This window comes from Somniosus microcephalus, chromosome 9, assembly GCF_052327205.1.
Source record: "Somniosus microcephalus isolate GS21.2 chromosome 9, FLI_Smic_1.0, whole genome shotgun sequence".
NCBI classification, from domain to species: domain Eukaryota; kingdom Metazoa; phylum Chordata; class Chondrichthyes; order Squaliformes; family Somniosidae; genus Somniosus; species Somniosus microcephalus.
This window is the reverse complement of record NC_140995.1, coordinates 80,422,903-80,494,991: the sequence shown is the minus strand read 5'-3', so window position 1 is coordinate 80,494,991 and position 72,089 is coordinate 80,422,903. Positions and strand designations below refer to the sequence as shown.

Here is a 72,089-nt window from a genome sequence, read left to right as displayed (position 1 = left end):
GCTCACTGGCCTGTAGTTCCCCGGTTTTTCCCTACTACCCTTCTTGAATAATGGTACTACATTAGCGGTTCTCCAGTCCTCTGGCACATCCCCTGTGGCCAGAGAGGTCCTGAATATATGTGTTAGAGCCCCCGCAATCTCCTCCTTTGCCTCACACAGCAGCCTGGGATACATTTCATCCGGGCTTGGGGATTTATCCATTTTTAGGCCAGCTAAAACCGCCAATACCTCCTCCCTCTCGATGTTAATATGTTCGAGCATATCACAGTCCCCCCGCCCTATTTCTATGTCTACATCGTCCTTCTCCATAGTGAAAACAGATGCAAAAAATTCATTTAGAACCCCTCCTACATCTTCCGGCTCCACACACAGATTGCCACTTTTGTCCCTAATGGGCCCTATTTTTTCCCTAGTTATCCTCTTACCCTTAATATACTTATAAAACATCTTCGGATTTTCCCTTATTTTGCTCGCCAGTGTTATTTCATGGCCCTTCCTTGATCTCCTAATTTCTTTTTTAAGTATCCCCCTGCACTTTTTGTACTCCTCTAGGGCTTCCTCCGTCTTTAGCCTTTTGTATCTACCAAAAGCCCTCCTTTTTTTCCTAATCCATTCTCGTATATCCCCTGACATCCAAGGTTCCCTGTGGTTTTTGGAACCACCCTTGACCTTTACGGGAACATGTTGCCATTGTATGATCTCAATCTCCCTTCTGAAAGCCTCCCATTGCTCCGATGCGGATTTTCCTACAAGTAGCTGATCCCAGTCCATTTTGGCCAGATCCTGCCTTATCCTATTAAAATCGGCCTTCCCCCAATTTAGAACCTTTATTTCCGGCCCATCCCTGTCCTTTTCCATGACCACCTTAAATCTTACCATATTATGGTCACTATCACCAAAGTGCTCACCTACTAACACTTTTTCCACTTGGCCGGCCACATTCCCTAGAATTAGATCCAGTACCGCCCCCTCTCTTGTAGGACTTTCTACATGCTGGCTCAAAAAGCTCTCCTGGATGCACTTTAAGAATTCTACACCCTCTGAGCCTTTCACACTCTGACTATCCCAGTTAATATTGGGGAAGTTGAAATCCCCCATTATTATTACCCTATTATTTGCACATTTCTCTGAGATTTGCCTACATATCTGTTCCTCTATCTCCCCCTGACTGTTTGGAGGCCTATAGTACACTCCCAGCAAAGTGCTTGCCCCCTTTTTGTTTTTAAGCTCCACCCATATGGCCTCATTAGAGGACCCTGCTAATATATCATCCCTCCTTACTGCAGTAATTGACTCCTTAATTAATATTGCGACACCCCCTCCTCTTATACCTCCCCCTCTGTCTCGCCTGAAGATTCTGTACCCCGGAATATTGAGCTGCCACTCTTGCCCTTCCCTCAACCATGTCTCCGTGATAGCAACAATATCATACTCCCATGTGTTTATCAACACCTTCAGTTCATCCACCTTATTTGCAAGACTCCTTGCATTAAAATAGATGCCATCCAGCCTTGCCCTTATATATTTGCCCTGTCTACCAAGCTGACTTGTTTTTTTCTCTATAATTGGCAGCACATCCCCCCCTATTTCAGCTCCCCTCTGTATCCCATCCCCCTGCCAAGTTAGTTTAAACCTCCCCCAACAGTGCTAGCAAACCTCCCCGCAAGGATATTTGTCCCGCTCTGGTTCAGGTGCAACCCGTCCGACTTGTACAAGTCCCACCTTTCCCAGAAGCAGGCCCAGTGATCCAGGAAAGTAAAACCCTCCCCCCTACACCAACTCTTTAGCCACGCATTCATCTGCTCTATCCTCCCATTCCTATACTTACTAGAACATGGCACTGGGAGTAATCCAGAGATTACAACCTTTGAGGTCCTGCTCTTTAATCTGTTACCTAGCTCCCTAAATTCTTGATGCAGGACCTCATCCTTCTTTTTACCTATGTCGTTGGTACCAATGTGGACCACGACCACTGGCTGTTCACCCTCCCCCTCCAGAATGCCCTGCAGCCGCTCAGTGACATCCTTGACCCTGGCACCAGGGAGGCAACAAACCATCCTGGATTCACATCTACGGCCACAGAAACGCCTATCTGTTCCCCTTACTATAGAATCCCCTACCACTATTGCTCTCCCACTCTTTTTCCCCCCTTCCTGGGCAGCAGGAGCACCCCCAGTGCCAGGAAGTTGGCTGCTGCTGCCTTCCCCTGGTGAGTCATCCCCCTCAACAGTATCCAAAGCGGTATACTTGTTTGAAAGGGGAATGCCCGCAGGGGTTCCCTGCACTACCTGCCTGCCTTTGTTGCTCCGCCTGATGGTCACCCCCTGTGCTGCCCTACCCTGAGGCGTGAACAACTCGCTAAACGTGCTATCCACGAGCCTCTCAGCATCGCGCATGCTCCAAATTTCATCCACCCGCAGCTCGAGCGCCGCAATGCGGTCTGCAAGTAGCTGCAGCTGGATGCATTTCCCGCACACATGGTCGCCAGGGACACTGGCAGCGTCCCTGATTTCCCACATGGAGCAAGAGGAGCAGAACACGGGTCTGAGCTCTCCTGCCATGACTTACTCCTTTAATTAATTAAAAAATTTATTCAATACCCCAGTTACAGGTATACTCTAGGGCGCTTTATTTACCAACTGTCCCCACTACACCAGAGACCCTAGAAATTTAACACCACAGAAGTCAAGCTTGTATTGAAAAGAGAGAAATACTCACCAACCAATCACTTACCTGCTCCCTAGTGACATCACACACTGATTACTTTTTACCTCTCTCCTCTGCTGTTGATTTGGTGGGCCTCTGCCTTCTCGCCGGTTTTTAAGCCGGGCTCCTCCTCCGCTGCTGCTCTCCCCCGAACTGGTCGGGCCTCTGCCTTCGTGCCGGTTTTTAAGCCGGGCTCCTCCTCCGCTGCTGCTCTCCCCCGAACTGGTCGGGCCTCTGCCTTCTCGCCGGTTTTTAAGCCGGGCTCCTCCTCCGCTGCTGCTCTCCCCCGAACTGGTCGGGCCTCTGCCTTCGCGCCGGTTTTTAAGCCGGGCTCCTCCTCCGCTGCTGCTCTCCCCCGAACTGGTCGGGCCTCTGCCTTCGCGCCGGTTTTTAAGCCGGGCTCCTCCTCCGCTGCTGCTCTCCCCCGAACTGGTCGGGCCTCTGCCTTGGCGCCGGTTTTTAAGCCGGGCTCCTCCTCCGCTGCTGCTCTCCCCCGAACTGGTCGGGCCTCTGCTTTGGCGCCGGTTTTTAAGCCGGGCTCCTCCTCCGCTGCTGCTCTCCCCCGAACTGGTCGGGCCTCTGCCTTGGCGCCGGTTTTTAAGCCGGGCTCCTCCTCCGCTGCTGCTCTCCCCCGAACTGGTCGGGCCTCTGCCTTCGCACCGGTTTTTAAGCCGGGCTCCTCCTCCGCTGCTGCTCTCCCCCGAACTGGTCGTATTGGAGGGTTGCCGGCACCCATAGAAATATAGCCAAATAAGAATCAGTGTCATCAGGACAGGGATGAGAATGTAAGAGGGAATAATAAATTGGGAAAAAAAACCTACTTTATGGAATACCAGATGGTTTAATATCCAAGCACCATAGACAGGGAACCTGATCCTATTTCCATGCCACTAATCACTTTTAACAGCAAATTCAATGAGACTGGACTCCCGGTACAGAGCTTAGCTAGAGAGTAGTGTGAGTTGATGATTGACCTGTAATAAATAGCCTTTATTCTCTAGCTCAACCTCCCATCTAGCAAGGCATCACTCCAAAAAATTCCATCTTGCAACATTTGCAGTTTAATTTTTTGATTTTTTATATATTTTTTAGTCTTAATCCTAACCTGCTTACTCCCCCCCTCCCCCTGCCAAATAGGAAATTCTTGATTCCACACAAATTGGGGATGAGAAGTTTGTCATGGGTCATTTCTCTAATTAGACTTGCACAGTTTTTGCAAGTTGTTTCTATAACTAGACTCCCATCTTTTTCATTGTTCTCAGGGTGTGGGCGACACTGGCAAGGCTGCATTTATTGCCTTAGACTGTGCCACTTCAGAGAGCATTAAGAGTCAACCATGTAGTAGTTGGCACTGGAGGCACATGCAGGCCAGACTGGGTAGCATTTGGGAGGCTCACTTCCTTGAATTAGTGAACCAGTTGGGTTTTTAATGACAATCTGGAAGCTTATTTTTCTGGTGCTAGCTCAAAAATTAAAAAACTTTTTTCGTTTAATTCAACTTGCTGTGGTGGGATTTGAACTCTGGGTTGCTTGCCTCATAACCTAACCACTAAGCTACAATACAAATATGGAACATTTGCATGAGTTCAGCAGATGAGGCTGATTTAAATGGCCTGGATAAATGGAGACTTTTTGCCATGTACCACTAGATTTATTAATGCTGCAGGAAGTGAGGGAAAGCACTGAAGATACCCTCCAGAGAAATGACTGGTGCAACAATCCCAGGTGCAAGCTACATTGGCAAAGTTAGCTGATTGAGTGAATGCAGTCTCCCAGGCCCACCATACCCAAGAGGAAATGAGAAAACGATTCATTGGTATAAGTGCCAAGCTACATGCAAGCACCTTTGTACATATGCATGCTCTTCCTTTGTACAAGACATGGACTTAATGTTATCGTTCACCTCCTGCACTCTCAGAGAGATAACCTGCATAAGGTGTCAGCTGTGGCTCAGTGGTAGCACTCACTGTTGTGTCCCCTTGTGTTCTTATTACTATGTAATACAGACACTTTTAACTCATTTTAGTTTACAGCTTTTACTCAGTGCTTTCATGATGTTGCTGCCGCATGGTGCGGAGTGATACAAGATGTCCGACCTTGCACTGTGCACTGCCTGACACAGTGTGCCACATAGCAGTATAAATGCACTAACCAAAGTAGTTCCATATAACAATGTAACAAGTAGTTCCATTTAACGATGTGATAATATAACGATGTAACATCCCTCTTTCTCAAAACACTAAAACATGAAATTTAATTTAATTAAAAAAAAAAATTATATCTAAACTATTATTATCAAATACAAAGAATCGTGAGTTTTCTTTTCTTATTCGCGATATCGCTCAGGTGGTTGGATGTTGTCCCTCCATCTTGTGGATTTGGTGGTGACCACTCCTCTCTGTGGTGTTTTGGTGTGTTCTGCTCTTGTTGTTGTTGTTGCTGTCGCACTTGGAGTTGGAATGTGCATGCTCGTGGTTGTTTGATTTGTGGCGCTTGTTTCTGGCATTGTACTGCTTGTAGTAGCTGGTGTTGTCAATGTTGCTGATGTTGTCTGCTGCCTAACCAGTTCAGGTGAAGGTCTGATGTGGAGTCTGTTCCATCTGTATTGGTTACCAGGTTCGGTCTCTACGAAGTAGGATCTTGGAGTATCAGCTTTTCCAACGACCTTGGCTGGATTCCAGGTTTTCAACAACGGGTCTTGCACATGCACTGATGGCCCATTCAGCAATTCTGGTAGCATCTTTGCATGTTTGTCGTAATATTTGCTCCCTACGACTTGTGCTTCTGCCAGCTTCTGTCTGAAATCCTCCTGGTCCTGGGGAGGATGTATTTTTGCTGGTAGGGTAGTCTTAAACTTCCTCCCATTCAGCAATTCCGCAGGTGATTTCATGTCTGCTTTCAGTGGTATTGATCTGCGTGATAGGAGGGCAAGGTCTTGGTCTTCCCCCATCTCACTACTTTTGATGAGAGTTCTCTTGACAGTCTGGATCTGTCTTTCAATGAACCCGTGTCCCCTTGGGAAATGTGGGGATGAGGTTACTATTTTGAACCCATACTTTTCTGCCAGAGCTCTGAATTCACTCGATGTGAACTGGGTTCCATTGTCACAGATTACCTTTTCCGGGATTCCTTGTTCAGCAAACAAGCTCTTTGCAATTCTGGTGGTAGTTGTGGCTCTCAGATCTTTCATCCTTCTCACAAAAGGAAACTTGGAATAGTAATCTGCCACTATGAGATACCATTCTTGATTGCACATGAAGAGATCTGCCCCAACAGTGTGCCATGGTCTTGACGGTATTTCACTAGGTATCATCTCCTCTTTCTGTTGTGTATTTCTGTATTTCTGGCATATACCACATGCAGAAACCATCTGTTCAATATTTTTGTACATGCCTATCCAGTATACAGCTGATCTGGCTCTCAGCTTGCATTTCTCCATTCCCATGTGACCTTCATGTATGAGATGGAGAAGTTCTGTCTGCATCGTCTTTGGCACGATGATCCTCGATCCAGCAAGGAGAATACCGTCTTCTACTGCAATATCATCTCTAATCGTCCAGTATTGAGGAATTGTCGCCTGTACCTGCTGGATTCTCTCCGGCCACCCCTGTATCACTTGTTGTGTGAGTAGTTGCAATTCCTCATCTTTGCTAGTCTCATCTCTGATTTGACTGAGCTTTGTAGGGGTAACACTCACTAGGTGGTGGATTTTTACTGTTAGACCCTCCACCTCGTGTTTCTCATATGGTGACAATCGAGACAACGCATCTGCTAGCACCATGTCCTTTCCTGGCTTATATTTAAGTGTGAAGTCATAGCTTTGGAGCCTTAGAAGTAGTCTTTGCAGTCTTGCAGGTGCTTTGCACAGATTCTTCTTATAGATCTGTTCTAGTGGACGATGGTCACTCTCTATTGTAAACTGCCTTCCATGCAGGTATGTATGGAATTTCTCGCATCCATACACTACTGCTAATAGTTCTCTTTCTATGTTGGCATATCTCGTCTCGGCTGACGTCAAGGCCTTTGATGCGAAAGCTATTGGCTTTCCTTCCTGCACAAGAGCTGCCCCTAGTCCTCTGGTAGAAGCGTCTACTTGCAGAGTGACTGGTTTTCTTCTGTCATAATATGACAGACTTGTTTCTTTGCACAACAGTTCTTTAAGCTGTTTGAAATTCCTTTCGTGTGATTCAGACCACTGGTATTCGGCATCTTCTTTCATTAGCTCTCTGAGATTTGTTGTATGTTCCAACATGTTTGGGATGAAAGAACTCATGTATTGGATCAAGCCGAGGTAACTCCTCAGCTCTCTTATCTTTGGGTGGTTTCATTTGAGCAATCGCTGCAATCTTCTCAGGATTTGGCTTGACTCCCTCTGGTGTGTAAATCATACCGAAGAATTGGCATTCCTTGACTTTAACTATGCACTTATTGGCATTTAACTTGATGCCAGCCTTCCTGGTACGCTCCATGGCCTCATGTAGGTGCATATCATGGTCTCTTTCATCTGCTCCATAGATCTGAATATCATCAGCTATTCCTATAGCTCCTTCACAGCCTCTATATGTCTCGTGTGTACTTTCTGTTGAAAGATATCTTGACTGACCTATAACTCGAATGGTAGCCGCAGGAATTTGTAACGCCCAAATGGTGTGTTGAATGTTGTCAGTGTTGTTGATTCCTCATCCAGCTTCACGTTCCAATATCCATTTCTGGCATCTAGTTTTGAGAAAACCTTGACTCCTGCCAGTGATGGCGTAATCTCCTCTAGCGTTGGGGTAGGATAGTGGTCCCTCTTTATCGCCTGGTTTAGAGCTTTGGGGTCCAAACATACTCTGAGACGCCCGTTTGGCTTTTCTTGTACCACAATTGAGTTTACCCAGTCTGTGGGTTCAGTGACCTTTACGATCACTCCCTTTTCTTCCATCTCCTTTAGCTCTCTTTCAAGCTTTGTCTTCAGCTCGATGGGTACTTTTCGTGGAGCATGGATAACGGGCTTTACCTCTGGATCGATGGTGATGTGGTATTGGAAATCTCCAAAACATCCCACTGCATCATCGAAACATTCTGGATACATGTCTATCAAGTCTTTTTTACTCTTGATTTGTGGGTGATTCTCCAGCGGGGTGTTGCTGTCTATCCTCAGTGATGTTTTCGTCAGCTCATGATTCACTGAGATCAATCTCAACTTCTCACAGCTGTTTAATCCCAGGATCGCTGGCCCCTCAGTGTCAGTGACATAGAACATGCAGTTGATGTTCTTTCTTTTATGTGTCCCTTTGACAAAGGTTATTCTGAGTTGTTTAATCTCACTCCCCCCGTATGCGCTCAGCGTGACATTACTTGCCTTTAAACACCGTTTTTCGGGTAGCCATCTTCTCTCAAGTTTTCGGGAAAGATCTGCTGGTACAGTCTCAATGGGAGAATGTTGCTCTGAGCCCCTGTGTCCAGCTTCAACTTTAAGTTGATGGTTATGGGCTGACCTTTGATCCTCTTTTCGATTTGGATGATGGTGTGCAATTCTCTCCTCGGAGTATTTTCCGCTCTGGACATCTCGTGAAGCTGTACCTTTATGGTTTCGATGTTTAGTGTATTGTCATGACCATAATCATCATCATCCTGCTCATCCATGGCATGGATATTGTGTTTCTTTCTCTGGTTCTGCTGTCCGCCTTTGTTTTTGATGTATGTTCCTTCTTTCTTCATTCTACACCTCTTTTCCCAGTGGTTTAGTTTGCCGCATGCATTGCAGCTTGTTCCATATGCTGGACATTTCCTCCTGTCTGTATAATCGTGCGGTCTTCCACAGTTTCTGCACATGTTTCTCCTGTTGTCATGTGCATATCTTTGTGTGTTGTACTTTTCTCTCACTGTATCCACTCTGTTGTCCATCTCAGAAGCCGTCCGCATGTCAGCCGTTTGAGAAATCAGCGTTCTCATTTGCTGCTTCATGGCTTCATGAGCTCTCGCAGTATCTATAGCCTCTGTTATTTCAAGCTTTTCTTTCCCTATCAGGGCTTTTTGTACCTCTGCATGTGCTGACCCCCATATCAGCTGGTCCACAAGCCTTTCCTCCATTTCCTTAAATGCACACTTGCTGGCTTCATTTCTCAGCCTTGTTAAGAAATTGTCAACTGTTTCACCGAGTTCCTGTCTTAGACTCTGGAATTTGTATCTGTGTATACGATGATTGGATTTAGGCTCTAGATGGTTGCTGAATTTCTTAAAGATTGTCACAGGGTTTTCCTTTTCCTCTTCAGTCAAACTCCAGCTATTATACAAATCTAGACCTTTTTCTCCTGCCCACAACAGAATGTAACTAACATTTTCCTCATCGGCAGTACCCTTCAGGAAGCTTATGAATGTAAGGTCACATTTCTGTTTGAACTTGCGGAATGCCTCTACTATATCGTCGGCTTCCCAGTTCATGAGGGGTTGCATTTGTGCAGTCAGTGCTGCAGCAGCCGCCATCTTAGTTGCCCGTACGATTCACGCTCAATCACGCAGACACCGGCACTCATGATCAGCTCATATATTCACTTTTTGTCTTATTCATAGTTCATATGGCACAAGTTGTACTCACTTATACCGCTGCCACCATGTTGTGTCCCCTTGTGTTCTTATTACTATGTAATACAGACACTTTGAACTCATTTTAGTTTACAGCTTTTACTCAGTGCTTTCATGATGTTGCTGCCGCATGGTGCGGAGTGATACAAGATGTCTGACCTTGCACTGTGCACTGCCTGACACAGTATGCCACATAGCAGTATAAATGCACTAACCAAAGTAGTTCCATATAACAATGTAACAAGTAGTTCCATTTAACGATGTGATAATATAACAATGTAACACTCACGTTTTGGAATTCCTGAGTCCCTGGTTGTGGGTTCAAGTCCCACGCCAGACGCTTGCCCACATAATCCAGACTGACACATTAGTGCAGTACTGACAGAGTTAAACCAAGGTCCCATCTGCCCTATCGGGTGGACACAACAGATCCCACGGCACTTTTTCTAAGAAGAGCAGGGGAGTTCTCCGGGTGTCCTGGCCAATATTTATATGTATCTATATTTCTTAAGGCTAAAGGGATCAAGGGATATGGGGAGAAGGCAGGGACAGGGTACTGAGTTTGGATGATCAGCCATGATCTCATTAAATGGCGGAGCAGGCTCGAGGGGCCGGATGGCCTACTCCTGCCCCTATCTTCTATGTTTCTATGTATAAACTTGTAGAGTATTTAGCCCTCTTGGCAACACTCCTTTACTCAAGAGAAGCCACAATGCACAATTGTGGTGGAGAACAGTAATAGCATGCTCATAGCACTTCACAGTTCACTTGCAAGAGGATATTGGCAAGAAAGACTAATTTGAAAAGGGCTGGCACAGACATGGAGGTGATTTGGACACAATTCTGTTGTTTGATGCACAGGAACTTAGCATCATAAATGTGCTCTACTTACAGGCCAAGACAGCTCATAACCATCAAGAGAAAAGCAGGACAGGTGGGCCAGCTATGCTGGAACCACTAATAGAGGTTGAGATCGAGGAGTTGGTCTTCACCCTTTTTGGCTGGGAATCTATCAAAGAGATTGGCAAAGGTAAGTTGAGAGAAATAGTCCTACATCTCAGCAAGTATACTCCATTTGTTCTGATCTTTGATATAATAACAGCAGGGCCTACCTTTGCAAAGCAGTTGAATGACAGACATAATGCCTTATAATCTTACCGATCTCAGAAGACATTGGGGGAGAAATTCGGTATCGCCCCATTTGGGGCGCAATTATCGGCCGGGCGCCAAGTTTAGCACATGGCGCTAATTATCGCTTCTGACTGCAAACTTGGCTTTTATATCCCCTGGAGGTGATTAGAGCGCTAAATCAGGCGCTGCACACCTGTCTTAAGGCACAAAGGCTGAGGAGCGAGGCGCTAACTCAGAGCACAGGCGAAGCTCAGGTGATGTCAGTTAGCGATGGAACACAGACTCACTAGCGCCGGCCAGTTCTTAAAGGGGAGGGTTGATCTTGCTCTCCATCCACACCCTGCTCATTGGAGCCTTGAATCTCGGCCTGGAGAGACCTGTGCCTACATTTTCCAGCCAAGGACTATGGAGAGGGTGAGAGAACGAGCTCAGCACTTCAGCGAGCGGGCCTTCGAGGCTCTGGTTGGCACGGTGGAGCGCAGAAGATCTATACTGTACCCTGAGAGTGGCAGGAGGCCATTGCCGTGCGACTACAGAAGAGTGTGGAGGGAGGTGGCACAGAGCGTCACCTCCAGGAGCATGGTGCCCAGGACCCATACTCAATGTCGCAAAAAGTTCAACAACCTCACTCAGGTCGTCAGGGTGAGTGACTTTTTTACAATACCTCTCCATCCCTCCATTTCACCCTCACTCTATGGTCAGAGAGTCTTAAAACCCCAATGCCCAACACTCATCCAACACCTATGGCCCTCTCATGAAACACACATGCACATTCCACACTTTGCATACAGTAAGGGCTATTCACCTATGGGAGGCACATCAGGCAAGACCATGGCTATATATTGTAAGGGCTATTCAACTATGGGAGGCATATCAGGCAAGACCATGGCTGTATATTGTAAGGGCTATTCAACTATGGGAGGCACATCAGGCAAGACCATGGCTGTATATTTACTCAGACACCATCCTTTTTCTTGCAGGCCAAGCTATCTCATAACAGGAGACAGCAGCAACGGACGAGTGGAGGGCGGCCTCAGCTGCAACCCCTCAGCGATCTTGAGGCGTGCATCCACAGGATTGTGGCAAGCCAGGTGATCGGTCCCGTCGTCCCTGGAGAGGTCGACCCTGTTCTGGACAGCAATGGTAAGGTCATCAGCTTTCTCTCCTCTCTCATTCCACTTGTCCCTCACAACACCAGCCTTTGACACTTTCAATCCAACTTACTAAATCGCTGCCCTCCTTCCTCCCTTACTGCCCCCCTGTCCTCACGCTAAAGCCATTCTTGTACCTCCCTGCTTTCAGATGGTGATTCACCAGCTGAGGAGACGGGCCCTCAAGCTGCCAGTGGGAGCAAAGCCACAGACGAGGAGGAAGAGCAAGCCAGAGCCTCAGCACCACCCTCTCCCAAGGAAGCCCATGCCCACACTGGGACCACATCTTCCCTGGAAGGTTCTGATGAGGGTGAAGCTCCGGGACCCAGCGGGCTGCAGCAACGCGATGTGGCTAGGGAAGCTCGGGGGCCTTCTCCCCGGAGGGAGAGTAGGTCAGCGAGTCCTGCTGCACTGGACGCAGAGGAGGAGCGGCTGATCGCTGAAATGAACACCCAGGCGGTGGACATGCACACTCAGCTCATGGATGCAATGGGAAGGGTGCCCGAAAGCATTGATGCACTGGCAAGGGGTGTGGAGCACTACGCTGTAGCACAGGTGAATGCCACGGAAATGTTTAGTGTTGCAATTCAGTCACTGGCTGCTGTGATCCAATCTCAGACTGGTCTTATGCAGTCTCAGATTGAGACCACGCAAGCACTGACTGCTGCCATCGTCGCTGGTTCGAACACATTTCCCCGGGGCTCTCACCGCACTGCAACAGGCCAGCAATCTGTGCTCCAGAAGATTGTTCTGGATGCTGAGGTGCTGCCCCGTGGTAGTACCAGTGTGTCGGTCGAGCAGGGAGTTGCTGTCCTCTCTCAAGATGACAGCATTCCTGTTGCCACCACTGTCACTTCTCCATTGCACTTGCCACCGCCTGTAGCCCAGACTGCTGCTGCCCATGCAGAGTTGGTGCAGTCTGCAGCCGGGCCCTCCAGGCCCAGAGCTGGTCGAGGCCATCCTTCAAGGGCATCTGTAGTCTCAGGTTCTAACATTCAGCAGCCTTCCACCAGCCTTGCTGCAGCCACTGGGATCCCATTACCGAGGAGCAGTAGGGTGGGAAGGGGGGAAGTGCGCAAGGGAAGGAGATCACCCTCGAAGGGCAAAAAGTAGGTCTGACGAAATGTTGGAAATGTTTTTATTAAGGGCCGAGGTTCGTGTACTCTTTTTGATGGGGTGTTTAAACAAATTGACTGTAAATTAATAAAACTTTAAAGAAAACTTAACAAATTAAATTAAAATTTGATTGTCCAGGTTGATAATGCACTCCAGCCCCCGCGGCGCCCACCACTCGCAGAATGCCTCAAGTGTGCCGGCGGACACCGCGTGCTCCATCTCCAGGGCCACCCGGGCGCAAACATGGCCGCGGAAGAGAGGCAGGCAATCGGGTCGAACGACCCCCTCGACCGCCCGCTGCCTGGACCAATTGATGGCTTTTTTGGCCAGGCCCAGGAGCAGTCCCACGAGGAGGTCCTCCGATCTGCCCGCTCCCCTCCGCATCGGGTGACCAAAGATCAGGAGCGTGGGACTGAAGTGCAGCCAAAAATCGAGGAGCAGCCCCTTCAAGTAGTGAAAGAGGGGCTGCAACCTCTCACACTCCATGTAAACGTGAAACACGGACTCCTCCAGGCCGCAGAAAAGGCAGGCGGCCTGGGAGTCCGTGAACCTATTTAAAACCATATTGCACGGGACTGCTCCATGCAACACCCTCCAGGCCAAGTCCCCAATAAAACAAGGGAGGACTCCCGAGTAGACAGCACTCCATTGGGGACCTCCGCCTCCGCCGGATGGCAAGATGGCACACCAAGGCATGTCCGGATGGCAGGCAAAGATGGCAAAGTGGAGAGTGTGCAGGAGCAGCCCGTGCAGGAAACGCCTCTGTGCAGAATGAAAAGGCACGGAGGGCATTTCCCCGAGACGGCTCAAGTTGTGAGGCGCCGGTTCCCGAGAGGGGTTTCGGGGCCGGGCACCGATGAGGAATTCTGTCCGAACGGGGGTCAGTTCGGATGGGATTGCCCCATGTGCTTGAGCCTCCTCGATACACCTAGTGGAGTCGGGGCCCAGTGCCACTTTCAGCGACTCGATGGCTTTGACCGCGAGCCAGGTGTTGGCCCAAGACAGGCACTGTGCCAGCTCCTCCGGCGCCATCCAGCCCGCTCCTCCACCATCGAGCAGGTCCCCGGCTCTAGTCACCTTGCCAGGCACAGCCCTGTGCTCTGCCAGCCACCCAAACCCGCGGTCGTGGAGGTGTGGATTCCTGAGCAGCGGCTCCCGAAGGACAGCTGCCACTCCTGACGGGGGAGAGCTCCGCCTGGAAGCGACATCGTTCCAGACCCATAGCAGTTCCTAGTAGAAGACAGGCAGCTCCCGCAGGCAGGCACGTGTACCGCCCACTTCCGAGGTTCATAAGAACATAAGAACATAAGAAATAGGAGCAGGAGTAGGCCAATCGGCCCCTCGAGCCTGCTCCGCCATTCAATAAGATCATGGCTGATCTGATCCTAACCTCAAATCTACTTTCACTCTCCATCGCACCCGAACCCATGTGATCTCCCGGGAGAGGCGAAAAACCAGATAAAAAACCCAATGGCCAATTTGGGAGAAAAAATCTGGGAAATTCCTCTCCGACCCCTCGAGGCGATCGAAACTCGTCCAGGAGATCACTCTGTCCCTGTATTTCCTACAGTACTTACCTTCTGTAAGAGGTGATCTCCACCCCAGCCAGGAACAGGCCCAATTTACTCTTGAAGGACTCCTAGCTGGCAGCCTGTTTCCGAGGTCTCCATTAATCCCTGTGAATAGAACCATCTCCTGAAATCTAACACAGAATTAGAACACAAGAAGTAGGAGCAGGACCAGGCTACACGGCCCCTGGGCCCGCTCCGCCACCCACAGGGCCATGACCGATCCAAACCTAGCCTCATGTCCGATTTCCTGCCTGCTCCCCATAACCCCTTATTCCCCTTACTTCTAGGAAACTGTCTATTTCTGTTTTAAATTTATTTAATGATGTAGCTTCCACAGCTCTCTGGGGCAGCAAATTCCACAGACCTACCACCCTCTGAGTGAAGAAGTTTCTCCTCATCTCAGTTTTGAAAGAGCAGCCCCTTATTCTAAGATTATGCCCCCCAGTTCTAGTTTCACCCATCATTGGGAACATCCTCACCATATCCACCCGATAAAGCCCCTTCACAATCTTATATGTTTCAATAAGATCGCCTCGCATTCTTCTGAACTCCAATGAGTAGAGTCCCAATCTACTGAACCTCTCCTCATATGTCAACCCCCTCATTCCCGGGATTAACCGAGTGAACCTTCTTTGTACTGCCTCGAGAGCAAGTATGTCTTTTCTTAAGTATGGACACCAAAACTGTATGCAGTATTCCAGGTGTGGTCTCACCAATACCTTGTACAACTGCAGCAATACCTCCCTGTTTTTATATTCCATCCCCCTAGCAATAAAAGCCAACATTCCATTGGCCTTCTTGATCACCTGCTGTACCTGCATACTAACTTTTTGTGTTTCGTGCACCAGGACCCCCAGATCCCTTTGTACTGCAGTACTTTCCAGTTTCTTGCCATTAAGATAATAACTTGCTCTATGATTTTTCCTGCCAAAGTGCATAACCTCACACTTTCCAGTATTATATTCCATCTGCCAAATCTCTGCCCATTTACTTAGCCTGTCTATATCCCTTTGCAGGTTTTTTATGTCCTCCTCACTCACTACTTTCCCTCCCATCTTTGTATCATCTGCAAACTTTGATATGTTACACAAGGGCCCTCCTCCAAATCGTTAATATAGATTGTAAAGAGTTGGGGTCCCAGCACTGACCCCTGCGGAACACCACTAGTTACTAATTGCCAGTCTGAGAATGAACCATTTATCCCAACTCTCTGCTTTCTGTTAGATAGCCAATCCTCCACCCATGCCAGGATATTACCCCCAATCCCGTGATTTTTTATCTTGAGCAATAATCTTTTGTGCGGCACCTTGTCAAATGCCTTTTGGAAGCCTAAATACACTACGTCCACTGGTTCCCCTTTATCCACCCTGTATGTTACATCCTCAAAGAACTCAAGCAAATTTGTCAAACATGACTTCCCCTTCGTAAAACCATGCTGACTTTGTCCTATTACATTATGTTTATCCAAATGTCCCGTTACTGTCTCCTTAATAATGGACTCTAAAATTTTACCAACCACAGATGTTAGGCTAACTGGTGTATAGTTTCCAGCCTTCTGTCTACTACCTTTTTTAAATAAGTGTGTTACATTAGCAGTTTTCCAATCTGCCAGGACCTTTGCTGAGTACAGGGAGTTTTGGAAAATTATTACCAATGCATCCACAATCCCTACCGCCACTTCCCTCAAGACCCTAGGATGTAAGCCATCAGGTCCAGGGGATTTATCCGCCTTAAGTCGCATTATTTTACCGAGTACCACTTCCTTAGTGATTTTAATCATATTTAGCTCCTCCCCCCCTAGAGCCCCCTGTTTGTCCAGTGTTGGGATATTCTTCGTGTCCTCTACTGTAAAGACTGATACAAAATATTTGTTCAGCGTTTTTGCCATCTCCATGTTTCCCACCATTAATTTCCCAGTCTCATCCTCTAAGGGACCAACATTTACTTTAGCCACCCTTTTTCTTTTTATATAACTATAGAAACTCTTGCTATCTGTTTTTATATTTTTTGCTAATTTACTTTCATAATCTATCTTCCCTTTCTTAATCAGTCTTTTAGTTATTTTTTGCTGTCTTTTAAAGACTTCCCAATCTTCTATCCTCCCACTAGATTTGGCTACCTTATATGCCCTTGTTTTTAGTCAGATACTATCCTTTATTACTTTGCTTAGCCACGGATGGCTGTCTTTTCTTTTATACCCTTTTTTCCTCAGTGGAATATATTTCTTTTGAAAGTTGTAAAATAACTCCTTGAATGTACACCACTGATCATGTACCGTCTTACCCTTTAATCTATTTTCCCAGTCCACTCTAATCAATTCCGCTCTCATACCTTCATAGTCTCCTTCATTCAAGCTCAGTACATTTGTTTGAGATCCAACCTTCTCACCCTCTAATTGAATATGGAATTCAACCATGTTATGTACACTCGTTCCAAGGGGATCCTTTACTAGGACATTTTTTATTAATCCTGTCTCATTACACAGGACCAGATCTAAGATTGCCTGTCCCCTGGTTGGTTCAGTTACATACTGCTCAAGAAACCCATCCCTAATACACTCAATGAACACTTCCTCAAGGCTGCCCTGTCCAATTTGATTTGTCCAATTAATATGAAAGTTAAAATCCCCCATAATTATAGCTGCTCCCTTATTACAAGCCCCAACTATTTCCTGATTAATACTCTGTCCAACAGAGTTGCAACTGTTAGGAGGCCTATAGACAGTCAGAGTGTGAAAGGCTCAGAGGGTGTAGAATTCTTAAAGTGCATCCAGGAGAGCTTTTTGAGCCAGCATGTAGAAAGTCCTACAAGAGAGGGGGCGGTACTGGACCTAATTCTAGGGAATGTGGCCGGCCAAGTGGAAAAAGTGCTAGTAGGTGAGCACTTTGGTGACAGTGACCATAATATGGTGAGATTTAAGGTGGTCATGGAAAAGGACAGGGATGGGCCGGAAATAAAGGTTCTAAATTGGGGGAAGGCCGATTTTAATAGGATAAGGCAGGATCTGGCCAAAATGGACTGGGATCAGCTACTTGTAGGAAAATCCGCATCGGAGCAATGGGAGGCTTTCAGAAGGGAGATTGAGATCATACAATGGCAACATGTTCCCGTAAAGGTCAAGGGTGGTTCCAAAAACCACAGGGAACCTTGGATGACAAGGGATATACGAGAATGGATTAGGAAAAAAAGGAGGGCTTTTGGCAGATACAAAAGGCTAAAGACGGAGGAAGCCCTAGAGGAGTACAAAAAGTGCAGGGGGATACTTAAAAAAGAAATTAGGAGATCAAGGAGGGGCCATGAAATAACACTGGCGAGCAAAATAAAGGAAAATCCTAAGATGTTTTATAAGTATATTAAGGGTAAGAGGATAACTAGGGAAAAAATAGGGCCCATTAGGGACAAAGGTGGCAATGTGTGTGTGGAGCCGGAAGATGTAGGAGGGGTTCTAAATGAATTTTTTGCATCTGTTTTCACTATGGAGAAGGACGATGTAGACATAGAAATAGGGCGGGGGGACTGTGATATGCTCGAACATATTAACATCGAGAGGGAGGAGGTATTGGCGGTTTTAGCAGGCCTAAAAATGGAAAAATCCCCAAGCCCGGACGAAATGTATCCCAGGCTGCTGTGTGAGGCAAAGGAAGAGATTGCGGGGGCTCTAACACATATATTCAGGACCTCTCTGGCCACAGGGGATGTGCCAGAGGACTGGAGAACCGCTAATGTAGTACCATTATTCAAGAAGGGAAGTAGGGGAAAACCGGGGAACTACAGGCCAGTGAGCCTAACATCAGTGGTAGGAAAATTATTGGAAAAAATTCTGAGGGACAAAATTAGTCTCCACTTGGAGAGACAAGGATTAATCAGGAATAGTCAACATGGCTTTGTCAAGGGAAGATCATGTCTGACTAATTTGATTGAATTTTTTGAGGGGGTGACTAGGTGTGTGGATGAGGGTAACGCAGTGGATGTGGTATACATGGATTTCAGTAAGGCCTTCGATAAAGTCCCACACAGGAGACTGGTCAAGAAGGTAAGAGCCCATGGAATCCAGGGTGCCTTGGCACATTGGATACAAAACTGGCTTAGTGGCAGAAGGCAGAGGGTGATGGTCGAAGGTTGTTTTTGTGACTGGAAGCCTGTGGCCAGTGGGGTACCACAGGGATCGGTGCTGGGTCCCTTGCTGTTTGTGGTCTACATTAATGACTTGGATATGTATGTAAAAGGTATGATCAGTAAGTTCGCGGATGATACAAAAATTGGTAGGGTGGTAAATAGCGAGGAGGGTAGCCTCAGTCTGCAGGACGATATAGATGGGTTGGTCAGATGGGCGGAACAGTGGCAAATGGAATTTAACCTGGAAAAGTGCGAGGTGATGCACTTTGGGGGGACTAACAAGGCAAGGGAATACACAATGAATGGTAAGACCCTAGGCAAGACGGAGGGTCAGAGGGATCTGGGTGTGCAAGTACACAGATCCCTGAAGGCGGCGGAACAGGTGGATAAGGTGGTAAAAAAGGCATATGGGATGCTTGCCTTCATTAGCCGAGGCATAGAATATAAGAGCAAGGAGGTTATGATGGAGCTGTATAAAACACTGGTTAGGCCACAGCTGGAATACTGTGTGCAGTTCTGGTCGCCACACTACAGGAAGGATGTGAACGCTTTGGAGAGGGTGCAGAGGAGATTCACCAGGATGTTACCAGGGCTGGAGTGCTTCAGCTATGAAGAGAGGCTGGGCAGATTGGGTTTGTTTTCCTTGGAGCAGAGGAGGCTGAGGGGGGACATGATTGAGGTGTACAAAATTATGAGAGGCATAGATAGGATGGATACTGAGGAGCTTTTTCCCTTAGTAGAAGGGTCAATAACTAGGGGGCATAGATTCAAGGTAAAGGGCGGGAGGTTTAGAGGGGATTTGAGAAAGAACTTTTTCACCCAGAGGGTGGTTGGAGTCTGGAACTCACTGCCTGAAAGGGTTGTGGAGGCAGAAACCCTCACAACATTTAAGAAGCATTTGGATGAGCACTTGAAATGCCATAGCATACAAGGCTACGGACCAAATGCTGGAATATGGGATTAGATTAGACAGGGCTTGATGGCCGGCGCGGACACGATGGGCCGAAGGGCCTCTATGTGTGCTGTATAACTCTATGACTACGCCCACTAGTGTTTTTTTCCCCTTATTATTCCTTATCTCCACCCAAACTGTTTCATTATCCTGATCCTTTGACCCAATATCATTTCTCTGTATTGCAGTGATTCCTTCCTTTATTAACATAGCCACCCCACCTCCCCTTCCTTCCTGCCTGTCCTTCCTGATTGTTAAATACCCTCGTATGTTTAATTCCCAGTCATGGTCACCCTGCATCCATGTTTCTGTAATGGCCACAAGATCATACCCATATGTAGTTATTTGTGCTGTTAACTCGTCCATTTTGTTACGAATGCTACGTGCATTCAGATACAGAACTTTCAAATATGTTTTGTGACACTTAGATCCTGCTTTTTCCCCTTTTACTACTTTACCTTTTACTCCATACATTCTGTCCCTTCCTGACACTCTGTGGTTTTTAATACCCCCACTGCTACCTAGGTCTATGACCTTCTCCATTGTCATTTTTATTATTTGCTCTCTAGAAACCTCCCCCCCCACTAATTAGTTTAAAGCTCTCTCTACAGCCCTAGTTATTCGATTCGCCAGGACTCTAGTCCCAGCACTGGCCAAGTGAAGTCCGTCCCAACGGAACAGCTCTCTCCTGTCCCAGTACTGGTGCCAGTGTCCCAAGAAGCAAAACCCATTACTCCCACACCAGTCTTTGAGCCACGCATTTAACTCTCTAATTTTATTTATTCTAGCCAAATTCACTCGTGGCTCAGGTAATAACCCTTGAGGTTCTGTTTTTTAATTTGACCCCTAGCTGCTCATACTCCTTTAACAGAACCTTCTTCCTTGTTCTATCTACATCGTTGGTACCAACATGGACCACGACAACTGGATCCTCCCCCTCCCACTCCAAGTTTCTCTCTAGCCCAGAAGAGATGTCCTTAACCCTGGCACCGGGCAGGCAACACAGCCTTCGGGACTCCCGCTCTCGACTGCAGAGAACTCTATCTATCCCCCTAATGATACTATCCCCTACCACTACAACATTTCTATTTACTCCCCCCTCTTGAATGGCCCCCCGTTCCACGGTGCTGTGGCCAGGTTGCTCATCCTCCCTGCAGTCCCCGCTCCCGCCCCCACAGGGAGTAAGAACCTTGAACCTGTTTGACAAGGGCAAGGGCTGCGGCTCCTCCAACACCACCTCCTGGATCCCCATACCTGCCTCACTCATAGTCACACCGTCCTGTCCCTGACCACTAACTACATCTGAATTAATTAATTTCATAGGTGTGACTACCTTCTGAAACATAAAGTCCAGGTTGTGGACGTGCCTGAACGACTATCGACCTGTCGCACTCACACCCATCATAATGAAGTGTTTCGAGAGACTGGTCCTGGCTCACATCAAAGCCAGTGTTCCCGCCTCTCTTGACCAACACCAGTTTGCCTATCGGGCAAACAGATCAACGGAGAATGCAATCACAACTGCTCTACACTCTACACTGAATCACTTAGATGGTAAAGAGACCTACATCAGAATGCTGTTCATAGACTACAGCTCAGCATTCAACACTATCGTCCCCAACAAGCTGGCCACCAAACTCCACACTCTTGGCCTGAACACTTCCCTCTGGACCCTGGACTTCCTAACAAACAGACCCCAGTCTGTCAAATTAGGTAACCACACCTCCCCCCCCCCGACCCTGAACACGGGGGCCCCACAAGGATGTGTGCTGAGCCCCCTCCTCTACTCCCTCTTCACACACGACTGTGTGGCTGTTCATGGTTCCAACACCATCATCAAGTTTGCGGATGATACCACGGTAGTAGGCCAGATCACCAACAACGATGAGTCAGCCTACAGGGAGGAGGTCCAGCATCTCGTGAAGTGGTGCACCGATAACAACCTGGCCCTTAACATCAAGAAAACCAAAGAAATCATTGTGGACTTCAGGAAGCCTAAAGGCGGAAGTCACACCTCCATCCACATCCATGGGGCTGTGGTGGAAAGGGTGGACAGCTTTAAGTTCCTCGGAGTCCACATCACGGAAGACCTCTCCTGGTCCCTCAATACCTCCTCTCTGGTGAAGAAGGCCCAGCAGCGCCTATATTTCCTAAGGAGGCTGAAGGGATGTAACCTGTCACCCCTGATCCTCTCTAACTTTTACCGCTGCACAATAGAGAGCATCCTGACGAACTGTATCACAGTATGGTATGGCAGCTGTAGCTACTATGACCGGAAAGCCCTGCAGCGGGTAGTCAAAACTGCCCAACGCATTACCGGCACCCAGCTACCGACCATAGAGCACATATACCAGAAACGCTGTTTACGGAGGTCATGGACCATCATCAAAGACCCTACCCACCCCAGCCACAGTCTGTTCGCCCTCCTGCCATCTGGGAGATGCTACAGATGCATTCGCACCCGAACGACCAGATTTAGGAACAGCTTCTTTCCCAGGGCTGTCATCCTACTGAACTCCACAAATAAACTCTAAAGCCTGCACATCTGCCAATGCACTTTATTATGGTTATGTTTATGTTAATGTATTACAAGCCAAATGAATGTTGAATGTTTAAATGTCTTAATCTAAATGTACACTCTCGGGAGCCGCAAGCCTACATTTCGTTGTACTGCACTTGTGCACTAACAATGACAATAAAGTTGATTATGATTATGATTATGGTTATGATTCTCCCCCTCCCTGATGTGTCGCAGTGTCTGAAGCTCGGTCTCAAGCACATCAACGCGATGCCAGAGTTCCTCTAGCAGCAAACACTTGTCGCAAATGTATTCACCGTGAGCATCAATGGTGTCCACCGGCGCCCACATTTCGCAGCAGTAACACATCACCTGCTCACCCATTCTATATAATTAATTAAATTTCTTATTATTAGTTATGAAGACCCTCTGCCCCGATATAGACGATGAATATCACACCACTATTTAATAGGACTTACCAACTTATAAAGGTATAAAAGAGAAGAGAACCTACCAACCAGCTGATCACCTGCCTCCCTTTTGAATGCTGCCTGTGGGGCCTGTTAGGTTGAGTCGTCTCGCTGCTCCGCTTCCGTGGTGCTGTCTAAGCCTGAGAGTGGGAAACAAAACAGAGCAAAAACACCCCCTCACCTCCCACTTGCCCAAACTCTCTCACTTACCAAACTCTTGCTTACACTCAACGTGTAATAACTTTTGTTTAGTGTTTTGGCCATTATCTCCAGGTTGTGAGAACCAGTTATGTTAATTAATGATGTTTTGTGTTTGTTTCTATTAGTTTGTCACGAAGAAATGACACACACAGAGCTTGTAAAATAAAAAAGTTTTTGTATTCAAGATGTACGTTTGGCCTTTGGAATCATTGCTGCCTTGGCTGGCTTTGGGGTTGCGGGTTGCTTTCCATCATGTTTTTCTCCATGCCAGAAGCCATTTCCTGAGTAGGGGCCTAGAAGCGGCTTGTTATCAGTTGTTGATGGACGGCCCTTGCAGTTTCAACATTGTGGGCCTCCCTCCCACCTTGGTGCTGCTGCTGATCATCCTCCGCCTCTTCCTCCTCCTCCGGTGGTGCACCAAGGCCTGGTGGCATTGGCTGGGTCCTGAGGATTGCCAGGTTATGAAGAATGCAGCACGCACAATGCCACATGCATGGTCAATGGCACCCTGCACCATGGGGAAGTCCGTTATCCTCACAAAGCCCAATGCCCATTCATGCTGTTTGGCCCGGGTCATCGGGAAAGAGAGGTGTCTCCTTTTATAGAGGGCATTTGTGACCTGCTGGATACAGCAATGGACCACTAACTGGGAGATATTGGCGATGTCCCCAGTAGCTGCTTGAAAGGAACCAGTGGCATAAAGATTCAGAGCCACTGTGACCTTCACGGCCACCGACAGAGGCGTCCTGGTCCTCAGTTGAGGCTACAGATCTGGCTGCAGCAGGTGGCAGAGATCAATGACCACCTCCTTGCTGAAGCACAGCCTGCACAAACACTGCTCCTCAGACAAATAAATGTAGAATTGTTCCCGGAATACCCTGGGTGGGTAAGGTCTCCTGTGCAGAGGCCTGTTGGCCCTCCTCCGTCTGGCCATGATTGCCACTCTCTCTGCTTCTCTGTTGCCTCCGATTCTGTAGGCGCAGGACAATGCCCCGATTCAGTGCAGCCCCCATAGTCTCTTGACAATCGAAGTAATGATGGTTAAATCCAAAAGAACCTGCAAAGTGATGCTCAGTAGCCAAAACGACTTCAGACAGCGTTGACTCTATTCAGAAGTCTCTCTGTCAGAATGAGTGGTGCAAAAATGTTTACCACAAAAAAAGGCAGGAAGAGGGCGCCTTTAAATAGCGCCACCCCCAGCCCCTTCCCGACTGCAAAACATTCCAGTCTCCTTGTTGTTGCTTGCGGCACCACTCAATATCTGGTCCGGCGCGCCACTGTGGCGTTGCACGCTCAACTGACGTCACGATCTGCAGGCGATTGAGGTGGTAGACTTTTGCGCCGCCACAAAAACTCGTCAATTTCGTGAGCGGAGCAAACATTGCCATGCCTGGGTACTAGTTGCTTTGCGCCCCATTAGTGCCCTCTTAGTGCGCTAACGGGAGGCGCAAAGCAACCACATTTTTCCCCCATTGTCTGGAGGATACATTATAAATCTTACTCCTTTTCTCTTCCTTCACGGTCTTCCAAGATGAGGCGAGGAAAGGAAGCTATAGCACATGACCCTGGCATTTCATTGCAGTTTGCGTCAAGCCCACCATTTGCCTAAAACACCAGCGTAGATATGAGCATCCCAGGGAATGTAGGTCATGAGTATAAGAAAGGTACATTACAAAATCCACAAGTGAGAAGTTGTAAGTGGAAGTGCAGGAGAGGAAGATCAGAACAGGGTGACATAATACAAGATGTATCTGCTCAATTGGCAAAGGTTTGGTATCCTATTGGATCTGACTTCTAACTGGAATTGATGCAGGAGCAGGCCTTTTCCACATTTTATTTTAGAAAGAAAAGACTTGCCTTTATATAGCGCTTTGCACAACCACCAGACTTCCCAAAGTGCTTTACAGCCAATGAAGTACTTTTGAAGTGTGGTCACTGTTTTCTGCCATAAACAGCCTGCAGCAACTGGTGGAGAACGTACAACACTGCAACTCTGACATAACTGCAGTCATGCCTGACAGGTTTTTAGAAGTAGAGTACCATGGAGAAAATTACATTTTCACAGCCCTCTACTGGTAAGTCCCAAAGCAATGAGGGAGCAAGGGCAAAACAACTTTCTCTCACTAGCCCTGTGAATAGCGCTATTAATATTTATAGGAGTCTGTCACTTTGAGGTTTGACAGACTGAGATATCACTTGTAAAGAACAATGACAGCAAGCTTAACCTATATTGGAGATATTCTATGTTTACTCTCATGTAGATTGGTGATCATCCACCTGGAGTACCCAGCATCAGTAGTGATGCTAGAAGGCGGCCAAATGAGGTGGTTTCATCTGAAGGTGGCTGCATATGGTCCCACTCCTGCCAAGTTCCTCAAAGGATGAAGTACCCGAGTGGGCAGTTATTGCATTGTTGTATATGGCTCCAGCTGTTTCAGGGGCAACGCATGAACCTGCACCGTGAGATTCAAGGTCGCCACGATTGCAAAAAGGCCACATAGAAGCAGTAGGTCATTCGGCCCCTCGAGCCTACTCCGCCATTTAATGAGATCATGGCTGATCATCCAAACTCAGTACCCTGTCCCTGCCTTCTCCCCATATCCCTAGATCCCTTTAGCCTTAAGAAATATATCTAACTCCTTCTTGAATATATTTAATGAATTGGCCTCAACTGCCTTCTGTGGTAGATAATTCCACAGGTTCACCACTCTCTGGGTGAAGAAATTCCTCCTCATTTTCTGTCCTAAATGGCTTACCCCTTATCTTTAGGCTGTGACCCCTGGTTCTGGACTCCCCCGCCATGCATCTAGTCTGTCCAATCCTGTTAGAATTTTATAAGTTTCAATGAGATCCCCTCATTCTTCTGAACTTCAGCGAGTACAAGCCCAATCGACCCAATCTCTCCTCATATGTCATTCCTGCCATCCCAGGTATCAGCCACAAACAACTGCAGCCTGCCACTAAAGTTGATGTTCCCCCCCCCCCGCAAAAAGCAGAGCCCGAGCAGTGAAAACTGCTTTAACATTTTGCAATAAAAGACAGACTACAAAAAATGAATGGACACAGAGATGGCACTTTATTACAAAAAAACACGATGTTTTCTTTTTGCGACATACGTGAGATTTAACAAAAATATTTTTCGAAGAAGACATTTAAAACGAATTCTTTAACTTTACGCCGAATAGAACAATCCCTTTTGCAGAAAAGTTGACATCACATGGAAGTCTCGCGACCGGACAAATTCTCCGCTGCGCATGTGTAGAACCAGAGCACGTGATCTCTCAGGACCGGACCACGGCCCTACTCCGGAAAGGAGGGATCAGCTGCTCTAATCTGAGAATTCTCCAACGGGCCTTCAGAAACAATGTAGTTAAAAACTGTTAATGAGCAATAGGAGCTGAGGGGAAAGATAAGAGTCGAAAAAAAATTAAATCCTGTTTAAAACAAATCGTTTCACCTCCCCCCCTCCCACGGCTGAAAGTGAGCTCAGCCAGCCGGCGCATGCGCAGTAAGGGCCCGATAAAGAAGCGGGGGGTTTAACAGAAGCGCGTTCGCTGGCCACCTTTGAAAGAGCCGCCCGTTTGTCTGCCGCCTCCATGGGACAGTTCCAATCGAACTCCGGCGCCAACGGCCTCCGGCTCGCGAGCGGTTTCTGAACCCAAACACCAGCGAGACGGCAGCAGGAGCCGTGCATCGCGGTCGCTTCACCATGTGCTCGACCGCCGGGTTGCCGCCCACGGGCGCCTGCCTTGCTTTCCGGGTGACCCGGGTGGACCCTCCTCGGCCGGGCTCAGTGCTGGTGAGGCTGTGGGGCCGCTTCCAGCAGCGGGAAAGACAACCCGAGTACCAGAGGCTGCACAGCGAGATACAGAGCTGGGCGAAGAGCGATCGGCTCGGCGGAGGAGGCGCGGCCGGAGTTGGAGCCGGCCGTAGCGTGCTGACGCCCCCGCTGGAGACCAACGAGCGATGTCTGGTGGAGGCGAGCGGTGAGTGGCACCGGGCCCGGGTGCTGAGCCGCGTCGGCGATGATTACACCGTCTTCACCCTGGACGAAGGGCGGGCGCTGCCGGTGCGAGCCCACAGCCTAGACCGAGGTAAGAAGGACTTCTTCCAGCTGCCGCCCGAGGTGGTCTGTTGCATCCTGGCCAACTTGGTGCCGTCGACTGGGGCCGCCGCTACCGCCATCGCGGAGGAAGAGGAGCAACAACAGCAGGAGTTAGAAGAGGAGGAGGAGGGCGGCGGCGGGCGGCGAGAGAAGGAACCGGAGGACGGGGAGGAGGGCAGCAAGCCGCGGGGCGGGGCGGCCTCCTGGCCGCCGGGGGCGCTCTCCTTCCTCCGCGCCCTGCAGGGGCGCACCCTGGACGCGCAGGTGGAGGCGGTGCTGTCCAATCGCTTGGTGCTGGTGGAGGTGGCCAGGGTGTCGCGGCAGCTGTGCGAGCTGGGCCTGGCCAGGGCCATCGACAGGAGCGCCTTCCGGCTGCTGGTGGAGATGTCCACCTCCCGGCCCTGCGGCCCCTTCAGGAAGGAGCGCCTCCTGTCGACGGCCTCGTCCACCTCGTCCTCGGTGCTGGGCGGGTCGGGGGCCGAGGCGGCCAGCTTGGCCTTGCCGCCGCCTCTGCCACCGCCGCCGAGCGAGGCAGGCTACAGCCTCAACTATTTCTACCCGCTGTTGCAGGTGGACGAGACGGTGACGGTGCGGGTGACGCACGTGCGCTACCCCGACCGCTTCTTCTGCCAGCTGCGCTGCCACTGCCCCGAGCTGGAGCGGCTGCACGACAGCATGCACCGTTACTACGACAACAGCCGCGCGGCCGATGGACCGCCCCGCCGCCTGGGCTCGCCGTGCGCGGCTAAGAGCGGCGACGGCCGCTGGTACCGCGCGCTCATCCAGCAGACGCTGTCGGACGGCGTGCACGAGGTCTTCTACGTCGACTACGGCGACCGCGAGGTGGTGCCGGCGCGCGTGGTGCGCAAGCTCAGCCCCGGCTACTTCAAGATGCCTGTCGTCACCTACCCGTTCGCGCTGCGCGACGCCTCCGACTACGGCCGCGGCTGGTCGGCGCGTCACGTCGAGCTGCTCAAGTCGCTGATCCTGCGCAGGGTGTTGCAGGCCAAGGTGGAGTTTTACAACTCGGTGGAGAACGTCTACTACGTCACCCTGTACCAGGAGGACGGCTCCACCATCAACGCGGCTTTCACCGGCCAAGCCGAGGGCCTGGCCCCCGGCTACTGCGAGGACGGCCGGCTGAAGGGGGACTACCAGAAACTCAACGCGCTCCAGTGTGGTGGCGGCTATCTCATTGGGGACAGGAGGCTCGAAGGGGTATCTAAAGCTAAAGATCGCATCTCTCTGCTGAAGAACGCCAATCTGAAATTGAACTCATTTTATGATGTCCTGGTTGAATTTGTGAAAGATCCTTCAGAGTTTTGGATTCGAACTATGGAGACGGCCAGCGAGTTTGAAAAGCTCATGAACAGTATTGCCAAAAAGTATGGAAATTTGGGTCGAAATGAAGGATTAGTGAAGAAGCCCGAACCCGGTTTGTTATGTTGTTCTAAATTTAAGGCTGATAACTTATTTTATAGAGCCGTTATTACTGAGATTCTTGACGGCCAATTCAGGGTATTTTTCATTGATTACGGAAACATGGAAGTAGTGGACTGGCATGATGTTAAGGCCTTGCTTCCAGAGTATAGAAAACTTCCGGCTTTAGCAGTGAAGTGCTGCCTTGCCGACCTCGCTCCCAAAGAGGAGACTTGGAGTACAGAAGCTATTGCCTATTTTGAAAAGGCAGTGTTCGAAAAACATCTTGTAGTTCACGTTTTAGAGAAGGAAATGGACAAATACTTGATTGAACTGCTAGATGTGGAAGATGAGGGAGAGCCCAGTGTGAACCAGTTGATCTTGAAGGCAGGTTATGCTGATTGCAAAGAACTTAAAGTCTCAAATTTCAATTCAAAGAATGTGGATTTATTGGGCCATTCACATATTTCACATTCATCTGAAGAACTTGCTCACACACATGGCAGAAACAAAAAAGACAAATTAGAGCAAAGACCAATGACTCCTGAAAAAGTTAAACCATTTACAGAATACTGTGGTACACCAGCAGTGGGCTCAAACGATTCTCTAACCACATTACTTTCTGGTCAGGGAGCATTTGAAGTTAATGCTAGAACAGACATGATGGATTCAGTAATTACAGAGTCTCCCTATAAACAAGAATATCTTAAAGTGGGAAGCACAGTAGATGTGCAAGTTTCTTACATTGATGAACCTGGTGACTTTTGGTGTCAAATGACAAAAAACACACATGAATTGAAGATATTAATGAGTAAAATACAGGAATATTATAATACGCATGAAGATAATTTTCAGCCTGGTCAATCTGCTTGCATTGTAAAGTACTCTGAAGATGGAAAGTGGTACAGAGCACTGACCCTTGGAAAAGTGATTGCGATGGAAGTGGATGTGTTGTACATTGATTATGGAAATAGAGAGAGAGTGGCCATAAGTGACCTACGTGCCATAAGACCAGAGTTTCTTCTTTTCAAAGGTCAGGCATTTAGGTGCAGTCTTTATAACATAATTCAGCCCATGGGTCCTGATCCATTCATGTGGAACGAAGATTCAATTGCTGCATTCCAGGAATTTATTGATAATGCCTTAAGCTTATACATGGAGCTCAAATGCACAGTGTATGCGTTGACTGTTGTAGATGGCAAAGGGCTGTGTAATGTTGTGGATTTGAACACTCCTTTTCAGAGTGCTTGCCAGTTACTTATTGAGCGAGGCTTGGCCAAATTTGTAGGATCACCTAGTGTTCTTGCCCCATCAGTAAGCCTTTATACCTATTACTATTCGACTCATGATGTGAAAATTGGTAGTGAAGAAGAAATGTATGTGAGTCATGTTGCAAGCCCAACAAAATTCTACTGTCTACTTGGTAGAAACTTGGGTATTCTAGATAAAATTGCAGACAAAGTTAATAAACTGTCTTCTAAGATGCAGGGCTATAATTTTTCACAAGGTGTAGACCCCATCTGTCTTGCAAAATATACTGATAACCGGTGGTATCGTGCTTTGGCATGGCCCATACAAAACCGAATTCGGGTCTCTTTTGTGGACTATGGCAACAAACTAGACATTGATAAAGATGACTTACTTCCTATACCCAACAGTGCAAAAGATGTTAAATTCTTACCCATGCAAGCAATTAAGTGTGGGTTGTCTGATATACCAGTTGATTTATCCCTCGATATTATTATCTGGTTTAAAAAAGCTGTGATGGATAAGTCTTTAAAAGCTGTAGTAGTAGCAAAAGAGACTGATGGAAAACTGATTGTTGAACTATATGATGGGAACATGCAAATTAATGCAAAGATTAAAGAACAGCTATGCTTGCAGAGTACCTGTGAAACAAAAACAAATGGAAATGCCGGAAGGCAAAAAAACAAAAATGAAAAGTCGTGCTCCCCTTACATGGCGAAGAGTGACCATGAGCCATTGCCTCTCAAAAGGCGTATAGTTGAGGACCAAGGTGATAGTCGTGAAACTGAGAAGGTAACTGTATCTACTTGCAAGCAGGACAGATGGAAGAATAGAATTGAGGTTATTTCACAAACTGAAGAGGCTGGGCTAAAGAAATGTGTTCTCAACAAAATATGTGCAAAGAATACAAAAGAATCTTCAGATGTAAAATTCATTGTGGAAATTGCAGATCACAAATTTGATGGCAGTTGCGTTGAAAACCCTAGCCAAAAGAATACCAGTAACTTAACTGCGCCTTGGCCGAAGGTGACCGACATCCCTCTGGTGGTGTTGAATGCTGGATTTAAAAGTGAGGTATCTGTTTCACATGTCATCAGTCCATCACACTTTTTTGTTCAGCTTCCCCAAAATGAAGATAAAGTAAATGTGATGGAAGAAAAGTTGAATGCATGTAATGCAAATGAAAAAGTTGGAAGCTTTCAGATAGGTGATGTAGTCTGTGCAGAGTTTCCTGAAGATGGTTCTCAATACAGAGCTGTTGTAACTCAAATTCGCAATGATTTGGTTTCTGTGGAATATATAGATTATGGTAATACTGCAACAGTAGATGCATCAAAAATCGTTCCTCTTTCTAAAGAGTTTTTGGAAGTCCAACGACTCAGCATACCATGCTTTCTCGCAGGATTTCAAGATACAAGTTTCAGAGAAAGCGGTGAGGAAGCTGTATCTGAATTCATAAAGAGAACAAATAAAACTGGAATAATATGTGAATTTATACAACAGTGTGGGCAACTGTGGGAGGTTCATCTCTATGATGGCCAGAGATCAATGGCTGACTTGTTGAATGACTTTGTATTTAGAAGTGGTACACAATATTCTCAGCAACCAACTGAATATCCTGTAATTGATGTAAGGCCTGCTTCAAAGTTCAATACATATGTTTTTGCAGTAAAGTCTCCTCAGCAGTTTTGGTGTCAGTTTAAGACTACAGGTGATGGCATTTTTATTGAATCACTTGAGAAAACTAAAGATGACAGTCATGATGATTTGGCTCCCAAGGCTGGCGATCTATGTATGGTGAAAAGTAAAGCCCATAATAACTGGGCTACGTGTGAAATTGTGCAAGTTTGTAATGGAGTTGTTGAGATACTTTTTCTGAAGGAGGGCATTAAGGAAGAAGTAAACAGTGAAGATATAAAAGAAGTAACTCCTGCATTTACATTAACTTATGAATGTAAGTTGTATGGCTTGTTTCCAATTGATGGAAATAGCTGGTCTGAAAAAGCCATTGAACTCTTTGAAACTTTGGTTTTGCACAAAACTGTAACCGTAAAAGTGATCAGAGTTTCTGAGGATAATATACTAGAAGTGGCTATATATGAGCACTTGGATAATGTAGTCCGAAACAGACTTACTGCTTCAGGATTTGGTGTTGAGAAACTGAATGCGAGTGCATCTGACACAGCCAGTTATGGACGGTACATTAGGAAAATTCCTTTAGTGGGACAAGCCATTGAAGGGTGTATCACTGCAGCGGAAAGTCCTAGCTATTTCTGGTGTCAGTATGCAACCCCTGAAATCCAAATGCTATCTAAAAAAATGCAAGAAGTAGGTGTACTTGGTATTACCAATAGGGAATTACTATCCAACATTTCAGTTGGTGACTGCTGTTTTTGTAAATATTGTGAAGATGGACAGTGGTACAGAGCTGAAGTAAAAAAAATAAATGGAAGTATAATTTCTCTGCAGTATGTCGACTACGGGAATGAAGATGATGTTGGAATAGAGCAAGTTAAAAAATTGCCCAAAGAGCTACTAAAGATTCCTACTCAGTCATTTCCGTGTTGCCTTTCAGGATATGATTTGTCTAAAGGTTCTTGGAAAGATGGTGCTGTGGATTCGTTCCTTCATCTTTCAGATCAGTTGTTAAAAGTTACTGTGGTGGAAAATGAATGTGGAAACAGCAGTACACCATCTTTATTGTATGTCCAAATTCAGTATGTTGGTGGTATAATCAATGATATAGTGAGACACTTGTGGAATCTACATACTGATGAATGTGATGAAAGTGGTGAGATATGTGAACAAGATTCATCATGTACTGGTCAGTTAACTCCTGTGCAGTCAAGCCCTGGTGGCTTAAATCTAGAAGATAAACTATTGATGCAGCCTATAACTTCAAACATGTGTTCTGAGGTACCGAATGCAGCAAACTTTGTGCAATTTGCACAAAGTGACAATGAGGAAGAGATGCATCTTAAAAGTCCTGCTGTATATATACTAGAAGAGAATGAATGCATAATTAATCTTCAGCGTATTGAGCTGTCTCCAGTAGTGGATAGTATAGGTAATGAAGTACAACTGCTAAATACTTCAAAGACCCATGAACTTGCTGTGTTGTCTTCAATTCCCACTGAAGACACTATTGAGTGTGTCGTGGCTGGCAATTTTGAAGATGCTGTCTCTTCAGGCCCAGATGAAGGAATTCCTACAATACAGACTTGTATGGATCAATACTCTTCAACCAGCCAGGCTGAAGATGCAGATCTTAAAAATGAAGCACTGTTCTTGGAACAAGGGACACACAAAGCAAGTGAACATTTGCAGGATTCTGTGCAGACAATTGATCTGTATGAAGAGATTTTTAAATGCCAACATGATCAGCCTTTTACGGAGGAGATTGGTGATGATTCTATGACCCGCATTCTCATCTGCCACGATGATGATGATGATGATGACTACTATGAAGAGCAAAACTTATCAGAAGCCCAGGTGAACAGCAGCGAAACAGAGGAACATTTTGAGACAGGTGGGTAAGAACTTTGTGTTAAGATAATTCTAACCAATTTCCAAGTTGAAGTAGATTTTAGTGAAAATTTTAAAATTTCATTAAGGCTTTAAGATTTCAAAGTAATATGACTTGTACATCTGAATTCTCCCTGGGAAGCTATGGGTACTTTCTACTGTTTCTTAACAGAGCTGGAAGTATCACTTTGACCTGTCCAGATAGCGTCTTGGCTTTCATGTTTTGTACCTGAAACCTGCTTTGTCATTCTCTTCCACCAATCACTTTTTGGTAATTCTAGTTGAATTTCAAGCAAGTTCTGTTCCTTGCATTGCAGTTGGGTGATGCAAACTAATGAGATGTTGCAGGAAAATTAATTTGGTGGTGAATACAAGAGAATTGGTCTATCATTGTGATGGTATTGCAGCCATTTTTAACTTCAAATTTGAAAACCCTGCAACTTACAGAACATGTAACAGGCAACAGTGTTACTAGCCTCTTATGAGCAGGTTAAGATCAGCCTCAAGTTATATAGCTAGATTTACTTCTGGGTATAATTCTATGGTATAGGTCATGGCTTGATCTGTAGCTCGGACTACATTGATCTTGATGTCTGATTCGTGGGGGTTCTACGATGAACTTGAGTTTTAATGTGGCGGGAAAAATATGTTTGCACAGCCAGTTCATGCTGCTGTAAATATTTACCATGTTTCAAGGTACAGGCAGAAAACAATTGGGTACCTCATTTGTCCAACTGATTCAAGGAGGAGATCCGGAGAGTTCCGATCAAATATGTGCCCTTAAAGAAAAAAGGCGGGACTAACAAATCTAGAGCCCAGTGGATGTCTAGGGACATACAGGGTCGGATAAAGGGGGGGGAAAAAAGGGAGGAGTATGACGGATACCAAGAGCTAAATACTGCAGAATTTTAGGAGTACAGAGTGCAGGGGTGCAGTTAAAAAGGATATTGGGGAAAGCAAAGAGCATGAAAAATTCTTGGCAAGTAAAATCAAGGAAAACCCAAAGATGTTTTATAAATATATTAAGAGTAAAGAGGATAACTAAAGAAAGGGTAGGGCCTATTAGAGATCATGAGGGCAATCTGTGTGTGGAGGCGGGAGACGTCGGTAGGGTTCTTGATGAATACTTCGTCTGTTTTCACAAAGGAGAGGGGCGAAGGTGACATTGCTATTGGGGAGGAGGTGTGTGAAATATTTGATGAAATAAACATAGCGAGAGGAAGTAATGAGGGATTTAGCAGCTTTAAAAGTGGATAAATCCCCAGGCCCAGATGAAATGTATCCCAGGCTGTTAAGCGAAGCAAAAGAGGAAATAGCAGAGGCCCTGACCATCATTTTCCAATCCACCCTGGCTTCAGGTGTGGTGCCGGAGGACTGCTAATGTGGTACCCTTGTTTAAAAAGGGAGAAAAGGATAGACCGAGTAATTACAGGCCAGTCAGCCTAACCTCGGTGGGAAAATTATTGGAAAGAATTCTGAAGGACAGGATAAATCTTCATTTAGAAAGACACGGATTAATCAAGGATAGTCAGCACGGATTTGTTAAGGGAGGTCGTGTCTGACAAACTTGATTGAATTTTTTGAGGAGGTAACCAGGAGGATAGATGAGGGTAGTGCATTTGATGTAGTGTATATGGACTTTAGCAAAGCTTTTGATAAGGTCCCACATGGCAGACTAGTCACAAAGTTAAAAGCTCATGGGATCCAGGACAAAGTGTTATGTTGGATTCAAAACTGGCTCGGAGGCAGGAAGCAGAGGGTAATGGTTGATGGGTGTTTTTGTGGAAGGCTGTTTTCAGTGGGGTTCTGCAGGGCTCAGTACTAGGTCCCATGTTTTTTGTGGTATATATCAATGATCTAGACTTTAATATAGGGGGTATGATTAAGAAGTTTGCAGATGATACTAAAATCGGCTGTGGTTGATACCTTCCTGCAGTCTACAGCTTCCTTCAGTATCAATAAATTGGGCAGAACAGTGACAAATGGAATTCAATCCGGAGACGTGTGAGGTAATACATTTGGGGAGGGCTAACAAGGAAAGGGAATACACATTAAATGGTAGGACACTGAGTAGTGTAGAGGAACAAAGGGACCTTGGAGTGCATGTCCATAGATCCCTGAAGGTAGCAGGCCAGGTAGAGAAGGTGGTTAAGAAGGCATACGGAATGCTTGCCTTTATTAGCCATGGCATAGAATACAAGAGCAGGCGGGTTATGCTTTAATTGCATAAAACACTAGTTAAGCCTCAGCTAGAGTACTGCGTGCAGTTCTGGTCACCACATTACAGGAAAGATGTGATTGCACTAGAGAGGGTACAGAGGAGATTTACAAGGATGTTGCCAGGAGTAGAGAATCTTGGCTATGAGGAAAGACTGGATAGGCTGGGTCTGTTTTCCTTGGAACAGAGGAGGCTGAGGGGAGACCAAATTGGAGGTGTATAAAATTGAGGGGCCTAGATAAAGTGGATAGAAAGGACTTATTTCCCTTAGCAGAGGGGTCAAAAACCAGGGGACACAGATTTAAAGTAATTGGTGGAAGGTTTAGAGGGGATTTGAGGGGAAATCTTTTCACCGAGGGTTGTGGGGGTCTGGAACTCACTGCCTGAAAGGGTGGTAGAGGCAGGAACCCTAACCACATTTAAAAGGTACTTGGATGTACACTTGGGATGCTGTAACCTGCAGGGCTACGGACCAAGAGCTGGGAAGTGGGATTAGGCTGGATAGCTCTTTGTTGGCCGGCCTGGACACGATGGGCCAAAATGGCCTCCTTCCATGCTGTAACTTTCTATGATGGTCTGAGCCCAAGATTATATGCACCTTAACAGGTGCTCAAATGCATGTGAATAGTTATAACTCATTAAATTGTCAGCTGAAAAGTTGAGCTCTCCCTCCATGTCTCAGATGAAAAACATGGTATAGGAGAAACAGTTGTAAATCTGTTTCTCCATTATGATACTTACAATTGTTAAAATTTGTTTATATAGATATATATATATTTAAATATATATGAAAATTTGTTTAGTTCAGGTTCTACCATATCCCCATGAGAGCGCCCCAATCTTCGTTCTGCTCTAACATTTTAAAAAAGTCCAGATAAAAGCAGCAGCTTATTTCCTGGTTCCCTGTCTTGAGAATTCTGCAATGCCCTTCTCTCTCGCGCGCCCCCCCCCCCCCCCCCCCCAGGTTAAATTAGTTATTCTGTACACTATACTAATTTTATGCTGTATTATACTTTATTAGAAGTATCTTAACTTTTCACTTGTTTATTCTATAGTTACAACTGCTGCATTGAATATCTGTCCAGAAGAGGATGAAAACAAAATTCTTCCATGTGGTGTTATGAATAAAGGTATATGGTTAATGTTATTCTTGGCATCCTCCACAAAACTATGAAAATAAACTTAAGCTACTGACCTAAGAATTGCAAAGACAGAGTGGGATCACTCGTATCTCCCATTTGGTGCCTCAACTGTTTTGGTTCTGTGCCTGATGTGTTCGGTGTCCTTTTTGTGCTGCTTTGTCACATAGTATTATGTTGACATTTTTTATTATGCAACTTCAGTGTTCTTTATTATCTAGCTATAAATGTCTCCATGTCTTGTTTTCAACTGCAACAAGCAGATTATGTCCAGACATGTCAACTTCCTGTGCATTTTATGCTATGTCAAACCAGTAGATAAGCTTAGTGTTGCAAGATAACATTCCTAAGTTTTTCCTGTTTAACTTCCATAGTAACAAAGCTCTTACTGACCGTCTGTGCCACTGGGAAAATCTTCAAGATAAACACATTAGTACTGAATGTCTGCTGTTGTGGCAAAGTGCAAAACTCCTTTCTTCAGGATTTTATGTACTGCATCTCATCATGAGGTTGTCTTTTTGTGTTATGCACATAGTCACTGTTACAGATAGCCCTTGGTCCCAGCATAGAAATTGTTAAAATTAATATTAAGAATTCACACTGTGGTGTCAATCATACTGCATTCCACACCCCAAAAGGGAATATATATATATATTATATTTTATTTTACATGAGGGTTCGGGAATGTAGAACATGAACTCTTACAGTTGCTTTGTGGCTGAACAAATTCTATATTCCTTAGTTTTTAATAAGTACATCTTCTGTACCTGTAACAAAACAACACGTGTTCCTATGAAGCAACTGATTTGTGTGGCTATGAGCAGGACAGCTTTGAATTTAAAGTATAGTTTTAGTTCAAATACAAGATTTATTTCCAGCAATAAGATGCACAGTACAAAATGGAAGAGGTATGTCAACTGCTCAGCTCAAACATCCCCATTTGTTTTCTCTCAAATCCAACAGCTTACCACTACCATTTGTACTCCAGCATCTTTGCACTAACCATGGGCTCTGCAAAATGCAGCAACTTTTATTCATGCTCTTACCAGTTCTATCATTTGCATGTCAAAATTTAATTTGCGAGTATCTCCATTGTCCAAATCTGGACTTCAAAACCAAGTTCTGAGGGCATGGTAGAGGTCTTGTGCTTTGCTTAAAAGCAGGGTTGCTGAAAAGCATCCCTATAGCACTGAACATACAGATATTAGAACTGTCTTATCTGCTGAACAAACCTGACCATTTTGATTTCAGTGCTACTTACCCACTGATTTATTTTTTCTTTACCCATTAAACACTAGTTTTATTAAATAACATTTTATTACATTAAAGGCGCTATATAAATATAAGATGTTGTAATGGTAAGCTTTCCACATGAGGAATTTGACACCAATTAAATGAATTTTGTTACTAATGAATCTTCCTTCTACTGATATTTAAATACCATTGTAATGAAACTGTGACTTCAGGTGGTTGCCATTCTTCACTTCAGACTCCAGTCTCCCACTTGACACTTGGACTAGTTAATGCATGAAAAAAGCTCATCTAGTTTCATCTTGTCCTGTTTCTGCCCCCGCCCCCGCCCCCCTGTATTTAAAATTTCATGTGATTTTCTTCTTGCAGGATTGCAGATAGCTGTAACTGAAAAAGATGATGCTGAGCAAGAGGAAAGCATTCCTTTGAAAAATTCATTAACTGTTGCAATTAATACCGGTGTGGAAAAAGGTATGAAAGAAGTTTTGAAAATGTTCTTCGTGTTTTGTATTGGTGTATTTGAGCAATATTTTGCAGTGTTGCTACAGTTAAATGTAACTTGTCACTGAACTACATATACACAATTTTACCAAGAGTGGATTGTCTTTGCTCACAAATTGTATGATGTGTAATCTGAACATTCTTTGATGTACTTGAACCCCTGTAGTCTTGACGTTTAAAGGCATTTTCATGCATTGTGATTCTATTCCACATTTTAGTATTCCTTGTTATCTATTTTCTCTACTAATTTTTCAAATTTTATTAAACTAACCCTTCACGTTTGGAGGGGACGGTAGGGAGAAGCAAATTTGATCCTGTTACGGTATGGTCTCAAATGCGATTGCTTTCAAATATGGGAAGTAGCTTATCTGTTGCTCACCAGCTAGCTGTGTGTAATAGATGCACTAACACTTACTCTGGACTTGGTTGTATTATATCTTGTATTCTGAGAAGGGTTGAATGATCACCTTCCTCTCTCCTCTCTCCCCTTTGCCCTTTCCAAAGAAACAAATTCTGAGTCAAGGTTAGGCTCTCGGAAATATCCTACATGGGTGTTGATGTAGTTGCTTCTTTGGTAGAAGACTGCATTAGTCCAAACCTGACCTTGCCCAGTAAGCCAGATTGGTGGATGCAGATTTTTTTTAAAAACTCTTGCATACAAATCTAGATGATTTAAGTTTAAGATTGATATTCTAATTATTCTGCTAGTGAAAAGGCAGTTCTGATCCCATTATGTTGGCCTCTGCTTTGGTTTTGATTTCAGCTCAATATGCTCAAGATCTATATCGTCACAGAACACTCCTGAGGTTCAGCACTCTAGGCCACAGCTTGTGACAAATTCCATGGTATTGCCATTGTATGCAGGTAGATAGGCAGAACTAGCTTTTGTTAATCTACTCTGTATAGGTGTGAAGCTAAAGCTGGGAAAAGTCTTAAGATGGCCAACTAGCTCTGGCATGTCTGGTTTCTAGAAGATGGCTTATGTCTTGGGCTTCTTTTAGATGATGTGAGCACCACAGATGAATGATGCATCTTGGAAATGGGACTGTCAGAAGAAACATTTAGCCATTGGTGTGCAGTCAAGGTTGTTCAAAGACTAATGGATCATTTAATCTGTGGTCTGAGACGCAGTCAACTACAAGCATGAGAACCAAAATAGTCCTGGGTAAAATGGAGCCAAAAGCTAACGCCGGAACAATGATTTTACTGCTATGCTGGTCGGCAAATTTTAAATTCAGGAAATAAATCTAGTTAGTTAATTTAGAAATTGTGCCCAGTTCAGGTGTGTTCTGTTAAGATTGTCTTCTGGAATGGCTTGGAGAGAAATGAGGTGTAGTGGGCACCAGTGATCTAGGATTGAGTCCTAAGTGGTATTGGATCTTTGCATCAGCAGAAAACTACATATGGCTAAAGCACTTGAATGTTTATCCCTTAGATGACTGGTTGTCCAAACAGCTGTTAAAGTTTTTGCCACATTGAGTTTGGAATTCTTGACCATTAAGTCTCAGCTGGAATCTCCATAGTGAATGTCTGAAATAAGGCACCTGCATACAACTCTAGGAAAGCAGTTTTGTCAACTGACTATTCTTGGAACCCTGGCATCTCAGGAAGACTGGTGACAGCAGAATATTTTTATACTGTTGATGCTGGCTCTTGTTTGATTGTTCCGTATCGTATAGCAGGTCTGTTGTCCCAGCTGCTGAAAATCAAGCCTCCGTTGAGAAGCAGAACAATGAGTTTCCCTGTGTCCTCCATCTCTTCACTCTTGTTACTTTTTTTTTAAAATTTGCTTATGGGGGATCTGGGTATCGCTGGCAAGGCCAGCATTTATTGCCCATCCCTCGTTGCCCTTGAGAAGGTGGTGGTGAGCTGCTGCCTTGAACCACTGCAGTCTGTGGTGAAGGTACTCCCACAGTGTTAAGTAGGGAGTTCCAGGATTTTGACCCAGCGACTATGAAGGATCGGCAATATACTTCTAAGTCAGGATGGTGTGTGACTTGGAGGGGAGTCAGGAGGAGAGACACTTGCCGCAGAATACCTAGCCTCTGACCTGCTCTTGTTGCCACAGTATTTGTGGCTGGTCCAGTTAAGTTCCTGGTCAATGGTGACCCCCCGGGATGTTGATGGTGGGGGACTCGGCGATGGTAATGCCGTTGAATGTCAAGGGGCGGTAGTTAGGCTATCGCTTGTTGGAGATAGTCATTGCCTGGCACTTCTGTGGCGCGAATGTTACCTGCCACTTATCAGCCCAAGCTTGAATGTCGTCCAGGTCTTGTTGCATGCGGGCATGGACTGCTTCATTATCTGAGGAGTTGTGAATGGTGCTGAACAATGTGCAGTCATCAGTGAACATCCCCATTTCTGACCTTATGTTGGCGGGAAGGTCATTGATGAAGCAGCTGAAGATGGTTGGGCCTAGGACACTGCCCTGAGGAACTCCTGCAGCAATGTCCTGGGGCTGTGATGATTAACCTTCAATCACCACAACCATCTTCCTCTCTGCTAGGTATGACTCCAGCCAGTGGAGTATTTTTCTCCTGAATCCCATTGACTTCACTTTTACTTGATGCCACACTTGGTCAAATGCTGCCTTGATGTCAAGGGCAGTCACTCTCGCCTCACCTCTGGAATTCAGCTCCTTTGACCAAGGCTGCAATGAGGTCGGGAGCCGAGTGGTCTTGGCGGAACCCAAACTGGGCATCAGTGACCAGGTTATTGGTGAGAAAGTGCCGTTTGATAGCACTGTCGATGACACCTTCCATTACTTTGCTGATGATTGAGAGTAGACTGATGGGGTGGTAATTGGCCAGGTTGGATTTGTCCTGCTTTTTGTGGACAGGACATACCTGGGCAGTTTTCCACATTGTCAGATAGATGCCAGTGTTGTGGCTGTCCTGGAACAGCTTGGCTAGAGGCGCGGCTAGTTCTGGAGCACGATAGAACATAAGAACATAAGAAATAGGAGCAGGAGTAGGCCAATTGGCCCCTCGAGCCTGCTCCGCCATTCAATAAGATCATGGCTGATCTGATCCTAACCGCCAATCCACTATGACAGGACTATCTCCTGAATCTAACAGCATTAGACACACGAAAGCAGGATCAGGCTACACGGCCCCTGGGCCCGCTCCGCTACCCACAGGGCCATGACCTATCCGAACCTAGACTCATAGCTGGGATGTGTCAGGGCCCACAGCCTTTGCTGTATCCAGTGCGCTCAGCCGTTTCTTTATCATGTGGCGTGAATCGAATTGGCTGAAGACTGGCTTCGGTGATGGTGGGGACCTCGGGAGTAGGCTGATATGGATCAGCCACTCTGCACTTCTGGCTGAAGATGGTTGCAAACTCTGCAGCCTTGTCTTTTGCACTCGCGTGCTGGACTCCACCATCATTGAGGATGGGGATATTCATGGAGCCTCCTCCTCCCGTTAGTTGTTTAATGATCCACCACCATTCACAACTGGATGTGGCAGGACTGCAGAGCTTTGATCTGATCTGTTGATTGTGGGATCGCTTAGCCCTGTCTATAGTATGCTGCTTCCACTTTTTAGCATGCATGTAGTCCTGCAGCTTCTCAAGGTTGGCACCTCATTTTTAGGTGCGCCTGGTGCTGCTCCCAGCATGCTCTTCTACACTCCTTATTGAACTGGGGTTGGTCCCCTGGCTTGGTGGTACTGGGAGAGAGGGATATGCCGGGCCAGGAGGTTAGATTGTGGTGGAATACAATTCTGCTGCTGATGGCCCACAATGCCTCATGGATGCCCAGTTTTAAGCTGCTAGATCGGTTTTGAATCTCTCCCATTTAGCACGGTGGTAGTGCCACACCACACTGAGGACACCATCCATCGTGTTAAGACGGGACTTTGTCTCCACAATGATTGTGCGCTGGTCACTGCTACCAATGCTGTCATGGATCTGCGACAGGTAGATTGCCTGTGTAACACTGGCAGATGGGATGCTTGCATCTAACAGGAGTGATCCAAGGCCCCTAGACTGTAACAATCCATTTGGTGTATCAGCAGACCTGAACTTTGTCTAGGTGCATATCAATTGCCATTGTAACAAGCAAAAGTTGGCATGATTATGTTTTGCCTAGGTCGGACATCAGGACAGCTATAATAAAACCAGATGTCTGAACACAATTTAAGAAAATTACAACCGGCAACAGATTTCCTAAAGCCAAATTAATGCCACCGCTTTATAGAATCATTAGAAATTTACAGTACGGAAGGAGGCCATTTCGGCCCATCGTGTCTGTGCTGGCCAACAAAGAGCTGTCCAGCCTAATCCCACTTCCCAGCTCTTGGTCTGTAGCCCTGCAGGTTAAAGCATCCCAAGTGCACATCCATGTACTTTTTAAATGTGGTTAGGATTCCTGTATCTACCACCCTTTCAGGCAGTGAGTTCCAGACCCCCACAACCCTCTGGGTGAAGACATTTCCCCTCAAATCCCGTCTAAACCTTCCACCAATTACTTTAAATCTGTGCCCCCTAGTTTTTGACCCCTCTGCTAAGGGAAATCGGTCTTTTCTATCCACTTTATCTAGGCCCCTCAATAATTTTATACACCTCAATAAGGTCTCCCCTCAGCCTCCTCTGTTCCAAGGAAAACAGACCCAGCCTATCCAGTCTTTCCTCCTAGCTAGGATTCTCTACTCTTGGCAACATCCTTGTAAATCTCCTCTGTACCCTCTCTAGTGGTGACTAGAACTGCACGCAATACTCTAGCTGAGGCTTAACTAGTGTTTTATGCAGTTGAAGCATAACCCCCCTGCTCTTGTATTCTATGCCACAGCTAATAAAGGCAAGCATTCCATATGCCTTCTTAACCACCTTATCTACCTGACCTACCTTCAGGGATCTGTGGACAAGCACTCCAAGGTCCCTTTGTTCCTCTACACTACTTAGTGTCCTACCATTTAATGTGTATTCCCTTTCCTTGTTAGCCCTCCCCAAATGCATTACTTCACACTTCTCTGGATTGAATTCCATTTGCCACTGTTCTGCCCACCTGACCAATTTATTGATGTCTTTCTGCAGTCTACAGCTTTCTTCAGTATCAACCACACAGCTGATTTTAGTATCATCTGCAAACTTCTTAATCATACCCCTATATTCAAGTCTAGATCATTGATATATACCTCAAAAAGCAAGGGACCTAGTACTGAGCCCTGCGGAACCCCACTGGAAACAGCCTTCCAGTCACAAACATTCAACCATTACCCTCTGCTTCCTGTCTGAGCCAGTTTTGAATCCAACTTGACACTTTGCCCTGGCTCCCATGGGCACTTAACTTCGTGACCAGTCTGCCATGTGGAACCTTATCAAAAGCCTTGTCCATATACAGGTAGACTACCTTTTATCCGAACTTCCGAAACCCTCTAAAAACCGAAGGTTTTTTCGTTCAGCGTAAGTCGTGCGCACGACATGACCAGAGTGGCGCACGACTTACGCTGAGCAGGGCAGAGGGTCAGAGTTCCCTCCTGGGTAGGAGATTGCAGGCCGAGCCGGGCAGTGTGGAGATGATACCGGGAGAGTGAACCCAACAATACAGCGGCCCGTCCGATATTATTTTCTCCACCCCCCACCTGACCCGACCCCCGATCCGTCCGATATTCTTTTCTCCGACCCCCCGCGGACCCCGACCCGACCCCCGACAAATTTCCCAATACCTTCTGAAATCCGAAAAATTCCGAAAACTGAAACTCGGCTGGTCCCAAGGCTTTTGGATAAGGGATAGCACTACATCAAACGCACTACCCTCCTTGTTACCACCTCAAAAAATTCAATCAAGTTTGTCAAGACACGACCTTCCCTTAACAAATCCGTGCTGACTATCCGTGATTAATCCATGTCTTTCTAAATAAAGATTTATCCTGTCCTTCAGAATTCTTTCCAATAATTTACCCCTGTTTAATGTTTACACATAAAGGAAGAGAGCATTGGGAGAGTGTCACAGATAGAAGAAGCATTGTGTGAAACTTTGAATTCTATGTGGACTTCTTGGATTAATGCAGAATTGAGTAGAGCTAAAGCATCTCTTAAGAAACAGGAGTTTCAGTCATTTTTAATGTTGAGATTGGGTGGTCTTTGGCATGGAGAAGGCCTCCTGTTAACTTGATTTTTTCCCCCACTCCACCCCTGCTGCTTTCTAAATAAGTTAGCAGTTATACAGCCCCTGTGGAGCATTTAAGTTGATGGTAAGTAGGATTGAACAGGATTTTTTTTGCAATCTTTCAGCTTTTTCAGATTCTTCAGCTTTCCCAGTACAGATTCCAATGTAGTTGGAAGAGTTTCCAACCCTTACCCATTAACTTCTACTGTAAGATTATGGATGACATTTTTCTTAATGCTGATCTACCATTTGTAAAATTCTGTCTATCTGTGTGCGGTGATTTTGGTCATTGCTGAATTTCTTGGGTGGAAAGGTAGCGTCTGTCAATCATCTTTGTCTCCTGAAAAGACCACCTCTTTTGATGCCCTTTCAGGTCATTGAGGAAAATCGAGAATGTTTCCTGTGGGGATTCCTGGGTAGATTTTGGACATTGTTTTAACAGGATCTGATTTTTGTTTTGAGTGTTAAATATCCAGTCCAGTGGCTTTATTAAATAAGCCAGAAGAGGCCAGCTTCTCGAGGGAGGATGTTGTACCCTATTGAGGGCTCCTGCATGGGCAACAATACTGTGGACTTTATACTGAGCATTAAGGGCATCACTCATTTATTGAGAATGAGTGGAGTATTACAAATTGACTTTGCTGTAAGGCTAAATGCCAACCAGATAGGTGGTTGTCGTTGACCTGCTACAGGATTCACTGACTTTCTTTTGTAGATCAGTACATTGTTTTTCATTTTATGGAATGACATTGACTTGGGGGGACTTGAAATAATGAGTCAAGGTAGCAGCTGGTTCCTTAGATAATATATTGAGGTCCTGAGCAGTTGTGCTGGTGCCTTTTTTTGGCTAAAGTGCTTAGAGGAGATTTAAGCTTGTGTCCGATTGGGTTGCTATACTTGTGGAACTTTTGGATTGTGACCTTAGATTTTATTGAAATTGTGAGGCTTTTGCAACTTGAAGCATCAGATGTTCTCTTCCCTATTTTGCCTTGGAACAAGTTCATGAGAATTGATCCAGCTCTTTGAAGTCTTAACTAAAATAATTTACTATAATTTCTAGTCCATTACTACTTTAATTATGCCTCCCTTTCTGGGCTACAGCTTATCTACTACATGAATAGCATTAAAAGCACTCTGTTCACATTAGCGTCACAAAGCATTGGAATTTGGAATAATATTTAATTTTCAGCCACAGTATTGACTGGTTATTGTGGTTATTTTTTTAAAAAGTAAGTAGCCTAAGCCATGAGACTAAATTTATTATGTGTATAGGTAGTGGTGTGCAGAACCTATATCTTTTTGAGTAAGAATGGCAATTCTTCGAGATGGACATGCGCAGAGAAAATTGCTTAATCTTCAAAAACAACAACTTGTATTTATATAGCGCTGTTAACGTAGTAAAACATCCCAAGGCACTTCACAGCAGTATTATAAAACAAAATTTGACACTGAGCCACATGAGATATTAGGGCAGATAACCAAAAGCTTGGTCAGAGGTAGGTTTTAAGAAGTATCTTAAAGGAGGAAAGAGAAGTTTAGGGAGGGAGGGGATTCCAGAGTTTAGGACCTTGATAGCTGAAGGCATGGCCACCAATGGTGGTGCAATTAAAATTGGGGATGCTCGAGGCCAGAATTAGGGGAGTGCAGCTATCTGAGGGTTGTGGGGCTGGAGGAGATTAGAGATGGGGAGGGGCGAGGCCATGGAGGGATTTGAAAACAATGAAAATTTTAAAATCGAGGCATTGCTTAACCAGGAGCCAGTGTAGGTCAGTGAGCACAGAGGCGATGGGTGAACGGGACTTGGTGTGAGTTAGGACACAGGCAGCAGAGTTTTGGTTGACTTTAAGTTTATGGAGGGTAGAACGTGGGAGTCCGGCCAGGAGTGTGTTGGAATAGTCCAGTCTAGAGGTAACTAGCACGGATGAGCTGAGGCAGAGTCGGGCGATGTTATGGAGGTGGAAATAAGCGGTCTTAGTGATGGTGCGGATATGTGGTCGGAAGCTTGTTTCAGGGTCAAATATGACACCCAGGTGGCGAACAGTCTAGTTCAGCCTCAGTTGCCAGGGAGAGGAGGGAGTTGGTGGCTTCAGTCTTCCAATATTTAATTAGAGGAAATTTCTGCTTATCCAGTACTGGATCTCGGAGAAGCAGACTGACCATTGAGACAGTGGAGGGGTCAAAAGAGGTGGTGATGAGGTAGATTTTTGGTGTCGTCGGTGTACATGTGGAAACTGACGCTGTGGTTTTTGGATGATACTGCCGAGGGGGCAGCATGTAATTGAGAAATAGGCTCAAGCATAGATCCTTGGGGGACCACCAGCGGTAACTGCGGGAGCAGGAAGAGAAGCCATTACAGGTGATTCTTTGGTTACAATTAGAGAAGAATGGAACCAGGCAAGTGCAGTTGGACAATGGTGGAGAGGCATTGGAGGAGGATGATGTGGTCAACCGTGTAAAAGGTTGCAGACTGGTCGAGAAGGATGAGGAGGGATAGTTTACTTCTTTCAGTCACATTATTTTCCCACTACTCTTCCTGAATCTAAACTTGTGTTTTTAAAAAAAAAAAAAAAAAAAAAATGCTTCTAGTTTATAAAGTGCGTAGTTGTGATTGCAGCATATTGCCTACCATAGCTTCATTAAGATCTGGTTACTTGGCCCATATAGGATTGTCATGGGACCAGTGAACCATCCATTTTAGCTTTAAGTAAATGAAATAGGAAATGGGGTAGCCATATGACCCCTCGAGCCTGCTCCACCATTCAATAAGACCATTTCACATTTTCCCCACATTACACTCATTCTCCTACTTTCTTGCCCACTCACTTAACCTGCCTATATCCCTTTGCAGACCCTGTATGTCCTCCTCGCAGCTTACTTTCCCACCTAGCTTTATATCGTTTGCAAACTTGGATTATATTTCACACTGTCCCCTCATCTAAGTCATTGATCTAGATTGTAAATAGCTGAGGTCCAAGCACCCCACTAGTTACAACCTGCCAACCCGAAAATGACCCGTTTTTTCTGTCCTTTAACCAATCTGTAATCCATGCTACTATATTGCTCTGTGACCACAATGGACCTCACTTGTATCTTGGAAAGAATTTGTGGTCCATTATGGACAAGCTTGAATGGTTGACTTACAAATTTGAAGTCTGCACTAGATAATCTCTCTGGTTTAGTGTCATCAGTTTCTCCCAATTCTCTCCTGCTTTAAAACATTCCTTAAAATCCATTTATTTGACCAAGCTTTTAGTCATCCCATCTAATCTTCTTTGGCTCAGCATCCTTTTTTTTTCCTGAGCACATCCGAGAAACACATTGGAAAATGTTCTATGTTAAAGACACTATAAATGCACGTTGTTTTAAGCAGATCCCGTGTCTCTTACGTGTTTCCCTTGTTGCCGGATACTTAGTCTTACAATAGCATAACTCGGGGTCATACCAATGATAACCCCTTGTTATCTGAACTGGGTGCTATAATCTCATACGTGCCACCATGTGTGCTCCTTCAATCTTCCAAAAGGTGCACTAGGTAACAGTCTGGTGAGGTGAGGCCAAATATAAACAAACAGGCAAATTTATTGTACAGTCCATTAACAAACAGCAATGATTACAGTGCATTAATTACAGCTTGTTTTGGAATGTTTCTCCCGACATAGAAAATAACAAAGCATACTACACAGGCTGAATATAACTTGCTGACCAGTAATTCCTCTGAACTTGATTGGCACTTCTACAAGGAGATCTTATCAGATTTTCTGCACTGAGCAAAACTCTGTTTTTGTTATCTGGCTAGGCAGAAGTCAAGAGCGTGACCACTGACCCTCTCCTAGCATTCCTAGACGAACTACCCGCCCTGTCTGTGTTCTCATATTTAAAAAAAAATAAATATATATATCCATACCATAGTAGGTGTAGAAGTTCACAAGACTGCCTAAGTGAACTTGCATTGTCTCAGTTTGAAGTGGTTTGAGGGAGACACCATTTCATTATATAATCTAGGTATAGTCCCCACTCCACAGCACTTGGCTGCTTATGGGGATTTAAATCACGTGAGCTAAATTTAACGTGTCAGTATTGTTAAAAATCAAGCTGTGAGGAACTTCACTGAGGTGGATGTTGGAGGATTAGCTAGAAAACTTCTTGCACCACACTTTCCCACATTGGTGGGTGGTATTTTGTATCATTATGCAAATGTTCAGGCAGGAGAAAACCTTTGGTCCATCTAGCCCACCTCAGTATTTTCTTGGTGCATTTCTAATAACCTTGGATCCTATTTGTTGACCAAAATGTATCTAATTTCATCTTGAGATGCCTTAGGGGATCTTGTTCCACCACCTGTCGGTAATCTGTTCCATATAGTTGCCACCCTATTAGTTTATTAAAAAAACTTTCCTTCTGTATTTCCTCTGTTCTTTTATTGCCCTTAATTTGTAAATATGACCTTGTGCTTAAATCCTGTACACGGCAGAAAAGCTAGCTTGGATCCATTTTGTCCATTAACTCTACCTGCCTTTGAAGAGATGAGAGAAACACACGTGCAAAAGATGGATAGCTGGTTCAGGTCACGGGTTTTCATTGTTACTCCCTGAACAATTCAACTAGTCACTGGGCAGTTCGAGTCAACTGCCATAAAGGCAAGACAGTCAGACTGCTTTCAGAAATGACTACTACCACTTGAATCTAAGAAGGTATCAGTGGCAGACTTGAATTCATAGCAATGTCTTTAGCACGCCAGTTTTGAACAATCTCCAAGTCATACTTGGTAAAAATACAGTGAGGTTTACCATAGTTTCAAGTAGTGATTTTTTAAAATAAATTACCAGCTTAATAAAAAGTGAGTAATGTGCTTTTTTTCCTTTTAGTTTTTATTTCATTGTAGGAGGAAGAATCCATCACTTGCTGAAAAAGGAAATGGGGATTACATTGTTTGTATCTGATCCTTGTACAGAGGTTTCACTCCTGGTCTCGAACTAGGGGATTACTGCCCAAGGGGTATGGCTCTTGTATGACCACCACGTACTCATTAGTTATATCGGTTCCAGTATAGGAACCTCCGTTGGACAGGAAGTGGCAGTTGTTTGTTGGCTTCCATTTGTTTTGTAGCATATGCCGCCTTCTACAAAATGTACTAAAGGTTGTGGGGTAATACAGGCATAGATTAAGTACTCTGCAGAAGAGGTTGCAATCCTGTTGAGATTATGGAAAGGGTATACAAATGAGCTGAATTATATTTAATAACCCTGGAATTTTTACTGTTGGGAGGAAATTGTTGAAATGACTACTTTTCCTCTGCCAAGTAATCATGTAAGTTGGTAGTTGAAGCTGTAACGGCATATTGGAAGAAATGGCCCTGATGGGTGAATTGTTTGCTTGTTTGGTGATTACTAAATAAAACCAGTACCACCGTTTATTCATTCAGAGTTTTGGCTCATTTTTGAGTCTTAGTTTTATGGGGGTTGCCTTATACAACCCTTTATCTGTATGATAGTGCAACTCAGGAATATAACCGTATCATTCCCTTGTGATCCAGACCAGACTTGAACAACAAACACTTGGTGAGTCGAGATTTGATAGGAAGTAAAGCAGTTAACGATTCATATCGGGTGGATGTACAGAAGTTATGATCAGATTCATTTATTTCCTATCCATAAAACTTGTCTTGTATAGTATAAAAATAATGACCAAGCATGCTATTTCACTTCAATGGATCATGTTGCATGACTTAAAGCTGATTTCCTAACTCCTTTCTCCAGTACCCTGTCCTTGCAGCCTTTAGCTGACTGCTTGCAGTCAATGTCCTGTTTTTAAGAGCTAGACTGCCTCTGCTGGAGTCAGTGATTTTGCTTTATTTTCTGGCTGTTTGCACCCAGAAAATGATCAAAAACCTTTCAACATAATGATGGGACAGTTATTGATAACTGAGACAACCTAACTAATTGCTTATTTGTAGTCTGAGGAAACATCAAAGCTAGTTCCTTATTTTAAAATTGATGTGTATAATAAATGCATGCACACAATCAATTTTAGGAGCTACTAACACAAATGTAACCATGCCATCTTTAGTTGCTCCAATGTTCCCCTGCATAGCTCAACACATTCACTGGGCCTCAAAAGTACCTGACCTTGGATATTGATATACCTATCAATTCATCCAATGAAAAGCGACGAGTTAAGAAAGTAACTATAGGTTTTATTGGCTAAATAACAGAGCCCACCCTCGTGGGTGATCGGATACAACAAGGAGGAATGCCAGCCAGTCAACTACCTTTTATACCTGGGCAGGTAGGCGGAGTCAGCAGTGGTCAGCCCAGGTATAGCAGCGTGACAAGAGGCGACCTCGTATAGTGATACAACAGTGTGAACAGTGATAACCATAGAGTAACGATATAACAGTGATAACTATAGTGTAACGATAGTGAACGATAAAAGTGGTTTACCACATTCACCCCTTTAGATTTGAGTCCGGCGGGGTGAAGTGTACTACCAGTTCTGGTATGTCAGTCTGTCCGGAGGCCTCGTAAGCCTTCCTGATCGTCGCAGCGGCGGTGTTGCATTATCCGGTGTTAATGCTGGTGTCTGCGTGGTCGGCGAAGGCTCGTGGGGTTCCGGCATGCCATCTACCTGGTCTGGAATTGGGGGGTGGGGGGGGGGTGGTGAAGGTGGTGTCTCCGGAGTGCCCGAGGGTGCGAGGTCTCGTAAGGAAACTGTGTCCTCCCGCCCGTCTGGGTATGCCACATAGGCGTACTGGGGGTTGGCGTGCAGGAGGTCCACCCTCTCGACCAGGGGGTCCGTTTTATGGGCCCTCACGTGCTTTCGCAGCAAGACGGGCCCCGGAGAGGTCAGCCAGGTTGGTAGCGTGGTTCCCGTAGTCGACTTCCTGGGGAAAGCAAACATTCGTTCATGGGGGGTGGCGTTGATGGCAGTGCAAAGTAGTGACCGGGTGGAATGCAGCGCTGCCGGGAGAACTTCCTGCCAGCGGGAGATTGGGAGGCCCTTAGACTTTAAGGCTAAGAGGACGGCCTTCCATACCGTCGCGTTTTCTCTTTCTACCTGGCCGTTCCCTCTGGGGTTGTAGCTGGTGGTCCTGCTTGCAGCAATACCTCTCGCTAGTAGGAACTGGCGGAGTTCCTCGCTCATGAAGGAGGAGCCCCGGTCACTATGTATATAGTTTGGGAACCCGAACAAGGCGAAGAGGTCGTTCAGGCATTTAATGACCGTGGTACTGGTCATGTCTGGGCAGGGGAAGGCAAAGGGGAAACGGGAGTACTCATCAACAATGTTGAGGAAGTACACATTACGGTCAGAGGACGGGAGGGGCCCCTTAAAGTCGATGCTCAGGCGCTCGAAGGGGCGGGTGGCCTTGATCAGGCTTGCTCTGTCCGGCCTAAAGAAGTGCGGTTTGCACTCGGCACAGGTCTGGCAGTTCCTGGTCATGGTCCTGACCTCCTCGATGGAGTAGGGCAGGTTGCGGGCCTTAATGAAGTGGTAAAGTCTGGTGACCCCGGGGTGGCAGAGGTCGTTGTGGAGGGTCTGAAGTCTATCACTTTGCGCGCTGGCGCATGTAATTCGTGACAGAGCATCGGGGGGTTCGTTCAGCTTACCTGGCCGGTACAAGATATCATAATCGTAGGTGGAGAGCTCGATTCTCCACCTCAAGATCTTGTCATTCTTGATTTTGCCCCTCAGCTTGTTATTAAACATAAAAGCGACCGAATGTTGGTCGGTAAGGAGGGTAAATCGTTTGCCTGCCAGCTAGTGCCTCCAGCGTCGTACCGCCTCCACAATCGCCTGGGCCTCCTTCTCGACCGACGAGTGTCGGATCTCAGGGCCCTGTAGGGTCCTTGAGAAGAAGGCCACCGGTCTCCCCTCCTGGTTAAGGGTGGCGGCTAGGGCGAAGTCGGATGCATCGCTCTCGACTTGGAAGGGGATGGACTCATCCACAGCGTGCATAGTGGCCTTGGCAATGTCTCCCTTAATGAGGGAGAAGGCTGCGCACGCTTCCTCCGTAAGGGGGAAGGATGTGGACTTCATGAGGGGTCTGGCTTTGTCCGCATAATTGGGCACCCATTGGGCATAGTAGGCGAAGAGCCCCAGGGTTCTCTTCAGTGCCTTTGGACAGTGGGGGAGGGGTAGCTCCATGAGGGGGCGCATTCTTTCGGGGTCGGGGCCGATGACTCCGTTCTCTACTACACAGCCGAGGATGGCAAGGCGCGAGGTGTTAAACACACATTTATCCTTATTGTAGGTGAGGTTCAGCCGTTGGGCCGTACGGAGGAATCTCTCCAGATTAACATCGTGGTCCTGCCGGTCGCGGCCGCAGATGGTGACGTTATCTAGATAGGGGAACGTGGCGTGCAGCCCGTTCTGGTCAACCATCCGGTCCATCTCCCTTTGGAAGACCGAAACCCCGTTGGTGACGCCGAAGGGAACCCTAAGGAAGTGGTAGAGGCGGCCGTTCGCCTCGAAGGCTGTATACTGGCGGTCCTCAGGGCGGATAGGGAGTTGGTGATAGGCCGACTTAAGGTCGATGGTGGAGAATACCCGGTACTGCGCAATCTGATTGACCATATCAGATATGCGGGGAAGGGGGTATGCGTCCAGCTGGGTGTACCTGTTTATGGTCTGGCTGTAGTCGATGACCAGGCGGTTTTTATTGCCGGTCTTAACGACCACGACCTGGGCACGCCAGGGGCTGGTGCTCCCCTCGATGATGCCCTCCTTCAGGAGACGCTGCACCTCAGAGCTAATGAAAGCTCTGTCCCCGGTGCTGTACCGTCTGCTCTTGGTAGCGACGGGTTTGCAGTCGGGGGTGAGGTTAGCGAACAGGGAAGGTGGCGGGACCTTGAGGGTGGATAGGCCGCAGGTGTTACGCGGTGGGCGGTTTAAAATCTGCTGGTTGTCGACTGAGTGGGGGGAGGGGTCCGCCGTATGCTAGCGTGACGCTTTGGAGGTGGGATTGGAAGTCTAGGCCTAGTAGGACGGCAGCGCATAGCTGGGGCAGGACGAGGAGTTTAAAATTTTTATACTCCGTACCCTTAACCGACAGGGTCACAACACAGTAGCCGCTGATGTCAGTGGCGTGTGACCTCGATGCCATCGAGATCCGGTTGCGCGTTGGCAGGACAGGGAGGGAGTAGTGGCTCACCGTGTCTGGGTGGATGAAGCTCTCCGTGCTTCCGCTGTCGAACAGGCAGGTCGTGGCGTGGCCGTTTACTTTGATGTCCATCATCGACTTGGACAGGTGATGCGGGCGGGCCTGGTCCAGTGTGACGGAGGCTAGTGTATAGCTGAGCGAGTTGTTGTAGTCTACGGTTGAGGCGGTAGTCGGGTCTAGAGGCACGGTGGCGGTCGGGCGTGGTGGGTAAAATGGCGTCTCCCACGAGGTTGGACAAAATGGCGGAGAAGATGGCTGCCCCCATAACTCACATGAGGCACTGCTGGTGTCTGTTGCCTGTATCAAAGATGGCCACCCCATGACTCGCATGTGGGGATGCTGGCCTCTGTTGCCTTGAAGGAAGATGGCCGCCCCCACAGCTCGCATGAGGCACTGCTGGCCTCTGATGATCCACCTCTGCAGGCCTTGGCGAAGTGGCCTTTCTTCATGCAGTTTGAGCAGGTAGAGTTCCTGGCTGGGCAGCGCGACCTCGGGTGTTTCGCCTGGCCGCAGAAGAAGCAGCCGGCGGCCCGATCGCGGGGGTCCGATGTCGGAGCCGGTACCGGGGGTGGCGGTCTCGATCGGGTCCGGGACGCCGACGCTGAGGTAGGTCCCAGGGGGGTTGCTGCGGGGGGTATCGCGGTCGGTCCCAGGGTCGCGAGTTACAGTACCTTGAGTATGCCTCGAGGTCCCGATGGGCCACCTCTAGAGAGAGAGCGAGGGCTGCAGCTTTGTCCAGGTCGAGGTCCCTTGCTTCCAGTAGTCTTTGCTGTGAGTAGTCGGACCGCAGGCCTTTCACGAAGGCATCGTGGACATTGTCTTCAGTATTTTCTGCCGCCGTTACCGCTTTAAAGTTACAGTCTCTGCCGAGTGCTTGTAGCACCCGTAAAAATTCCTCCACGGGCTCTCCTGGCTGTTGCGGGCGGGATCTTAGGAGGTGTCTGGCATACATGGAATTTACCGGGGTTTGGTACTGTCTTTTCAGCTGGTTGATGGCGTCCTCGTATGTTTTAAGGTCCCGGATGAGTGCGAATACTTTAGGGCTCACTTGGGCGTTCAGAACTCTTAGCATGGATTTCTGAGGCACGCCGGATTCTCCCAGGTAGGCTTCAAAGCAGCTCAGCCAGTGTTCGAAGTCGAGGGCTGAGTTTGCTGCCTGTGGGTTTAGATCCAGGTACGGTGGTCTGAGGGCTCGCAGCCAGGCCGGCTGCTGTGGCTGTTGTAGCTGGGCGTCTGGCTGGTCGCTTGGCTGGTCGTTTGACTGCTCAGTTGTCGACATTTTAAAATTTAGCCAATAAAATTGATATACCTATCAATTCATCCAATGAAAAGCGACGAGTTAAGAAAGTAACTATAGGTTTTATTGGCTAAATAACAGAGCCCACCCTCGTGGGTGATCGGATACAACAAGGAGGAATGCCAGCCAGTCGACTACCTTTATACCTGGGCAGGTAGGCGGAGTCATGGGCGGAGTCAGCAGTGGTCAGCCCAGGTATAGCAGCGTGACAAGAGGCGACCTCGTATAGTGATACAACAGTGTGAACAGTGATAACCATAGAGTAACGATATAACAGTGATAACTATAGTGTAACGATAGTGAACGATAAAAGTGGTTTACCACAGATATATACTCCCTTGATAATACTTGGCCCAGTCTAGCCCACCCAGCTCGGGTCTGCTTGAGCAAAGATGCAAAAAAAGTGCACATGCATAGAAACCTTTTTTCCCTGTTGAGTGCCTTTTGTGCCTGTATAAATACAAGTTGTATGAAGTAACAAATGTGCCAAATTAATTAATCCCACACCCTACACCTATTGAGTGCTCCTGTGCCTTGCTTTGGGTTCTACTTCACTAGATTGTGATTGGCTGTCTCCACCTCGAGCAGCGGCCTAATTTTCCCTGCCCTCTTGTAGGTTTTCCTCCGAGTGCCTTAGTAGTCGTGCTCTTCAGCACAGCAGAGGTGGTGATCTGGAATGGCTTATACCCAGCTTATGATCCTCTCCATGGTTCCCAAAATACTTGTGCTCAATGTATTTCTGAACAGCTTGTCTATAGATCCTTCTATAGAGTATGGATCTTTGGGTGTTTATGTAGCAGTTTATAATATAATCTATTCAGGCTATATATGCATAAGATTTTGATTTGTTCTGTAGGGCTGAGTAGTCTGCTAGTCATGTGACTTGTCAGTCATGTGGTTATCAGCAACAAATTCAACACGCTCCCAGACAGCCTCCCTCTGTAGCTACACTGGCCTATTGGCACCTCCTACTTGCACAAAGATCACGTTGCAGGTATCCGAGGTTTGGACATGAGTCTGCCTCCAGGCCTTCATGGCAGATGAGAGGAAAAAGACAAACGCACAGGGTAAACACTAATGGACATAAAGACAGCAAAGGAGAAGCAGAGTCCCAGATATGCAGAATGAAGGACGATATACAGACTAAGACAAACTAACAGGCATTAAGAGAACAATGTAGATGAGAAGAGAATGAGACATGCGCAAACCGTAGAGTGAGGAAGTCCTTGAGACCAGAGAAAGGCATACTGAAAGACGAGACTAAACGAGACCATGATAGTGTAGAAAATGAGCAGAGACTTGCAGGAAGTTTAAAAACATAATTCATGAACTATGCTATGAGATCAACTAATGTGTATCTATAATAAATTAATACCATTGGCCTGCTTTTCTGCATTCTGGTCAGTTAGCTGAAGATAAGTGAAGCCTTATTTTGAGATTTGATTAATCAATTAGCAGAAGCTTCCATTGCAAGCTTGGACAACGATTGCATATTGTATTAAATGTTTGGGTCACAGGATCCATGTGCTGTTACATTAATCTGTGCTTTTTAAATAAAAAAAAAAATACACACCGCCTCTGGCTTTTGTCTCGGCTGTACCCACCCTAGTTGGCACAACTGTTCAAGTAACGGCAGGATGTAAGTCATCTCCCAGACCTCAATGTGATGCAGTATCATCCTATACCACCTCAAACTATGATAGCAAAATAGCCATAATATAGTGGATTTCTCCCTGACCTTGGATGACTACAGAGAGCAAATCTATAGTAAGAGGGAAAAGCAAAATACTGTGGATGCTGGAAATCTGAAATAAAAACGGAAATACTCAGCAGGTCAGGCAGCATCTGTGGAGAGAGAGAGAGTTGACGTTTCAGGTCGATGACCCTTCGTCAGAACTGGCCAGTTCTGACGAAGGGTCATTGACCTGAAACGTCAACTCTCTCTCTCTCCACAGATGCTGCCTGACCTGAGTATTTCCAGCATTTTATGGTAATCTAGTAAGCGGGTATGAATTGATCTGAATATGGGAATTGGGCCTGCTAGTAACCTAGATATGCTTTATACATATGCACAAAAAACTTGGAACTGTAACTAGGCTGTAATGCATTCTGTATCATTATTGCTCAGGGTGCTTGCCAGGTATTCTGAATGTGATTGGTTGCTCATCTCTCAAGTTTGTAAACCAGTATATTTGACTCTTGATCTTGCCCATCATGCATTTTTAAAACTGCTTATCCATTGTAGCCAAGTAATTTGGAGTCATGGGGTTGCACAATTCATGTTGGGATTTGACCAAGGACCAATGTCCTCCTACACTACTCCATTGTTAAGCACTTTGGAGTTAGTGGTCTTTATTGGTGTCAATAACTTTGGGATTATTACTCTGTGGCTGTGTATTCTCCTAGAGCACTGATGCAATCAGCATACACACCTCATTGAGAGTAAATACAGGAAACTTTGTGATATCCGGCACCGAGCTGTTGCCGTCCCATCAAAACTGCCGGACAAACCAGCGCTAATGTTGAAACATACGGAGATTTTGAGCTCCGTATCTGGCAACAAACCCTGTTGCTTAGCAACAGCTTCTAAACAGTCGGTCGTACTTTGCAAGCGTCTCTGTAGCTTAGCAACAGCTTCAGCGAGACCTTGCAGAGCCTGACTGGTGGGGAAAAAAAAAAAGCAACAAAAAGAAAAAAAACCTACCGAAACGGCTCCTGGTTTTTGCTGGTGGCTCGAGCATTCCGGACAGTTAACCTCCGGATAAACCAAAGTTTCCTGTAGAAAAGTAAAATTCTGACTTTTCCAATACCTTGTGTTGCTTATTTTTTTTTAATAGGATCACCCTTATTGATACTTCAGGCTGATATTGATGTAACTTGTGTGGCAGTTGAAAGTGAGAATGAACACCAGGGCAGTAGGTCAAGCTATCCAAATTCCAGCACTGATGTCTCCCAGAAGGAAATTGATGGTTCTGAAGTTCATTGTGAGAAAGAAGATGGTCAGATACTGCAGTCACATGTGGCAACAACTGCTGCTGTTGATGGTGTTAAATTCGATAAAGAACAATTGATCCATGGCACCAGTATCAAGGTTACTGATGCTGTGTTACCTTCTACCACATCAGAAGTTACGTTGCTTAAACACTTTGTAGATCATAACCAAGAACATCAACTGATGCCTTTTGCTACTCTTTCAGCATCAGAAAAATTAAGTGAATTTGAAAATCTGTCAGACAAAAGTGTGGAAACTAATGTCTGCGTCACAGTAGAGGGCACGTCTACAGCAGAATCTGTGGATTCCCTCCAGTAGTGGTCATCAGAGGTCTTTAAGGAAGATCTGTAACCAAATATACTGATAATTCCTGCTCCTGAAGATTTTTGTAAAAATACTACGGCTACAAATACTGGTAAATGAGCATTTCATTTAGCCCCTTACATTGCCCAACTGATTTTAAAGGTAAATTGGAAAAGGATGCTGTAGCCTCCAGAATGAATCCCCAAGCCTTAAAATACAGAAACTGCTCTAGTACAGTATATGGTTGATCAGGTGCCTAGAAAAGAGATGAATCATCAGGTTTTTATTTTGGGTAGCTGCAGCATTTCAGCCTAAAGGGAGGTTTAAGTTTAGGATTCAAACGTGCATTCAATTGACTCGGCAAACCATTTTTTTTACTTGGCATGAAGTGGGCTAAATTGGGTGGGGGGGAAGAAAGAGTCTTATTGACAGGTGTGTGGCCTGTTGCCTAGAATTGAATCTAAAGGTTACTGCTGGTACCAGTCAGTTGAAAAATGACCATGTTTCATCTATAATGATGAACATAGATACTTGAAGTTGTAAAAATTGATAAACCTATTAAGCAAACATTGTATGTTGTGAATCTTGCTGAAACCTGATCAGTATGCAAGAATGTCAATGCCTTTGAATTGTTTCTGTATGTATATTACAGCCAAAAAATGTAATCACCCATGGTTCCTGGAAAAAGTCCTTTCACAAACTCTAAATTATGGATTATAACGTAAGTCAACTACAACTGCAAAGTCCTAGAACCAAACAGGATGTTTCCAAAAGTAGTAGTCATCAAAATACTTTTATGTACACTGCAACCTGTTTAAAAATGTGTTCAATTAAAATGACAAATAAAGCTTGTTTATGCAGACATTTTTGTGAGGGCTCATTAAATTTAAAAAGTTGATCATGGCAAGGTTGTACCAAATGATCTGTAGAAGTTGGTTTATGTTGTGCTCCCTCTTGTCTTTTCCATAATGTGCTGTGAAATAGTCCATATCCTTGCAGACCAGATCACTGGGTTAATCCTCATTTGTATTCTCCATTTTCATATTGACATATGAAAAACCAGGTTATGAATAATTTAGTGCTCAGACACTTCCTGTCACTACTATACAAACCATATTAATAAATGTCAGCCTTTTCCTAATTGTTGTCACTCACTGGTCATGTCAGTTCATGACATTTCTAAACAATCCTTCCATTTTTGTGATTGAAAATGTTTTATTTAGTACATTATGTAGCTCTGGTTTTGAGCACTGCTCCAAATGTTGCAATTTAAGCATGTTGCTCATTTTATATTCAATTTTAAATGTCTTTCAAAGCACTGACTACTTGTTTTCTGAGCAACATTGGTGGCAGATCTGGTGTACAGGCTAAGATGTCCTAGTCAAATAGCAGCAATAATGTTGAATTCTGTTGGGTCTAGCACTTTGCTGGTAACAATCTCCCTTCATTCTTGATAACATCCCAAAGCAATAGTAGGGCAGCTTTGGTGGCTTGCAATAAAATTAACTACCCAGTGGCTCTTCCTCCATTCCTTTTCCCTCCGATGCACCATTTTGAAGGTGGTGAGGCCTTGATGATATCAATGCAAGTCAAAGGTTCCAGTAAGATGAGCTATCTTTCACTTAGTGAACAGTGGGTATACATGGTTACATAAGATACTGTGGTATGGAGTGAAGCAACAAAGTAAATACTAGGCATATTTAGTACATACTCAAGTCAGTAGTTGAAGTAGGCTGTAACTAGTAGGGTACCACAAGGATCAGTGCTTGGGCTGCTGCTGTTTATACTCAGTCCTGTCATCAATATAGATTGTAATGTAGCCAAGTTTGCTGATAGTTAGATGGGAAAGTAAGCTGTGAGGAGAATGCAAAGAGGCTAGAGAGAGATATAGACAGGTTGATTGAGTGGGCAAGAACATGGCAAATGGAATACAATCCACTTTGGTGGGGAAAAACCAAAAAAGCAGAATATTTTTGAAGGGTGAGATGGAAATATTTGCAAGCAATTAGGAAAGCAAATGGTATGTTTGCTTTTATTACAAAGGGATTAGAGTGTAAATGTCTTACTATTATACAGGGCATTGGTGAGGCTAAGGTTCACTAATTAGTTCCTGCAGCAAAGGTTCACTAATTAGTTCCTGTGATGAGGGGATTGCCCTATGAGGAGAGATTGAGTAGACTTGGCCTATATTCCTTAGTTGAGGAGAGGTGATCTAATTGAAACATAAAATTCTTAAGGGGCTTGACAGGATTAATGCTGGGAAAATGTTTCCCCTGGCTGGGGAATCCAGTCCCAGAATAAGGGGTGGGCCATTTAGGACTGATGACATTTCTTCCCTCAAAGGGTTGTAAATCTTTGAGCATCCACAGCTCTCTGGGGTAGAGAATTCCAGTCATTGACCATATTCAAGACAGGTCAATACATTTTTGGATATCAAGGGATATGGGGATAGTGCAGGAAGGTGAAGTTCTAAGTCAGGTCAGCCATGATCTTGTTGAATGGCCTACTCCAGCTCCTATTTCTTTTAGTGAGGCACCATGTTCAACTGCTGTAAAGACAATGGTGGATAAAAGTCTTGTTGACCTAGGCTATTGAGCATGTTAAGATCTTTCTTTATGCATTATTGACCACCTATCTGTGTGGTGAATGGAAGCCTCGCGTTCACACAAACCATCCATTTAACTACATGTGCTGAAGATGTGTAGTCTACCAAAGTTGTCAATAAGGGCCTAAAATTACTTTCTTAGATGGGTTTATCTACACCCCTATGGAAATGGGAGTGTAGTGGTTCTGTTACTAGACTAGTCATCCAGAGGCCTGGACTAATGATCTAGAGACTGAGTTCAAATCCCACCACAGCAGCTGGGGAATTTGAATTGTTAAATAAAGCTGAAATCAGTAATGGTGACCATTCAACTACTGGATTGTTGTAAAAATCCATTTAGTTCACTAATTGTCCTTTTTAGGGAAGGAACTCTGCCATCCCAGACCCACAGCAATGTAGTTGACTCTTAACTACAATGGCCTAGTAAGCCACTTAGTTGTACTAAACTGCTACCAAGACGTATACCAAGAATAAAACCAGTTAGACCACCTGGCATCAACCTAGGCACTAGCCACAGCAAAGGCACACCCAAAATTGGGATAGCTGTCCCACAAACTAGTCAAGCAAGAGCCTGATGGTCATAGTTACAGAATCATACCTTTCAGCCAATGTCCCAGACTCACCTCAGGATAGTGATATGTCCTGTCCCACAGTCAGGATGGCATAGCCCTGGGAGTCCTCAACATTGACTCCAGAGTGCCTGGAGCCTCATGGCATCAGGTCAAACATGGGCAAGGAAACCTGTAGATTAATCAATACTCCTGTGTGTTGAACACCACTTGGAAGAAGCACCGAGGGTAGCAGGCACAGAACCTACTCAGGGTGGGGAACTTCAATGTCTGTCCCTAAGAATGGTAGCACCACTACAGACAGAGCTGGCTGAATCCTGCAGGACATGGCTGCCAGACTGGGCAAGCAGCAGCTGGTGAGAGAACACAAGGGGGGAAAAAAACCTAGTCATCACCAATCTGTTGTAGAAGTATCTGACAATATTGGTAGGCGGGACCACCGCACGGTGACTGTCCATCTTCATACTAAGGACACTCTCCATCGTGGTGTATGGCACTATCAATCACGGTGCTAAATGGGTTAGGTTCAAAACTGGGCAGCCAAGGTGCTGTGGGCCATCAGCAGTGGCAACACAATTTCACTATACTACCTTTGTAGCAATTTGGTACAACTAATAATAAAACCGGATGAACCACCTCACATCCTGCCATATCCCTCACTCTGCAATTACCACCAAGCCAGGGGACCAATGCTGGTTTAGTGAGGAGTGCCCAGAGCAGCACCAGGCACACCTAAAAATGAAGTGCCAATCTGATGAAGCTACAACACAGGTGTACCTACATGCTAAACAGCATGCTATAACCAGATCTAAGCGATTCCACAACCAACAGATCTGATCAAAGCTCTGCATTCCTTCCCCATCCAGTTGTGAATGGTGGTGGACAATTAAATGACTAATGGGAGGAAGAGGCTCCACAAATATCCCCATACTCAATGATGGCAGAGCCCAGCACTTGAGTACAAAAGACAAGGCTGAAGGGCCAAGTGGATGATTCATCTCGGCCTCCTGAGGTCCCCACCATCACAGAAGCCAGTCTTTGGCCAATTCGATTCATGCCACGTGTTAAGAAACGGCTGAGCGCACTGGATACAGCAAAGACTATAGGTCCCGACAACATCCCAGCTGTTGTTCTCCAGAACTAGCCGCGCCTCTAGCCAAGCTGTTCCAGTACAGCTAGAACATTGGCATCTACCTGCCAATGCAGAGAATTGCCCAAGTATGTCCTGTCTACAAAAAGGACAAATCCAATCTGGCCAATTACTGCCCCCGTCAGTCTACTCTTAATCATCAGCAAAGTGATGGAAGGTGTCGTAGACAGTGCTATCAAGCGGCACTTACCAATAAACTGCTCACCGATACTCAATTTGGGTTCCGCCAGGACCACTGTGCTCCAGACCTCATTAGACAGCCTTTGTCCAAATATGGAAAAAAGAGCTGAATTCCAGAGGTGAGGAGTGAATGCCCCTGACGTCAAGGCAACATTTGCCCAAGTGTGGCATCAAGGAGCCCTAGTAAAATTGAAGTCAGTAAGAATCAGGGGGGAAACTTTTCACTGGCTGGAGTCATACCTAGCACAAAGGAAGATGGTTGTGGTCGATGGAGGCCAATCATCTCAGCCCCAGGATAGTGTCCAAGGCCCAACCATCTTCAGCTGCTTCATCAATGACCTTCCCTCCATCATAGCGTCAGAAGTGGGGATGTTCGCTGATGGTTGCAGTGTTCAGTTCCATTCGCAACTCCTCAGATAATGGAAGCAGTCCGTGCCCACATGCAGCAAGACCTGGATGACATTCAGTCTTGGGCTGATGTGTGGCGCAAATTACTTGCCACTTAAGTGCCAGGCAATGACTATCTCCAACAAAAGAGTGTCTAACCACTGTCCCATGACATTCAATGGCATTACCATCGCCAAATCTCCCACCATCAACATCCTGGGGGTTGGGGGGGCGTCACCATTGACCAGAAACTTAACTGGACTAGCCACATAAATACTGTGGCTACAAGAGCAGCTCAGAGATTCAGGGTGGTATCAAGGGTATTCAGCAGTGAGTGTCTCACCTCCTGACCCCCGCACCTTTCCACAAGGCACAAGTCAGGAGTGTGATGGAACACACTGCACTTGCCTGGATGAGTGCAGCTCCAACAACACAAGAAGCTCGACACCATCCAGGACAAAGCTGCCTGCTTGATTGGCACCCCATCCACCACCTTAAACAATCACTCCCTCCACCGCCGGCGTACCGTGGCTGCAGGGTGTACCATCTACAAGATGAACTGCAGCAACTCGCCAAGGCTTCTTTGGCAGCACCTCCCAAATCCGCGACCTCTACCACCTAGAAGGACAAGGGCAGTGGGCGCATGGGAACACCACCACCTCCAAGTTCCCCTCCAGGTCACACACCACCCCGACTTGGAAATATATCGCTGTTCCAGGATTTTGACCCAGCGATGGAGGAGGAACTCCCTAACAGCACTGTGGGAGTACCTTCACCACACTGACTGCAACGGTTCACGAAGGCGGCTCACCACCACCTTCAAGGGCAATTAGAGATGGCCAATAAATGCTGGCCTTACCAGCGTTGCCCATATCCCATGAACGAATAAAAAAAGTCACATAGGACCCTGCCTGTTCTCCCGATTATCTGTCATAACTACGGAAGAGCCGCAGAAACCCCAGAAAAATTGTGTTCACTCAGTTTTACCAGGGTTTCTGTGGCTCTTACACCGAAGTTACAGCAGCAAACCCCTGTGGAAATTTACTTCAGTGTCTAAATTACAGGATTGGAATGACCCTGTTGTGGAATGAAATATGTAAATTCAGGATACTTATGACTTGTACATCTACAGAAAAAGAAATTTTGTAGCAGATAGAATCTTGTCATCTACCCTTTCACAAGTGTAAGTTACTCTACATAGCAGTTCTTGTACACTTCTTCATTAGGCCCAAGCGATTCTGGTCCTCTCGCCTTTCGTTGTTGGATATTTTCTTCCCTGATGGTTGGCCACCTATGCTTGAACCTAAGAGTTGCTTGGTTTACCATAATATGCATTCCACGTAATCCTTCTCCGTGACTTCTGGAGCTGTGTGCATGTCGCATTGTTAATTGGGAAAATGCAGCTTGACTACAGTTAACTAACTACAATTAATTACTGTATTAGCAGGAAATAATTACCATTTTAAAACTAGATTTAAAAAAAGTTAACCCTGCCTGTGACGTCACACCTAGTCTATTTTCCATGTGTAAGTAGACTTGTGTCCAAATGACTGACTGAAAAAATATGGAAATTCCCCCCTCTAATATATTTTAAAACACTAAGATTTAATTGTACTTTGTCATTATTTGGAAGCTTTAAATAACTTTACAAAGAAAACATACTGCATCTTGAAAGATAAAAGTTTAATTGAACAAGGCAGGAAAAAGACTACACTTTAAAATCCGAAGTAGGAGTACTTAGTAAAGAAAGAAATTGCATTTATATAGCACCTTATGTCCTCAGGATGTCCCAAAGCACATACTTAATTAAACAGCACATTGTCAGTTAAGATAATACGGCCTAGATTCTTTAAACATAACGTTGATATTAATCTATTTAAAATGAAAGCGTCATCAGCGTTACGATTGGAAAACCTAGACCAGTACATCGAAACTTTAATAATTGTTTTGACACTAATTTTAACTTTTTAGCCGACAATTGAAGAAAATACACTGCCATAACTCATTTAACGCTGTTATATTGCACATCTTGGGGATGAATTTCCATGGGACTTCTCCTCGTCTGCTATAACTTTGACAGAATAACCCTCACCCCCTTCACCAACCACCCCCCCCCCCCAAAAAAAACCCGTAAACGCTGTTTTTCCAGGGTTTTTTTTGGCTGAAGTTGTCGCAGACGATCAAGAAAACCCCTGTGGAAATTCCACCCTTCTCCTCCCCCTTGAACTTTTGTGCAGTGCTGACGTAAGCAGAAGATTATAACCTTTCCTACACTAGCATTGTTGTGCAGTTTGGCACCAGAAACTCAGGTGGCTCAAGTACCAGGAATGAGATTGCTTTGAGTGCAGTTAGAACAAGTGAGCTACACACACATTACTCTAATTTTGGACAAAACTCAAGAGTGAATCATACATAAAATGCTGATGAATCTGCACTTCACTTAAATATTCACTTTAGTATTGCTCTCACACCTGGAGGAGGATAGTATTGTGTGAGTTTAGAGAAATTAGATTTTATCATTTGAAAATTAATTTTAGAAGTTCTTTTTGGGAATAGATTGCCCCAAAAACAGCATTTTTAATTTAAACGTTTTTGTTTCCATTAAACATTCTAGTAGCATAGCATATTTACAACTTGTTTTGCACTTCAGGGGCAGGATTGCAAACTGTTGTTTGTCATGAACACTTTTGCAGTAGTAAAAAGGAAAAGTTGGTGGGTTATTCACCTCTCAATAGCCAATTGCAAAGTGCCGCTAACATGCTTGGGAGGAGCTGGTTATTGGTCAAAAACCCCTTGGAGAGAAGAAAATGGGATGCAAAGATGGAAACAATCATTGTATCTGAATTTTAACATAGAAGCAATTCAGAGAAAATTATGCAAAACAATCAGTTTTCAAAAATCTAAAAGTTATACACTAATTCTGGTTTTAAGAATCTTTTCTTAATAAATAGGTTCTAATCATGGGTGAACTTTGAGCTTTGAGCAGTAGGGCTAGTAAAAGAAACATGCAAGACTGATCTGTGCTGCATTATAGCTTTAAACAATTGAGTATGTCAAAATACTGAATGTAATAATTCACACCCTTAGCTGTGTGAAATCAGTACGATACTGTTCACTTTTTAAAAGATACAAACATTAAGGTAACTCCAACTTGGAACCCACTGTTTTATAGTCCGATCAAATGTTAGACATGTAACTTGAATGTTGTAGTATTCATCTGAAAGAGATGCATGGATCTACATACAAGCAACAAAGTGGAACAGAAATAATTATGGAGGTAATGTGTTTTGTATGGCTGATGACACTTATGGGTGTATTAGAATTATAGAGTTTAAAAATAAGGCAAATGTTCTGCACACCAGCAGATGTTTGCTGCAGATAAATCTGTTCACGCTAATTTAATACTTGTTTCTATTTTCCTGCAGTACTCTCAAAGTTGACATAGTCATTGTTTGGGTTCAGAGTTCGATTGAGGCAGATGAATATTTGTGCCTGGTATAATGTGTTCTCCTTTTCCATCAATAAGAGGGTCCCATTGGTCAAAATCTTTCTCAAGACCTGGAAAGTAAAATTTGGTATTCAGATTAATCCTGAAACAATTGAAATTACTTCAAGTAGCTCTGAAGCTTTCTTCCCATCACAGTGGGGAAATGTTTGTCCTGCACCTACAATGACAGGTTCACTTCTGGAATGCTTTTTACCATTTAGAGTGGGAAGCTGCCCATTCCAAAGGTGTTTCTCCTTTAAGTTCGGAGATAGATTTTTATTACACGCACGATTTAAAAGGTAAAGAAAGAAAGACTTGCATTTATATTGCGCCTTTCATGACCACCGGACATCTCAAAGCGCTTTACAGCCAATGAAATACTTTTGAAGTATAGTCACTGTTGTAATGTAGGAAACGCGGCAGCCAATTTGCACACAGCCAGGTCCCACAAACAGCAATGTGATAATGACCAGATAATCTGTTTTTGTTATGTTGGTTGAGAGATAATTATTGGCCAGGACACCGGGGATAACTCCCCTGCTCTTTGAAATAGTGCCATGGGAGGTTTAGCGTCTCATCCGAAAGATGGCACCTCCGACAGTGCAGCACTCCCTCAGTACTGCCCCTCTGACAGTGCAGCGCCTTCCTCAGTATTGTTCCTCCAACAGTGCAGCACTCTCTCAGCGCTGGAGTGTCAGCCTAGCTTTGTGCTCAAGTCCCTGGAGTGGGACTTGAATCCACAACCTTCTGACTCAGATATATTATTAAACATTTTGCATCTTTAACAAAACTCTTGCTGCTGGAAATGCCAGTGTGTTTAATACTTTTTAATGGTTTTGAAAGTGCAATTTCATACAAGAAAGTTCCACAATGACTACACATCTGAAACTCCAATGCATTGTAAAAATTTAAGAAATCCCACATTTCCCTAGTGTTCTTGGTTTGCATCAATCTGACCATTACAATTTTGTTGCCTCCCCACTATATCTCTATAAAATGACTGCCCAGTATTCCTGGTACCTGGAATTAGAAAACTGTCAATTATGACTCATCAGTTATATATTCCAATAATAAATGCATTTTATTTACTTACCCAAGTGTCTTTGTATGAATGCTAATGAAGCTTTGTTGCTAATATCAATAGCTATATGAGGATCTGTTGTTCCTTTCAATCGAAATATCTTTCCAAGGAAAGCGCCAGTCAAAAATGTGAAATCAGGGAAGCTCTGATGTACTGTTCCCCTATAAAGAACCAAGTAAAAGAAAAAACCTCAAGGCAGTGAATTAAGTTCTAGATTCAGTTCTTTCTATGGTCCATGTACAAACCAAGGTACCTTTTGAGAATATAGCTAAGTATGCAAATTACTTATGGTTACCAAATTTATTGGAATTCAAAATATACAAATATAAACATATTTTACATCAGTGCACACTACTGTCCAATGTGTAAGTATTTAAAAATCAAATATGGTTGTGCAAGTGACTTGAGATGGTGTTAGTTGAACGTGTAAGACAGCCATTGATGAACATTAGCTTAACTAATGATGACACTTTTTCTATCTTGAAGGCCTTTGCCATCACTCTACAGCATGCTACTTCACATTCAAATAGGAAAATTATTGGTAAAAATAAAAAAATCTTTAGGCTTCTAAAACGAGGTATCAGTTTAGAAATTTTGAAGTACAACAGGAAACTCATGATTTGAATTGGAAACCATTGCAGGGAAACCATATTACAAACAATTCAGCTGCAGAACAAAATCATTCTAAAATGGACTTGACTTTGAGAGATGTGGATTATTGATTTTCTGTCACTAGGTATACATAGAAGATAGGAGTAGGCCATTCGGCCCCTCGAGCCTGTTCTGCCATTTAATGAGATCATGGCTGATCATCCAAATTCAGTACCCTGTCCCTGCTTTCTCCCCATATCCCTTGATCCCTTTAGCCTTAAGAAATATATCTAACTCCTTCTTGAATATATTTAATGAATTGGCCTCAACTGCCTTCTGTGGTAGAGAATTCCACAGGTTCACCACTCTCTGGGTGAAGAAATTTTTCCTCATCTCAGTCTTAAATGGCTTACCCCTTATCCTTAGACTGTGACCCCTGGTTCTGGACTCCCCCGCCATTGGGAACATCCTTCCTGCATCTAGTCTGTCTAGTCCTGTTAGAATTTTATAAGTTTCAATGAGATCCCCTTTCATTCTTCTAAACTCTAGTGAATATAAGCCTAATCGACCCAATCTCTCTTCATAAGTCATTCCTGCCATCCCAGGTATCAGTCTGGTGAATCTTCGCTGCACTCCCTCCATGGCAAGAATATCCTTCCTCAGATAAGGTGACCAAAACTGCACACAATACTCAAGGTGTAGTCTCACCAAGGTCCTGTACAACTGCAGCAAGACATCCTTGCTCCTGTACTCGAATCCTCTCGCTATGAAGGCCAACATACCATTTGCCTTCTTAACTGCCTGCTTCACCTGCATGCTTACCTTCAGCAACTGGTGCACAATGACACCCAGGTCTCGTTGCACTTCCCCCTTTCCCAATCTATTGCTGTTCAGATAATAATGTCTTCCTGTTTTTGCCACCAAAGTGGATAACCTTGCATTTATCCACATTATACTGCATGGTAGTGGCTTTATAAATACTAGAACATGCGTTGTCAAGCCATGGGGAATGTAGTCATTGCTGTAGAGTTTAGCGATGGCATCAAGTGTAACAATAGGTAACTAGATTAATATAGTGCCTACAGATCAGTCTATGATTCTTGCTGCAGCATTCTTTGGGTCATGAAATATTAAAAATAAAACCATGCATTTATCATAAAGGAATAAATCTACCCTCCTGGTATTAATATCTTCGTCAGGTCTTGTTATGGGAAAATCTGCTCACAGGACAACACGCAAGATTGAGATGGAGGTAAATGAGAGATGTGGGTTGAAAGGTTTGTGACAGTAAAACAATTGTTCTAAGGTGTATTACCAGGATTTTCAGTATTTTGAATATGTATTGTACTAAGCTGAGGAATATTTACAATGTATATAATGGATTACTACTTGACCATTGAAAATGTTTTCATTTCATGTAGCCAGTGAAAAATTAGCAGAAAATTAATCCTAAAATCTGCAGTATTTTTAAAAATTTGCTCTTGGTGTGGGTGCTGTGGGCAAGGCCACGTTTATTATTGCCTATCCCTGGTTGCCTTGAGATGGTCGTGGGCCTTGTCCTTGAACCACTGCAGTCCTTGTGGTGATGGAGTGAATGCTCACGGATGGGAGTGGTCCAAGATGTTGAAATTAATTTATTTAGAATAAAAAAACTTCAAAAATGTGCAAAGTATAAAATTAACAAACTTCAAGCAATATTTGAAGTTACAAGGAACAGAGTTGTGGCTAGGTTGAATAGACTTTCAGCTAAAGAAGTCAATGCTGCATTGAAAAAGACATTTAAAAAAATGCGAGGTGAATACCCAATTCAAAATAGGATTGACAATTATTAGGATTAGATGGGGCCGGGGTTAAATAGGAATTAAGCAGAAACTTGGAGATTAGTAACAGTAACAGTTATATTAATAACTTGAATCAGATACATCTTAATCTTAAGTTTCTGTAAGTTATTGAATAGTCTATTAAATAGAGGCATGGCAGGGCAGCTCAGTCCCACAGAATGCACATCCTGTGCCATGTGGGAAATCCAGGACACTTCCCATGTCCTGGACAACCATGTGTGCAGGAAGTGTCGTCAGCTGGAGAAGCTCGAGCTCTGGGTTTTGGAGCTTGAGCAGCAGCTGGTGTCACAGTAGTGCATCCGTGAGGCTGAGCGCTTCGTGGATAGCACGTTTCAGGAGGTAGTCACCCCACAGATAAGGAGTGCACAGGCAGCGAGGGAATGGGTGACTGCCAGATAGAAAAGGAGGACCAGGCAGGTAGTGCAGGAGTCCCCTGAGTGCATCTCGCTCTCTAACCAGTATTTGGTTCTGAGTACTGGTGAGGGCGATGGTTTCTTTGGGGAGTACAGTCAGAGCCAAGTCCACGGCACCATGGGTGGCTCAGCTGTACAGGTGGGGGGGAAAAGAAAGAGAGTGGGAGAGCAATAGTGGTAGGGGCTTCGATAGTTAGGGGAGCAGACAGGTGTTTCTGCAGCCACAGACATGACTCCAGGATGGTATATTGCCTCCCTGGTGCCAGGGTCAAGGATGTAACTGAGCGGCTGCAGAACTTTCTGCAGGGGGAGGGTGAACAGTCAGAGGTCGTGGTCCATATTGGTACCAATGACATAGGTAGAAAGAGGGATGAGGTCCTGCAGGTAGATTTTAGGGAGCTAGGAAAGAGATTAAAAAGCAACCTCAAAAAGGTGGTAATCTCTGGATTACTCCCGGTGCCACACGCAAGTGAGTATAGAAATAGGAGGATAGAGCAGATGAATGCGTGGCTGGAGAGATGGTGCAGGAGTGAGAGCTTCAAATTCCTGGGGCATTGGGACCAGTTCTGGGGGAGATGGGACCTGTACAGGCTGGACGGGTTGCACCTCAACAGGGCCGGAACCAATATCCTCGTGGGGAGGTTTGCTAGTGTGATTGGGGAGGGTTTAAACTATTTTGGCAGGGGGATGTAACATTTGAAAGGGGAAATAAAGTGCTCAAAGGATTGGGAGAGGCAGAGAGCACTAAGTAAGAAATAGTAAGGTATTAGGTGGGGTCAAACTAAGAGAGAATACATGAAGGCCTAAGATGGGTTTACAGTGTATGTATCTGAATGCACAAAGCGTAATAAACAAGGTAAGACACAAATAGCCACATGGGAATATGATGTTGTGGCAATAACGGAGACCTGGCTCAAAAACAGGCAGTATTAAATATTCCTGAATATAAGGTGTTCAGGAAAGATAGGAGGTGGTGTGGTAGTATTGGTTAAGGAGAATGTTACAGTGCTGGAAAGGAAGGATGTCCTGGAGGGGACAAGGACAGAATCTATATGGCTAGAGTTAAGAAATAATAGAGGTTCCATTACACTACTAGGTGTATTCTATAGACCACCAAATAGTGGGAAAAATATAGAGGAACAAATTTGCAGAGAAATTACAGAGAGATGCAAGAACTATAGTGTAGTAATAATGGGGGACTTCAATTATCCTAATGTAGACTGGGATTGTAAATAGTGTAATCGGCAGAGAAAGGAAAGAATTTCTGAAGCGTGTTCAGGAGAACTTTCTTGATCAGTACGTTTCCGGCCCAACGAGGAAGGAGGCATTACTGGATCTGGTTCTAGGGAATGAGGTAGGTGAACGTTTAGGGAAGAGTGATCATAATATCATAAGGTTTAGATTAGCTATGGAAAAGGACAGGGCGCAATCTAGAGTAAGAATGTTTAACTGGGGGAAGGCCAATTTCAGTGGGATGAGAATGGATCTGGCCTGGGTTAACTGGAATCAAAGATTGGCAGGCAGGCAAAACTGTAATGGAACAATGGGCTGCCTTTAAAGAGGAAATAGTTCAGGTACAGTTGAGGTACATTCCTACGAGGGGGAAAGGCAGGGCAACTAAAGTCAGAACTCCCTGCATGACGAAAGAGAGAGAGAATATGAAGCAGAAAAAGAGCGCGTATGACAGACGTCAGGTTGCAAATACATCTGAGAATTAGGTTGTATACAGAAAGGTCAGAGGAGAAGTGAAAAATAAATAAGAGGGGCAAAGAGAGGGTATGAGAATAGAACGGCAGCCAACATAAAAGTTAATCCAAAAGTCTTCTATAGGCATATAAATAAAAAGGTAGTAAGAGGCAGGGTGGGGCCGATTAGGGACCAAAAAGGAGACTTATGCATGGAGACAGAGGGTATGGCTGAGGTACTAAATGAATACTTAGCATCTGTCCTCACCAAGGAAAAGGATGCTGCCAAAGACATAGTGAAGGAGGTGGTAGCGGAGATACTTGATAGGATAAA

General features: G+C 45.3%; 2 protein-coding genes across 3 annotated transcripts in view; one reads left to right on the top strand and one right to left on the bottom strand.

Moving 5' to 3' along the window:
• The first annotated feature begins 25,739 nt into the window (after nucleotides 1-25,739).
• LOC147112500 (tudor domain-containing protein 6-like) lies at nucleotides 25,740-58,628 on the top strand. The gene is made up of 4 exons (XM_085996802.1): nucleotides 25,740-32,800; nucleotides 36,070-36,144; nucleotides 37,774-37,875; nucleotides 57,309-58,628. The coding sequence occupies exons 1-4, from the start codon at nucleotides 26,209-26,211 to the stop codon at nucleotides 57,779-57,781; spliced, it is 7,242 nt and encodes a 2,413-aa protein (XP_085852928.1). The 5' UTR covers nucleotides 25,740-26,208; the 3' UTR covers nucleotides 57,782-58,628.
• A 5,691-nt stretch (nucleotides 58,629-64,319) lies between these two features.
• The window catches only part of pla2g7 (phospholipase A2, group VII (platelet-activating factor acetylhydrolase, plasma)), a 176,461-nt gene continuing 168,691 nt past the window's right edge, over nucleotides 64,320-72,089 (bottom strand). For both annotated transcript variants that reach the window (XM_085996800.1, XM_085996801.1), the window contains 2 exons: nucleotides 67,238-67,386; nucleotides 64,320-66,215 (listed from right to left, as the gene is read on the bottom strand). In XM_085996800.1, the coding sequence (XP_085852926.1) occupies nucleotides 66,103-66,215; nucleotides 67,238-67,386 (262 nt within the window). In that variant the 3' untranslated portion in view covers nucleotides 64,320-66,102. The remainder of the gene's footprint in view (nucleotides 66,216-67,237; nucleotides 67,387-72,089) is intronic.

Bases quoted from the DNA above. Each gene is read 5' to 3' on its own strand.
- LOC147112500 (XM_085996802.1), top strand. From the start codon at position 26,209: ATGTGCTCGACCGCCGGGTTGCCGCCCACGGGCGCCTGCCTTGCTTTC. The intron at 36,145-37,773 runs GTATATGGTTAA...TTCTTCTTGCAG, and splicing joins ATGTGGTGTTATGAATAAAG to GATTGCAGATAGCTGTAACT. The intron at 37,876-57,308 runs GTATGAAAGAAG...TTTTTTTAATAG, and splicing joins TAATACCGGTGTGGAAAAAG to GATCACCCTTATTGATACTT.